This window comes from Papaver somniferum, chromosome 3 (genome assembly GCF_003573695.1).
Source record: "Papaver somniferum cultivar HN1 chromosome 3, ASM357369v1, whole genome shotgun sequence".
Classification (NCBI taxonomy): domain Eukaryota; kingdom Viridiplantae; phylum Streptophyta; class Magnoliopsida; order Ranunculales; family Papaveraceae; genus Papaver; species Papaver somniferum.
In genome coordinates, this window is record NC_039360.1 from 3,739,258 (window position 1) to 3,811,346 (window position 72,089).

At 37.8% G+C, this 72,089-nt stretch overlaps 2 protein-coding genes across 2 annotated transcripts; both read right to left on the bottom strand.

Moving 5' to 3' along the window:
* Nucleotides 1-6,669: 6,669 nt before the first annotated feature.
* LOC113358932 lies at nt 6,670-7,575 on the bottom strand. Its single transcript, XM_026602642.1, has 2 exons — nt 7,143-7,575; nt 6,670-7,037 (listed from the first exon to the last, which is right to left on the bottom strand). The coding sequence occupies exons 1-2, from the start codon at nt 7,573-7,575 to the stop codon at nt 6,670-6,672; spliced, it is 801 nt and encodes a 266-aa protein (XP_026458427.1).
* Nucleotides 7,576-13,415: 5,840 nt separating this feature from the next.
* On the bottom strand, nt 13,416-16,279 carry LOC113355173 (exocyst complex component SEC15B-like). Its single transcript, XM_026597963.1, has one exon. The coding sequence runs from the start codon at nt 16,188-16,190 to the stop codon at nt 13,701-13,703; it is 2,490 nt and encodes an 829-aa protein (XP_026453748.1). The 5' UTR covers nt 16,191-16,279; the 3' UTR covers nt 13,416-13,700.
* Nucleotides 16,280-72,089: the final 55,810 nt, after the last annotated feature.

The window sequence follows — 72,089 nt, forward strand, 5'->3', positions numbered from 1 at the left end:
CACCAGCTTCGTGTTTTGAATCATCGTTGTCGGACTTGTGTCATCGGTTTGGAAAATATATCTTCAGTTTGGATGATAAAAGCTATCATTAATGTCAACGGATTTTGCACCAAAGGGCAGTCATCACGTAACAAGTCATATAGGAGGGAACTGATGCTTCGTAACTAAATTTTGATAACGAAAAACGCTTCGTAACTATGTCATCGTCATGATGTCAGCGTCGACATCAGACCTGTCATCTTCATGCCAGCGTCGACATCGGATCTGGCATCTTTATGCCATCGTCGACATCAGGCCTGGTATCTTCATAATTATGTCATCGTAATTATGCCAGCGTCGACATCAGACTTGGCATCTTCGTTAGTCTTTGGTTCATCGTTGCCAGACTTGGCAGTTGGAACTATCATCGTTATGAGATTTGATATCACCATCGTTGGGCACTTGAATCATCTACAGATCTTCCAGTTGCTTGTGCATCAGGTGGTACGTCGGGTTTTATGTTGGAGAAACTTCACGTCATGCAGCTTTATCCTTGGGTTGCATGCACCATCAGAATGGGGGACGTTAACTTTGCTGTGGTTACTTAGCGCCTTAATAACAACCTTGTACTGGACCGAAACTATCAACACTGCAGCATCGTTGGGCTTGGCATCGGCTGTACTTCAAGTGCCTTCGGCATCGTTGTTGGAATCTCATCCTTGTGATTGGTCTTTGCCCCATCGTCATCGTCACCAGAATTTGGCTTCGATCCATCGTCGTCCACTTTGGCTCATCGTGTCAGGACTTTGCCTTATAGACTTTGCCTCATAGAAGAAATGGTTCTATGAGGTTTGAATCTTGTCGCATAGAAGATTGTGAATCATAGCAGTTACCACCGTTGTCGTCTGATTTTATATCTTCGTCTTTGGAAGACTGCAGTTATTAATCAACTTACCCTACAACAGCCTTGCACCATTGGCCTGGGGCTTCGGTCTTAAAATGTCAGATCTGTTGGAATCTTGCAACAATTGAAGAAAACGTCAGATGTATCAAACAATAAATATAAAGAACAGTGTCAAACAACTCTACCACAAACAAATTGATGAGGGCAGAATCACAGGTTCAACAAGCTGTCCTTAACACATTAGTTCGCGGGTATACTCTGAAGTAATGCTAAACCCCAACGTGCGAAGATATGTCCAGGATAAGACTGCCCGATATAACTTGAGTTAGCACAACGCAAGTTACCCACTCTTGAACTCAGCAACAAGGATGGAAGCAAAACGCCGCACAAAATATAAGAAGAAGAAGAAAAGTAGACCTACAGATAGTCGCTGCTTGTGTGTTTTTAAAACAGAATTTCGAGTCATATTTATAGGATGAGATACTTGCAAATCAAGTTAGGTTTTTTGTTTTCTTCAAAAACAAGTAAAACTCGTAAAAGGAATTTCCCACAAATAAAACTCTTAAAAAATAATTTTAGAATTAAATTCCTAAAGAAAAAATTCTCCCAAAAATAAATCCGTGTAGGAAAGGGATTTGGTGCATGGTATACGCGTATATCGCATGGGTCAAAATATGTATTTTTGCCCACCCGCTCCACCCATGTTTTACAATTCATACATAAGTGTATGATTATATAGTGGAGCTCCTCTTTAGTTTTCCACAATGTGGGACTAAAGGTTCCACTTCATTCACCCAAAAATGAATGAGTATCCTTAGACCCTTAGGTCATTAGATCAAACCATACCAAGACCATAAAATCTTTTTAATTAAAACTCATTTTCTCCAACAAGATCTTGGGTGTCTTTGTTATTGACACTGAACTTGCTATCGTCATCTTTCTTTGGGTCTTCGTTTACTTTGCCCCTTCACATGCATCTCTGAATTTGAACTGTTGTTGGTCATTCGACTGTCATCAATCGAGCAACCAAAGTAGTCTTTGAGGCTTATCTTCATAAGCACGAGGACATCAGACTTGGCATCTTCATGCCATCGTCGATATCAGACTAGGCATTGACTTGGCATCTCCATGCCATCGTCGACATCATACTTGGCATCGTCATGCACATTCGTAGAAAGACTCTGGATCATCATTTCTCAATGATCGTCATCGCTGGGCTTCTTTTCATTCTTTTCAGGGTTTGGATCCTCGTGGTTGGACTATAATATTATCGTTGTACTCTGCACCTCCTTCGTCACTGGGAAGGACATCTTCGCCAAGTGGACCGCGCTTCGGTGTCTTCGTTATCGACATCGGACTTGGCATCGTCATTTAACTTCAGTCTTTGGAATGCTCTTTCTGAAGCAACGTCTTTGCAGCATCATCGGACTGGACAGCAACAACATCTTCCATTGCTTCTTAGAAGCTAAACGATCTGGCCATAAGTCTCTCGAACTCCTGTTTCCCTTGGCTCTTCTATGTCGGGTTACTTGGATCATCATCATCAGGACTGGATTGTAGTCGTCTACTTTGAGCCTTCGTTGTAAGGCTTTGTATCTTTGAGTGACCGATGAGTGTGAGGGAGCGAAGATAGTAATACTACCCAGCTATTACTCCTCTATTCAGAGGTAATGGGTTTCTTAATCCTCCCTCTCTCCCCTTCATTGAAAGGCTTTGTATCTTCGAGTGACCGATGAGTGTGAGGAAACGAAGGTAGTAATACTACCCAGCTATTACTCCTCTCTTCAGAGGTAGTGGGTTTCTTACTCCTCCATCTCTCCCCTTCGTTGAAAGGCTTTGGCACATCGTCCTCGAACGTCTTCGTCTTCGGACTTTGGACCTTCGTAAAAAGACTTTGCATCGAGTGGAAGATTGGGACTGCATCTTCGAACCAAAACTGAGCTTGCGTTGTCAGAACTAGTCCATCGTTACAAGGCTTATCTTCATAAGCAAGAGGACTATCTTCTTAAGCAAGAGCTTTGGATCGAAGCATTATTCTCTTAGCTCCTTTGTTGGGATGCTGGTACAACCTAGAGCCAAGATTCATTGAGGGCCTACTTTTAAATTTATTAGTCCACAAAGACTAGGACATTAATAGGATAAGGTAGTACTTTTTGACACGATAATGACATAAAGTAGACAAGATAAAGATATAAAGTAAGAAAGATGAAGACAAAAAGTAGACAAGATAAGGTAGTCTAACTAATAATCTGACATCTGACAAGTTTTGAAAGAGAAAATAATAAAAAGTTTTGAAATCAAAACTTTTTGTAATATGTGATCTGAAAAGCATTTTCTCTTTTGAATTATTTGGGGTTAAACATTACTAAGTTGAAATGAATCTTTACTAAAATGTGAATTTTACCATTAAGTTTTAGATCTGAAAGAAGAATAACAGAGGAAAATTACTAGGAGAAATAAAAAAGAATGATTCATGGCAATATTTATAAAGAGGTTATAAGCGTTCAGCACATCAGATGCTTAAAAGATAATGATTTTCAAGGAAGAGCATTGGGTTACAAACCAACCGATCAGTCTTGAAGTTTACCAATCAAGTTCAAAAATCACGGCTACACTGAATCATTTTTGAAATGCTGTGATAATTACCCATTTTATAATGCACCGGCAAAAGTAAAACGAGGAGAAATATTAAGTTATAATACCCTTAAGAAGAATCTTTAAGGAAATGAAAAGAGTTTAAAATGAAAACGCTATAAGTGGGATTTTAAAACTTAATACAGAAACTCCATGAAAATCTTAAAGTTTGACTAGATTTAGAATTGGTTTACTGGACCATTTTTGCAATTAAAGTTGTAAACATTTGCAAAAGTTTGTGTCAGGCTATAATAAATGTTTTTGTATTAAATAAATAGATGAAGTGATGGCTGAATAATAAGTATTTGTTGAATAAACTCTAAATGCTTTAATTAAGCTATAACAAACATTAAGTGTCTGCATGGTTGCTCTTTCCCTTGCACTGGGCATACTTATGAATTCATTATCGCTAAGAACGGGGAGTGTTTGAGACCATAGTGTCACGAACGAATTACCTTGTGCTATGTTTGGGACCTGTCACCCCGTTGGCCAATCCCGGGTCAGGGGATTACCGAAAGATGGGGGTCTAAGAAAGTCCGGAGACGTGGTGTAAAACTGAATGTTTTGCAAACACTCGTTCCGCTGAGCTTTCAAAAGCATGTCACGTTAGGTATCTTTTTTTTTTGTGGAAGCCTTCCCCCAAGTCGTACATTCGTAGACACTTACGGGGGAGTCCAGAGAGGTAGCACGTAAGTGCTTTCCCCATTATGATGTTTGAGACCGGTGGTGCTTGCCCCAGTGTTCCACTATATATCAATCTCCAAAAAGAGTGGTGGTGCTTGCCCGGATCTTTAGAATATACGAAATTACGAGGTGTATGCATATTTATTATTTATGAAAATGTTTTCATATGTATTTATAAAATAAATGCCCTTTTCTGTAGTTAGAAATATTTTAGAAATGTAAGAGATGTGAATATTTGCAAACTCTTTAGTCGTATGTATGCCCCCTTGGTTTCGGAAGCTGATTGTCCAAGCTTGTGAAAGTAAAAGTGATTGCCCCTTTGCTGTCATTGGTTGACAAAGCTTGTGTTGTGTGTATGTCCTTCGTGTTCAGAACTAGAATAATAGTTGTTTTCATGCTGTTGTAGTGTGTGACCTGTGGGAAGCGGGACAACTAGCTTCGAGTTTGTATCACCGGATCTAACATCGTCGTTATCGATCATTGGTTCATCATCAGCGGGACAACTAGCTTTGCATAGGTATTGCCAAGTCTCCTGGTGCTTTTGTCATCACTGTTATCTCTGCTCCATTTCACAGGATCTAACATCGTCGTCTTTATCTTCTGAGCTTTGCCATCATCGTTTGGCTTTATACCATCGTAATGGCATCGTCGTTTGACGTTGTGCCTGCAGTCAGCTTCGGGTTTTGGCAGGCACCACCAGCATCGGGCTCTAGCTCTTCGTCTTCGGTCTTGGATCATCGGAACACTGGATGATCTGTGCTTTGGTTTATTTTTGTCGGCGTGGCGCTTTCTTGGTCATCAGTTCATCATCATGAACTGACTTTTGTAGTGTTAGCTGCATGTACACAATATTACTCCTTTGTAGCGTTAACCGCATCATGACACCAACAGCGGTGGTGCGTAGCTGCTTTTCATAGTGTGCTCTATTGCTTTCGGTAGACAATTAATCCAATAATTGTCGATAGAACGAAGGTAGTAAGAAGATCCAGCACTTATTCCGCTCTTCAGAGGTAGTGGATTTCTTACTCCTCCTTTAACAGCATCGTTGTATTATGCTCCCCTATCATCGTCGCGCTTGAGCCGGGCAATGCTGCGGTTGCTTAGTGGCTGTACTTCGTGACAACACTTGCATCGTCATCGGCTGTGCATCTGCGTAGCGAGACTTTGGCTCTTAGTGTCATCAGTTCTTCGTCGTCATTGGCATCTGACTTTCGTCATAGTAGCAGGATTTTGCATCGTCAGAGTGTGAGACGGGGCTATCATCGTGGTAAACACCACAAGTGGGTGCTGCATATATCCTCGGAGTGGAGGGAGTTGCACCCTCGTTGGAATTCAAATGCTGGCCAAAATTGATACTTGGGAGTCTTCGTGGACCATCGTTACTTCAACTTTAGTTTGAGTTCTGAGACCCAAGATATATCCTCGAGTTGTGTGACCGATGATTGAAACCAATTGGAAGTATGTATATAATCATAACTAATTAGATTATATAGGTGGAGCCTGCATTGTCGTTATTGGATACCATCGTTGCAAGACTATCTTGTCTTCGATGAGTGTGAGGAAACGAAGGTAGTAATCTATTACTCCTCTCTTTAGAGGTAGTGGGTTTCTTACTCCTTTCTCTCTCTGCTACTCCGAATGAGTGTAACTAACGGCGTCATGGCAGCAACGGCGGTGGTATGTAGCAGCTTTACGTGGTGTACTTTAGTTTTTCCCGTAGATCATCAATCCAATCATAAACCCACTCCCTTTGCAGCATCGTTCACTGGGAATGAATTGCATCTTCGGTGTGTAGTCCTTACACATCAAAAAATGCTTGGGAAACACAATGGTTGTAAAGTAAAAGACAAGAGTATGGATTACAAGTCAAAAATCAAGGAGAAACTTTGCTCGCCAAACCTGAAAGCAATAAAGATCTCGGGAAAACAAACGGGATTGGTTTGTAACCCAACGAAGATGGCTGAGACAAATCTCAAAGTCGGTCAGAAAACAAAAAACAGAGTTTCACTGAACATTTCAAAAAAGATACAAGCTATAAGCACTTGCAGAAGTTTGTGTAAAAATGAAAACTTGTCTCTACATAGGAATTTTAATCGTTTTGGCGAACAGTTACCAAGCATTTCTAGATCTGTCTTTTCACATAGTAGAAAGAAAGTTTGGGTAGTACCCAATCAAACCTTCCATGTGATAACAACAGATCGAAAGAAATAGAGAAATTTAAGAACGAATTTCAGGAGACTAAAAAGCTTAGAATAAAATAGATCTGCAATAGGTAGAATAAATTCTTTACTCCTATCCAGTTTCTAGCGCCAAATTGTGAACACAATATTTTAGGTTCACAACCAAATAATTAAGATGATATAGCAATATGCAAAGTAAGATGTAAATAGAAAATCATGATCAAAAATGTAAGATGCAGAGAAATAAAGAGACAATAACACAAGCAAGTTAACGTGGTTCGGCTAAGCCTACATCCACGGGAAGGTAAAGGAAAGTTTATTAAGTCTTTGATCCGTTATATATGATAAAATGGAAGCATCGTTCAAGATGTAGACGGCATTGTAGACTACCACAGCGCAGTTAACTTGTCTCCTTGCAAATCTAGATGTAGACGGCATTGTAGACTCCGACGTCAAACTTTCTTCTACTCTTGGTCTACGATAGAGTTGGTGATGCTGAACTCCGGCTACCATCCAATCATTTACGTCTTCCAGACTCTCACCTAATTGACTGTAATCTAAGCCTATCGAGTCGTAAACACAAAATCCACTTCTCATAGATCTTAATACATTGTGTTCTTCCATGAACATGGATTGATACTCCGGTGACACCCCTGCTGCACATTTCAAATCAATACACAAAATGTCACAAATCACAATATTTAAGTTTGAACCAATACAAGATACACAATTCCGAAGCGAAAGGTAAGAATTATAATTACCTGAAGTATGAGTGAAAGGAATGAGACCAGATCTACCAAGAACACTATACATAAGATTGATAATAGAGCTTTTTCCAGCACCAGAGAATCCAACTAAGAGAATTATAATAACTGGAGATATATCCATCTCTTCTTTCTTAATGCCACCAATTGGTAACCAAAAATCACCAGACCTGTAACTCAGTAGTTTATGTCTAAGATCATCAAGACCTTCAGGAGAAATTAAAGCAAGTCTTTCCATTTCTCTAATAACTTTCAATCTTGGTGTAAGATCTGTAATAGGAATGTTGTTGTAATCAAGTTTTAGACAACCATTTTCATCGAATTCTTTTGCTGATCTCCACCAGTTATGAAAAGATGAATGACTTGGTGATAAAATGTCACTGTGGTTATCATATTCTTCATCACTTGAAGGTGGAACTTGGTTTCTCATCTTCGTTTTCTATTTTCCAGTTTTCTTCACTTATGTGTTTTTTATCATTCATGAGATCTTGTATACAATGCTGAGTTGAATAAAATAAAATAAGGAAAGATCGCTACACATTCGTTATGGGCAACATGTGAAGACGTGAAGTGAAGGCGCACCATAAATGGAAAGTGTCAGGTACCAATTAATCGTATAGGATTTGGTAGTATTCTATGCAATCACCCGTGCATGTCGTGTTGCGCTAAAATCCTGCGGAAGCGATTTGCACAGCTACACAATGGTACTCCAAATATTGCAAAGAACACAAACTAAAGAAGATAAAAGAGACAAGAATTTAACGAGGTTGAATCCTCGGGAAAAACAAGAGATTTATATATTATCGTTTGGGAGAAAACATATAAACCCTAAGAGAGAAAGAAGAATTTTTTTGGTGTAATTTTCTAGGTTCACTACTAGGCTATTTATATAGGTACATTACTTAGCCTACAAGACTAGGGTTTCATAACTTGTCCACAAAGTTCCTAGAATTTAGGATCAAGTAAACCAATTAAGAGTTATCATAAAACTCTTAATCCTAAACCTAACTCATAACCGACTAAAATTGGGTTTATCCCAATCTTTGGTCCACCGACTAAGTTTGGTGAGAGTTATCTAAAAACCTCTATCACCGACCTGACCCATATCCAACAATTCTCCACCTCGTATCATGCATACATACATGAGACGATCAATAACAAAATCACCTTCGTCTTCCAACGTCGATTGCGCCATAGGATGCATACGTATCCTCTGCAAGGAATCAAACCGACCGTAGTTCACTCAATGGCCTTGCTAGAAGGCCTCCACCAGGTTCCTAAGAACCTCTACCCCAAAGGGTATCACCAAAACCGGAAGAATGTGGATCAATTTCGAGCAATGACGAAACTTGACCCCAGATACTACTTTCGTTAACATATCAGCTGGATTGTCTTTGGTATCGATCTTCACAAGTAGAATGTCTTCTTCTTCCAGAATTTCTCTAACAAATTGAAATCGAACATCTATATGTTTGGTTCTGGCATGATGCACTTGATTCTTAGACAGGTAAATTGCACTAAGACTATCACAATGCACAGGCAGTTGTTCCTGCACAACACCCAAGTCATCTAGCAAACCCTGTAACCATATAACCTCCTTAAATGCTTAAGTCACTGCCATATACTCCGCTTCAGTAGTTGAGAGAGCCACAGTAGACTGCAAAATCGATCTCCAACTAACCGGTGCTCCAGCCAAGGTAAATACATACCCTGTAGTTGAACACCTCTTGTCCAAATCACCAGCATAGTCAGAATCCACATAACCAACACACAGCTGATTGTTCCCATCTTCCTTCACAAACTCCAAGCCAACATCAACAGTACCATAAAGATACCTCAAAATCCATTTCACAGCTTGCCAATGTCCTTTACCAGGATTATGCATATAACGACTGATCATACTTACTCCATATGAAATATCCGGCCTTGTACATACCATCGCATACATCAAGCTACCAACAACACTAGCATATGGGACTTGGGCCATATACTCACGCTCTTCTTTAGTAGTGGGAGACATATCAGAACTCAACTTAAAATGAGGACCAAGGGGAGTACTTACAGATTTAGTTCCTTCGTAGATACCAAATTTCTGTAACACTTTCTTCAAGTATGCCTTTTGAGACAAACAAACTTTACCCTTCTTTCTATCACGTTGAATCTCCATGCCAAGAATCTTCTTATCTTCTCCCAGATCTTTCATCTCGAACTCAGTTGACAATTTTTGCTTCAAATTATCAATCTCTTTCTTGTTATTCGATGTTATCAGCATATCATCGACATACAAGAGAAAATATATGAAAGACCCATCACGTAGCTTCTTGAAGTATACACAATGGTCATAGTGACTTCTTGTGTATGTCTGGACAATCATAAACTGATCAAATCGCTTATACCACTGTCTTGGAGACTGTTTCTGCCCATACAACGATTTCTTCAGCTTGCATACACAATCTTCTCTTCCAGCAACTTTGAACCCACTCGGCTGAGTCATATAAATCTTCTCTTCTAGATCACCATGTAAGAACGCCGTCTTCACATCTAGCTGAATTAGGTCTAAATCATACTGTGCTACCAAGGCCAACAAAATTCGGATTGATGAGTGTTTCACAACTGGAGAGAACACCTCATTGTAGTCAATCCCTTCCTTTTGGGCATAACCTTTTGCAACTAACCTTGCCTTGTAGCGTACTTGATTCATCTGAGATCCTCCTTTCTTAGCATATACCCATTTGCACCCAATGGCCTTCTTACCGTTCGGAAGCTTCGTAAGAATCCATGTGCCATTCTTGTAAAGAGACTCCATATCATCCTGCATAGCAGCTTCCTATTCTTGATACTCTACACTGTGTATAGCTTCAAAATAGGTATTAAGAATACCTTCTTCAACAACTGGTAATGCATAAGCTATAAAATCATTCATCCAACCAGGTTTCCTGATTGATCTTCTCGGTTTGCTGGTTGTTATGGTCTCAGTGACCGTAGCTTCTGTATCTTCCACTGCTTCATGTTCCTCTTCATAAACATCGCCACTATCATTTGGAACTTCAGTAGTTACCTCCCTTGTAGACGTCACGCCTTCCGAAGTAGTCGTAACAGATACATACTTAGCTGGAATTAGTGGAGTTGCATCAATCTCCACATGCTGCAAAGGCTCACTAGTATTGGTGCTTCTGTTCTCCACCTGCTGATAACCCCCAAGACTTTACCATAGACGCTTCATCAAATGTAACATCTCTACTCGTGAATATCTTCTTCTCTACTGGATTCCAAATTTTGAACCCTTCCACGCCTTTCTTCACACCCATAAAGATGCATTTAACAGCACGGCTATCAAACTTGTTTTCACTAACATGATACCAAGCAGGGCAACCAAAGATGTGAATTGAGTCATAGTCATAAGCTGGTTTACCATACCACTTCTCCATCGTAGTTTTACCTTCTAATGCAGCTGATGGAAACCTATTAATGAGGAAGCACGCATATGTAACTGCCTCAGCCCAAAACGCTTTACCTAATCCATCATTAGATAACATACATCGTACCTTCTCCAGCAAAGTACGATTCATGCGTTCAGCTACCCCATTTTGTTGCAGTGTCTTCTTAACTGTGAAATGCCTCTGTATTCCCTCATCCTGACATACTTGCAAGAATGGATCACTTTTGTACTCTCCACCATTGTCCGAACGTAGTACCTTGATCTTTCTGCCAGTTTGAGTCTCAGTTGCCTTTTTCCACCTCACAAAGACTTCTAGGACTTCATCCTTATGCCTCATGGTGTACACCCATACTCGCCTAGAATAGTCATCAATGAAAGACACTAACCAATGTTTCCCTCCCAATGATGCATTCTTGGAGGGACCCCAAACATCTGAGTGAACATAATCAAGAACTCCACTAGTGTTGTGGATTTCTGTGCCAAAGCTTGTTCTTGTTTTCTTGCCTTTCACACAATGTTCACAAAACTCTAATTTGCAGGCAATAAAACCTTTCAATAAATATTGACGAATTAAAAAGTGTAACGACTTATCACCTGGATGTGCAAGTCGCATATGCCATAACTTCGTGGTCTCCATCGCTGCAGTCTCGATGTGTTCAGAAATTGACACATCTCCTGTTACTGTACTCCCAATTAAGTAGAACAAGTTATGATTCCTTGTGCCCTTCATGATTACCAACGATCCAGAGATTATCTTTAGAATGCCATTTTCAGCGACTAACTTGTAGCCCTTAGCTTCCAAAGTTCCGAGTGAAATCAAATTCTTCTTCACAGCAGGTACGAACCTTACTTCCTTCAGTGCCCGAACCATACCATCATGCATCTTGATTCGAACACTACCAATCCCGATCACCCTGCAGGTATGATTATTCCCCATACGTACTTCTCCATCAAACTTCTCGAAGCTTGAGAACCAGTCCCGATGAGGACATATGTGATAAGTAGCACCATAATCTAGTACCCATGTACCGTCAGTTACAATACAAGCTGATGGTGTCACAGTCAGTGAGAAATCCGAAGCTACATCTAAATCATCACTTGCCTTAACAATGTTCACCTCGGTCTTGTTGTTATCTCCTTCTCTATCTTTACGCTTAGTACAATCCTTAGCCCAATGTCCAAAGTCATGACACCATGCACATTCATCCTTCTGCAGACGCGCTCTTGACTTTGAACGCCCTTTCACTTTGCCACGATCACCATTCTTCTTTCTCTTGTCTGTTGAACGACCTCTTGCAAGAAGCAAGTCACTGTTAGCTTCACTTGACAGGTCTTCACGGTCCATCTTCCTGAACTCCTCACTACGCAATGCTGTAGTGACCTCAGCGTATGTCATCTTATCCTTGACATGCATTAAAGCCTTAATCACGGGTTCATACCTTTCAGGAAGAGAGTTTATCAGACACAAAGCTTGTTCCTCGTCGTTGATCTTCTCATCATAGTTAACTAACTCAGCAAGAAGTTTATTATATGAATCCAGGTGCTCTGTTAGAGTTGCACCTTTTTTCATGTTATAGCGATACAAATTTCTCTTAAGATGTATTCTATTAGACACGTTCTTCACAAGGTACTCCTTCTCTAGCTTTTCCCAGAGATCCTTATCTGAAGTCTCGTGCTGATAATTAACTCTTACTGATGTTGCTAAACACCCACGAATAGGACCCAGACATAATTTATTCATCTTGTTCCACTGCTTGTCAGACATCTCCGCTGGCCGACCTTCTAGAGCTTCTTCTAGGTCAAGATGAACAAGAGCATCCATTACGTCTTCTCTCCATAAACCAAAGTTATTGGTTCCGGTGAACTTTTCAACCTTCAGTTGTGATCTATGAGAATGCAGTATTTCTTCTTTTGTTTCTTTATCTTTACTTGTGGACTCCGAATGTTCTCCTAAAGGATCTTTCGGATCAACTGGATCTTTCCCGTCAACCATTGTTCACAAAAAACCAAATATAGATAAAAAAAACTAAACTTTGAGATCAGAATTACCTCAAACAACTTCAGAAAAAAATACTCCCGCTGCAATATTATGAATACCGAAAATTCCAAGAACCTAACCCGAGCTCTTGATGCCAATTGTTGCGCTAAAACCCTGCGAAAGCGATTTGCACAGCTACACAATGGTACTCCAAATATTGCAAATAACACAAACTAAAGAAGATAAAAGAGACAAGAATTTAACGAGGTTGAATCCTCGGGAAAAACAAGAAATTTATATATTATCGTTTGGGAGAAAACATAAAACTCTTAATCCTAATCCTAACTCATAACCGACTAAAATTGGGTTCATCCCAATCTTTGATCCACCGACCAAGTTTGGTGAGAGTTATCTAAAAACCTCCATCACAGACCTGACCCATATCCAACATGTCGTGCATAGTATATGAGTGATCCTTCACGAATCTTTCAGAAAAATCAAACTTCGGACCTATATGGGTGAGAATGAAGAATGGAGTGCAACAGAAAATTAACCAGACGAAGATTCTGGTTTGTGATCACAATTTTGCTGCCGTTGATGGTCACAATGAATTTAATCATCCCCAGCGCTGTCTTCAATCTGAAGTTGAAGGATTGTACATGTGCATATGTTGCTAATGCAATAATACCTATGCAGCCACTTGTACTGCGCACCAACGAAGACCCAGTGTTATACTACTTTGAAGATCTTGTATTATTGCCAAGTGACAACTGATAGTGACATGTATCATTCCTGACACGGGCAAACAAGCCTCAAAATCAAGCATGAAGAGAACCTCAAGGCAACAATAACGTTAAACAAAATGCAAAAGTGAAGTAAATAAAATTAAGTGCTACAATTATTACAGTCCTTCAGTAAAACTTTTAAAAGTTGTATTGAAGTAATGTAGCTTGTAAGTTTCAGCAGAAACCAAAAATGTAAACAAAACAGTTACATACGATACACAGCTATTAGAATGCTTGTGTTACAACCTGATACAAACAACAGACTCTGAAGAAAACTGGTAAGCAAAGTTAGCAAACCTGAAAACAAAGAAACTAGAAGGTAAGCCAAAACTCCTTATGGGTACAGTTATGTGTCAGTGTGCTTCTTTAAGTCTCTTTATCAAAGCATCCAACGATTTCTTCTTTGTATTCACCTTTGCTCCCCTTCCTGCAAAGCTTCCAAAATATCGATCTGAAGGATCTTTTAATTTCTCAGCTATTGTTACCACTTTCCTGTAATCTAAAGCTTTGTAACTCCTCTCCCTGATCACTGGATTCAGAAAATTCTCTGCTTGATTGCTTAAAAGCAAATTAATCATTTGCCTAGACTCAACCAATGCAGACTTCAATTGATTCGATTCCACATCTGTAAAGAGATTAGATTGGTTTTCTGCAAATGACTCCAGTAATTGTATATCCACATCAATCCCCATAACAGCATTTATACTAAACCTCTTCACCAAATCCCCAGCCAAGATCCCTAAAATCTTCTCTGATATGTGAGACAGAACTTCTTGTAGAACACGATGAAGTACTTGAACCGGTAATATCTGTTGAGCAGTAGAAACCAGTGTTTCGAGATATACAATCACTTCATTAACATATTCATTTCCGTTAGGTGGAGCTTCATCAGCCATCCAATTAATATTCTTTGTTAATGCCATGAACCCATTAACCTTAGTTTTAAGAAGACCTGAAAGCATTGATTCAGCTGCATCACGGGAGCTAGTCAACGGAAATTTACTTTTCTTAATCTCAGTGATTCTCAAAGGTATTCCAGAAAGTTGTGCAGCATGACGGAAGAAGAAATCACAAGCTCGTTCCAGAACCACCATGTTAGCAGCAACTTGCATAGCTTGGGATACCCCATGAACATTCGATTTTACAATATTTAGTAACGCCTCATCCAAAACCTCACCTAGAAGCCGATCCAAATACTTCTTAACCACATCATGGAAATCTAATTGTCCACCATAGGACATGAAACTTACAGAATCTTCAATAAAGGATCGAACAAGACGGCAACAGTCTGGCACCATGGAAGAAAACGGTGCAATGTAGGGAAACGCAGGGGTTATATCAGAGGTTTGTATCTGAAATGATAACACATTCATCGAGTACTCGTATTCTTTCTTCATTAGCATCTGCTCAAACCCATCAGCAGAAACTGCTTCTGCAATCAACTTTCGACAATCAGACAGTAAGAGTTCATGGTATTTGTCTCTGTGTTTACTCAATACATCGAGCAGTGGATCAACTAAGTATCCATATCGGCGCAGTGTCACTCCAAGTAAACTAACATAGTCTTTAATTAGCAATAGATGATTTGCCGTTTGCATTCTAGAGAATTGATCTTCTAAAACAGAACACATTTTGATTACCGCAGTTTCCCATAAGTTCTCCACTTCATATTTCGAAATCAACCCGCCACCTGTTCTCAAAACCCGATCTTCTACAATAAAGAAACCAGCAATCTGAGCGAAAAAAGTCTGATGTGACTCGAGAAAAGGCGTCATTGACGATACCTGAAAATCTGATGTTAACTGAAGCTTCCGATTCTCAAAATAATAATGCTTAAATCTCTCCTCCAAACCAAGTGTCTGATGAATATGATACGCTCTATACAACGGAGTCAAATCAAAACCTAACATCCCGCCACCACCACCATTACTCACCAACTTGTCACTCCCACTATCATCACCTCCTACATTACCAACATCTTCGTCATCATCTTCTTCTTCTAAAGCATAAACACAATCTCTCAAACTTAATCTACTCTGCTCTTCCGCTTGCCGCTGTTTAATCCTTAACTCCTCCTCTCTCTGCCTAGCCGAAGACGCTTGTCCAATCGCCAACTGCCCTAAATTCCTACTAACAATTCTAATCTCAACAAGCCAGTCTCCAAACTCTTTATTAACTCTTTTCTCAATATACCCTCTAATCAACGGTATCTGTCTCTCTAACATACACTTTATAGTCGACGAATCAATCTTACCCAAATAATCTCTTTCAATATTATCAACACATTTCAAAACCATATAATAATTATTACTCAACAAATGTGAATTAGTCCTGCCACAATTTTCTAATAATTTAATACAGATCTGAACAGACTCAATCGCTAAGCTCACATTCTTACTAACATTCTTAGATTCAATAAACGAATCCAATGAATCCAGTAATGGTGATGCAACAGAATGTAATTGATTATTTGAAGCTGATAACGATGATTTCAATTTATCAACATCTGATAATAATGACTTTAATTCATCAACTGCTGTAATAAAATCTTGGTAATGGATTTTACATACTTCTTCGATTTCCGATTCTTTTGATTTAGTGAATGATCGGAGACGTGATAAGAGTGTTTCTGGTTTACCTGAGATAAATGCTTTACGAACGAACGATGCTAAATCTTCACCGTTACAGATTGCTGAAAAGAGTAAAAGCTCGTCGAGTTTTTCTGAATCTGCTGCTGCTGCTGCTCCGGCACCGTTGCTGTTGATGATCGCTTTGTTGTTGTTGATGGCGGTGGTGGTGTTTGTGATCGGTGTGATTTTTCTTCTGGATTTAGTTGACTGCATTTTGAATGATGAGTTTGAAAGAAGAAGAAATCTGCAGAAAAATTAGGTTATAGTGACATTTTTTCTAGATCCGCGGAGATGAAGGTGGAAGGACCAATAAAGAAATTCGGATTTTTAGATGATGGATATAAATATCTTGGGCTATGTTTTGGTCTAAAATGCCCCCTGTAAAGCGGATAGTTCCGACACAGTAGTTACATACCACGACGGCACGACAATTACAAGCTACAAGTCCCAAAATCTCGCCCGCCTCTCGGTCAACTTTGGCCCGTTGACGGCGTCTCTTAGTTTGAATATTAGTTCTACCCTTCACGGGAACATTTGACAAATGCAGGCTGCAGCTCAATTTTTTTTTCTTTTTCTTTTTTCGTGAAGGAAAATGCAAGACAATCAGTATTGCCAAATATTATAGATTTCTTTTCTTTTTTATGGAAAAAAGAAACAAATGCAAGAAATGTTGATAAACCTGCTTTTCGTTGTACAGTTTAGTGTTTCCAGAAGTCTGGTTGAATGCAGATAATTATGTAAGTAAACGGTCCACGTCGTATTACATTACCACCAGCGATTAGATATGTTTATTTACTTTTTATTTTGATATTACATGGCCTTTCCAAGAATGCTTCAAAATGTTTATCAATTTGTTTTTGTCTGAGAGAATTATGTTATTTATTTTTAAATGTTTTTAAACGGGAATGCTATTCTAAGCTCCATTCACAGCACTACTTACCGCTCAAATCCATGTGTCCCAAAATACTGGTCATGATTGTTCAATTGTGACCCACCTGCTCACCAAAATGGGTTTTCACTCTTCAAATCTAGGGTCTAGATGTGGACGCGGTAAGTAGTGTTGTGATTATAGAATGGAATAGCAGCTCCCGTTTTTAAATTTATTATTACAACCATTTTTTCATTTATAAAAATGTTGATGTCAATCTCAATATTGCAACGTAGCAGTACGGAGCAAGAAAGTCCTTTCCTTGCTTACTAGTACTTGTAAAAAGAATGACAATGTCTTCTACAAGGGTGTTTTAGTAAGTTTAGATAGTGGAGCCAGTAATTCTTTGACTTTGTTTGAGCTCATTAACGTTAGAGAAGTGTTTGTTTATGTGACCGTGACTGATGCGATTCGGAAAGATGTGTCTGAAAAAGGACAGCTGACTTTCAATGTGCATTTACTAAGAATCTTTCGGCACTTAAATCGGTTAGTAAGGCATTAAACCGGCTTACACTTGTCCTTTTCGGTGCTTCGCTTGTACATACTCTAAAGATAATCACGGAACAGTTTTTTTTGGTTAAATAGGCCTTACATTCTGTTGGCAGTTTTCACCATCTAATTTGTTGTCTGGAACATTGTGGAGATCAAAGATTGCCTTCTGATGTTTCACATTATTTACATTATCAGACTCGCTCACTTCGCCAGGCCCATCAGCATTGTTGAAAATTTCCTCCACCTCAAAAAACTGCTCTGCTCCACCTTCAGTCTCATCCTCTATCTCCACTTCCACTTCTACGGCACTGGTAGACTCATGAATATCAGGGTCCAAAAAGCATACCTGGTCAAAAAATAAATGGACATTTAACTCCCATCATTTCAGAAAATGAGAACAGATAAAAGAAAAGAGCCTTGGCATCCCACAAAAGGTCGATATCCTCACGCGCCATATCTTCATCCAAATGGATGCACTCATGCCTTCACCATTGTACTTTCTACCTGCAGTTGATTTTTAATCAGCAGCCGTTTCCTTCTTATCCGCAAGCAAATTCATCTTGCCGGTTTTAAAATGTGTTTAAGTCAGCATTACCTGTCTGCTATGACGAACACGCTTCACAAAAAAGGAACAATCTTTACACAACAGTATATGATAATCTATCAAAATGGGGTTTATTTACCAAACAAAATAATCAGACAGGTGTTTTAATTAGATATACATCATCCATAAGACCATTAACTCTTTAATCGAATACCATCAGGATCATAAGAATTTCTGATGCACTCTTAATCTCTCTCTTTAATCTCTGCCTATTTCTCGATCTGAATCACCAGCAGCAGCCGCTGCTTTGTTGATTTTTCTTCTCGTTTCAGGTGAACGGGAGATGAGAGGAAATCTCATCGAGTTTTGACGATGAAACAAAGAGTCATAAGGTAATGTATTGATTTGGGTTAATTTTTCACCGGAGTATTGTCCACCTTGATGGTGTTACTTAATGTCTAGTTAAGTATTTGATGTAAACACAGTGTAACAAATTAATTAGGTATAAACTCCGATAAAAGTATTGTCTACCCACCTTTTCGCAAACGGTGTTACTAACGGCAGGTTAAATAAATGGTGTAAAAAGAGTGTAATCCAATTTTTAATGTCTCGACCAATAGAGTTCCGCCATTTGTCCTCTCCGGATTGCTCTGTGTGAAAACTTTTATCTAATTTAACTTGAGGGAGGTGTCATACTCACCATGTGACGTGGGAGCTCATATAACTTAGTGTTTTAAAGGAGGTGAGATATCTAATGGCATAGTTATTAATATGACCCTGAAGAGAAACTGTATTTATGCCCGTAATCCCCATTAATGGCTTCAGTTGCAGATCTGGGATTCGTAAACGTGACAAAGCAATGACATTTCCGTCATGTATTACGGGCATTAGTAATTTGCAGACAAGAGTATAAAGGGGAAAACCAACGTTATTTGAAACCCTAGATAAGAAATTTAAAAATACACACACAGAAAATTAAAGAAAGAAGAAGAATTAAACTCTGCAGATGTCTACTTATGTGGAGTCATACGAATACCCAGTGGAAATAAGGACAACATTAATAATTGAAAAGATGAAGACGGAAGAAGGGAGACAATCAGTGTTAATCTCGATTTCAATCAGTGGAATAGTTTAAAGATACCATACCAATTTTAAGAAATATCCGCCAAATGATGTGAACCCCTCCTGTAACACTCCGTGTTTTTTACCATGGCGCATGCTAAAGGATGCCCTATTTCTCGAGATGAAGCTTCATACAAAGTTTCCGTTGCATGTGAAATGCATCTGTCCCAGGACCAATATCCGCTGCCAAGTAAGGCACATCGCGTGTGCGTATTGGCTAAGGCGAATACGTCATTAGTTGGAGGCCACATTGGCCAAGAGCCAATCTTGCATCAAATGACGCATTAGACCAGTTGGGTAGATGGCCTTGAATATGTGCAGCCAACATGGCTGGACATCGGGTGGAAAATGTACAGCCAACATGGCTGGACATCGGGTGGAAAATGTACAGCCATGTTGGCTGGACATCGAGTGGGCAGTGGACGACCAACATGGCTGGACATAGGAGTGGCCTACGGGTCAAAGCTATAATACAACCATCCTGGCTGAACATCGAGTTGACATTTGAGTGGCCTATGGTCCAAAGTCGGAAATACAGCCATCACGGCCCTTCATCGGGTTTGGCTCAGGAAGTGTTCAGCCATCCTGGTCGGGCATAAGAACTGGCATGTGAGCCAGAACTGAATGTACAGCCATCTTGGCCGGTTATTCAGGAAAATACATGGCAACGTCCATGAATAGTAAAAGTGCGGAGTTGATGAATGATTTTTGCTCCCCCAATTTAAGTTGTAAAAATGTCAAATTAACATATATATAGGGAGGGGTAGTTGGTTGAAGGTGCATATGTGGACCATGTACCAAGTAAGCTTCACAGCTTAGCTGAAATGCTATGAATGATGCCTAAGGCTCATTCTAAGCTTCGTAGCCTTACGAATAGAGCATATGATGTTGAGGCATCACTATGCCATTCCACATATTCGATGATGCATCACTCGGATGCATTTGACGGAACGGCCTACACGGACTAGGCCATTACCTTTATTGCTTGGCCACGGCCTCGCAAACGAGTTGGGTTAAGTTTCTGTCCCTTCGAGGATGAACTACGGTATGTGCTTGATTCCTTTAGAGTGGGGAAGGATACGTAGGCAGACGCAATGAGTTGCATTGTCGGTCCAGCACGTTGGCCCCTCATATCATCTAGGCTCGGTAACTCGATGCAAGAGATGATTGCGGCTAGACTTTGATGAGGAATGTTGCATGCCAGCAAGTGGATACTCATACTTCCTATCAAGCTACGAAGAGTCGGTAAAGCAGAGCAAGAGAATGGTAATAGGCTTAGAGCGTCCTATGCCTAAGTCCACGGCTTATGCCTTAAGTCTGGATATGACTCGGACGCTGTCGATTTCTCATCTAGATAGGAAATTTAGTGATGAACTCCCTAGGTTGTGGCACAACCAGTGATGCGTGCAATACGCATTGGCCATAGCCTCTATGGCTTGAACTCTTGGCAACGGCAATATGGCCATATACCCTTCTGTGGACAAGGGTGACTTTAGAACTAGAGTGTAACACCCCGTGTTTTTTAGCATGGCGCATGCTAAAGGATGCGCCATTGCTCGAGATGAAGCTTCATACAAAGCTTCTGTTGCATGTGAGATGCATCTAGCCCAGTGCCAATATCTGGTGCCAAATAAGGCACATCGCGTGTGCGTATTGGCTAAGGCCAATACGGCATTAGTTGGAGGCTACATTGGCCAAGAGCTAATCTTGCATCAAATGATGCATTAGGCCAGTTGGGTAGATGACCTTGAATATGTACAACCAACATGGCTGGACATCGGGTGGAAAATGTCATCCAACATGGATGGACATCGAGTTGGCAGTGGACATCCAACATGGTTGTACATAGGAGTGGCCTACGGGCCAAAGCTATAATACATCCATCATGGCTGAACATCGAGTTGACATTTGAGCGGCCTATGGGCCAAAGTCGGAAATACAACCATCACGGCCCTTCATCGGGTTTTGCTCAGGAAGTGTTCAGCCATCCTGGCCGGGCATAGGAGCTTGCATGTGAGCCAGAACTGAATGTACAGCCATCTTGGCCGGTTATTTAGGAAAATACATGGCAACGTCCATGAATAGTAAAAGTGGGGAGTTGAAGAATGATTTTTGCTCCCCCAATTTAAGTTGTAAAAATGTCAAATTAACATATATAGGGAGGGGTAGTTGGTTGAAGGTGCATATGCGAACCATGTACCAAGTAAGCTTCACAGCTTAGCTGGAACGCTATGAATGATGCCTAAGGCTCATTCTAAGATGCGTAACCTTACGAATAGAGCATATGATGCTCATGCATCACTATGACATTCCACAGACTCGATGATGCATCACTTGGATGCATTTGACGGAACGGCCTACACGGACTAGGTCATTACTTTTATTGCTTGGCCATGGCCTCACAAACGAGTTGGGTTAATTTCTGTCCCTTCGATAATGAACTACAGTCGGTGCTTGATCCCTTTAGAGTAGGGATGGGTACGTAGGTAGCCGCAATGAGTTGCAGCATTGCCGGTACAGCACTCTGTCGCTCATATCATCTAATTGTGAGATGATTGCGACATTCTGGCCCCTCATATCATCTAAGCTCGGTAGATCGACGCAAGAGATGATTATGGTCATACTTGATGAGGCTTAGTTGCATGCCATCAAGTGGATGCTCATACTTCCTATCAAGCTACAAAGAGCAAGTTATAGCCTATCTGGAGGCTAAAAACCCGAGTGTCGTAATATAGCTCAAGAGGAGTTCATTTTGATGGGAAACAACCCAAAGATCAAGACATGTTGATCTATAGATCCACATGGTTACCAGAATTTAGCCAAATTCCATCGTTTAGAAAGGTGTGGAAGCAAATTTTGCCGGATCATGCTCCAAGAGCATGCTTGCAAGGGCGAATGGAAGTGCATTTGCCCAGCCTTAAAGCCCGGATCGTAGATTCATCATGGCGCATCGGGGGAGTTACGGCCTACGGGGAAACTCGCCAAAGGCGTAATTTTCCGGTCCGTCACACCTCCATTTTTCATTGGATCTCAATTAAGGGGTGGGTAAATCTAGGAGTTCTGGTAGCAAAAAGGATTGAACCTAAAACTACAATGAATTAACCTACCTGCAAGTATACAGGATCTAAAGCAGCAAGTGTGCAAATAAGGGGAAGTCCATAGGGACTTGGTGTGTGTAGTTGAATCTAGACTTTTACTTAACTGATTTCAGAGAATTTTGGGCAGTGATTGAAAGTAAAAAGCACAGCAGTGCAAAGCAGTGTGTAAAGGAGCAAAGATAAGACAGTGGAAGCAATGTGCAATGTTTAATAAACAAGAGCATGAATGAACTAAGGGTGTAAACAGTGAGAATGAGGGAACTAAGGTTATCAAATCCAACTCTAACCTAAACTTTGCATTGAACTGATTACACTACTCTTGTCCTTATAACAGATAAGGGTTGAGATTCTAGTCTGCCCTACATCTAAGGTGTTTCCCCACTAGAAAGATTAATCACAACTAAAACATTTCTCCAAAGTACTAACTGTCTAGGTAAAGCACAACTAGTCTACGGATCAATGATAAACTAGTTTAACATGAGTTGTAGATTTATCAACATAATATGAGCCTAACTACAATGCATACATGGCATACATTGTGAGAGTAAAATGCTGATGTACTAGGTTAATTCTTTCATGAGCATTTTTAACAATCAAGAGCAATACTATCAGAGTGCAATGCACAGTAGCAGATTAGAGTTTCATTGAAACCTTATCAAGCAAATTAAAACATGCTAAACATAGTTAACAATTGCAATGGAAATGTACAATGAACTTAAGATTGAACAAAAGTTATCAGTGGAGGGCACTGGCTACTCCAGGCCTCTAGGGTTGATCTCTAGCTAACCCAGGCATACCCCCACACACACAATACCATGTTCTATGTATACCCAAAATTAGGGTTCTTAACAGTTTCCCCCAAAATTCCCAATTTAGGGTTTACATTGAAAATTAAAATTAAAGCTCACCCGTCTCTGCTTTTGTTGTCTCCCCCTCGACCCATGTCTTGTCTTCCTTCTCTGCTACTCCTCCTGCTCCAATTGTCTCTTACATCGCCTCTGCTACAAACCCTAGTTCTCTCTTTCTTGGTTGTAGCGTCTTTGCGAGAAGCTAAAACTAAGCTAGAGAGAGTCTAGGGTTTAGGGTTAGTCTGCTGTGGTGTCGGGTGAAGGTAGTGATGGTGAAGCTCGAGAAGAAGGGGAAGAATGGTGTTGTAGGTCTGTTGGTCGGGGAAGAAGGAGAAATTTGGGAAGAAGAGGAGAAGTCGATGGTTTTGGGAGAAGATACTTGGTGCTAGGGTGTTGAGCGGGTGTATCAAAATTTGATGATCGGTGATGAAAAGCTAGGATGAAAAGATGATGGAGTGATCCAACGGCGCGATGGAATGGATGTGTTGCGATCGTTGGATGATGAGATACATCAATATTGACGGCGAAGATCAGGATTAGGTGTTATGATGTTAGACAGGGACTTTAGAGTTCGATGTACTCTGATGAAGCGACCGTTGGATGATGGAATGGATCCAATCTGACAGCTAAAGAGAGAAACGGGTTTGGGCTTGGATTTTAGGATATGGAAATGGGTTTGAGTTTGGGAAATGGATTTGGGCTTGGACAATTCTGAGCCCACTTCTTCTTTAAGAACAAATTCTTCCTTGTTAAGCCCATTTTTATCCTTGAGTCTTCCATACCACAATCTCCACTTCTTTTCCGCTAGAGTTTCCGTCGGCTTCCTCCCGTGTCTTTGCTCTTTTCGCTCCGCAATTCATCCAAGTCTTTATTTGGTACCTAAAAATGCAAAATTAATTAATAAAATATATTTATCCTTGAGGAGAGTAAAATACAAAATTGATTGAAAAAGGGGAATTTATGGTATGCAAAAAGGGGTAAGTTCCAATAAAATGGTAGCAAAATAATGCAATATTTGGAACCTATCAAATACCCCTAAACCTGAATTTTACTTGTCCTCAAGTAAAACAGAAACTAAGGAAATCCTACCTATACCACTGTCGATGGTTTCTCGATTGCATTTAGCGAATGCAATAAGCCTTTTGAACCACTAAGTGTCCCTAGTGGACGAGTGAAGTCTCGTGAGGGTTTGCTTAGAACATACCCACAAAGTTCTAGGCCAAAATATAAGCTCAGATTCCATCAAATATGACATGTGCAAGACAGTTTAAGCTCACAGCAAAATGGAGATGTCAATTTAGCTATCAAAGGCACAATCCTAGCACTGATAACAAATAAAGACATGTGATAAGAGTGTAAAGTGTATCTACACATGTGTAAAGAAATATCGGACGTTATGACTACTAATCACCAAGAGATAGTTTCTCAGGCTAAGAACCGAGGTCGAAATCTAGCTAGCTGTCCGGACTTTACGAGAATTGTGAATGAGTTGGAGGTATTTCACAATTACTCGCGTTGTACATCAATGGCATACACCCTTCCTTGCTTATTACACTAAAACAATAAAAGATGACTCTTTACATGACTCTTATTTTCATTGACTACTCTCTTTTGTTTTTGGACAAGAGAGAATGAAATTGATAAATACTTTATTTTTTTGATTTTTTCTGATATTTTTCTGAATATATACATCTTTTTTTTTTTTTTTTTGAATTTGAATTTGAATTTGAATTTGATTTTTTCAACATGGTAACACTTTTGATACATAGACAAAAAGAAACAAAAAAAATACCTGACTCTTAGCAAGAGGTAGCCTTTTTGATGCACCTAGTTAAATTCGATGGTTGTTTTTCTTAATGTAACCTCCACCTTCTATCCCAACCAACCAAAGAACAAGCTAGTCAAGTCTCGTTCAGTATTCTAAAGCGATTGGCAATCGTGACTTCCGATAGAACATCTCAAGGTTGAGGCTATGCATGTATTGGTAGATCGTGCGCGTGCAAGTTTCTTATCACTATGTGAATTGTGCTAGAATCAGGGTGCCTAAATATCTAGACTAAGAATCTTTATGTTTACATACATGCACAAGAGTCAACATTTCAAGGTAAATGAGCTCCATTTTTAATTTTTTTTCAATTTTATATTTTTTTTATTTTTATTTTGATTTTTTTCAAAAAGAGGGAGGAGTTTAGTTTTCAATTATAGCATGTTACTGGGTTATCTACTTTTCACCCCTAAACCTAAACTAAACATTGTCCTCAATGTTTCTAATGATAAACAGATTTATAATTTTAACATAACAGGAGAACATGTTAAGTTTTGAGAGAAAGGAAAGAGATTACCCGATTTGACGAAAGAAAAAACCGAACTCCATTATTCATGGTTAGAATCCAACATATTTCATCCGCGATCACCATGGAGTAGAAAAATATATACAGAAATGGAAAAAGAAATCAAGTCAAAGTGACTCAACCTGAAGATTTTGAATCTTCAGGATTATATACAAAAATTCACTATATACATAAAGTCTAAAGAGTTGAGGATCAACCCAAAAGAAAAAGTGTTGAAACATAGACAGTTTCAAAACACTAAAATTGGACTGAAATGGGAGCGAGAGTGAACAACCGAATGAATCACCCCTAAACCTGAATTTTTCAACAGATTTATTTTTAAGCACAAAATCTAGCAATTTTGGGGGTTCGGGATTCACCAAGTCTAACTCAAAATGGACTTTTTGCGGGATGGGCAAAGAAATGTATTCTAATTGTGGCTCCTTAAAAGTATTGTATTTTGATGCAAAATAGTCCAAAAGGACTTGGGAGGCACAGAGTTCCAATCCTAGGTTGGGAATTTTCAGAAAAGTTGGTTTAAAAGTTCTGTTACAAACCAAATCTAGGTTGGGTGGAATAATCTCAATATGCGATTTAGGTAAGAAAGTTGGTACTTCTAAGTTATTTTCATGGATAAGATCAATAGTGCCAACACATACTTCCCCTAAATCATAAATTGGTAAATCATGCTCACATTCATCGAACAAAACATCAAGACCTAAATCGGTATCATGATTGTCCATAGTACTCAAATCAACATCGGAAGAAATAACATTTTGTGACTTAAGCAAGGAATCAGACACATCAAATTTGTTTTCATGCATATTAACATTAGTGTCTACAGAAGATTCAACTATTCCTATGTCATGCTCATCTTCGAAGAACAATTGTACAAGTACCATATCAATATCAAAATCATATGATTTGCTATGAGTATTAGAAGAAACAACATTCATGAAGGTCGAGGGAGAGAATCCATATGTTATTGAACCAAAAGGTTCCACAATATTTTCATGTTCTTCTAACATAACATCATTATCATCATAATCTTCATAATCATCATCATGGTAACATGCATATTGGTCCTCATTAACAGTGGTGGTGTCATTAGTCGATTCATGTTCCTCTAAATTAGGTTCATATTAAACATCATTTACATGAATGGGACTAGACACTTCATTAGGTACAAATACATTTCCTCATGAATTTCCTCCTTTTGTAGGTGAAGCAAAATCTGATCTAAATATGCCTGAATTCGTGATGTAGATCTAGCAAAGTTTTGCTCACTGAGTCTGAAAGCTTCTGTGATGGAGTCTAAATTCATGGGAGTACAAAATTCTTCATGTTCAAATTGTGGTGAATGGTACATGTGTGCATGGTCATTAGGGTTTATAAAAGATTGATCGCAACCCTCAAAGGATTGATTATGGTCCCAATGACTACCAGCCTCACAATTTGTGGGCATTTCATAATTTGGATTTTCATGGGATTCTCTAAATTGCCTATAATCATGCAAAATATAACAATATTTATCAGTGTGGTCTAAACCACCACATAAGGTACATGCATAGATTTCAGGTCGTCTATGTGAACTAGATGCTACAGATTTCTCATGTGTTTGCATTTCTAAAGCAGTGATCCGAGCCTCTAACTGATTCACAAGTGACGAATGTGTGAGTTGGATATTGTCTAGATGTTCATTTTCACTCAATGGTGGATGATACACGTGTGAATAGTCCTTAGGGTTTGCATATTGAGGTTCATGACCTACAGAAGGTCCATAATAATAATCCCTATAACTATTGACATCATAGTCTGTGGTAGGCTCATAAGGTGAATCTTTCTCGTAAGCTTCTCTAATAGATTTATTCCCAGTGGCAGACCAAAATCCAGACATGTTATGTTTATCAAACAATCACACAATTCAAAAAGAGAAATAAGGCCCACACTTTTCAGTTATGGGTTTCAAAAATTTATTTTTTAGGCTTTAAAGGTAAATCCTATTTGGGATTTTTGGTTAAAAAGAGGGAGAAAAGTTTGGTTTTTAATATTGGGAGAAAAACTTTGGTTTTAAAATTGGGAGCAAGCCCACATTGGTGGAGCAAGAATTTGGTTTTGAGTTGGGAGAAAATTTTGGTTTTGTTGTTAGGAGCAAGCCCACATTGGTGGGAGAATTGTGCATCCCAAAAGGAAGTTTTGAACAGGCCCAACTGTTGGGTTGGAAGTTGGTTTGAAATTTTTTTAACTTTTGAAGTTTGAGCCAAGCCCAGAGACACTTAATTAGAAGCCCACAATTTCAAAAATACAAGCCCAACAGACAGTAAAGAAGACCCAGTTGGGCTTTAGTAATGGGTTAGGCTTACTTGTTTGGAGGGAAACCCAGTTGGGCTTTTTACCCCTTTTTGTTTGTTGCACAGCCCAGTTGGGCTTTGTTCAGTCTTCCACTCCACAAACAGCAGCCCAGTTGGGCTTTGTTCTCTTGTTTCACATTGCACAGCCTAACAGAGAAGTAGAAACCCAACAGCAGAGGGGCAGCACCAACAGTCCTAGATTCACCAGCAACAGCAGCTTGGTGACAAGCCCAGCCCAGCAGCTTCAAAGTCTTCAATCAGCTCACAACAGAGCATCAGTGGTACCTGTAAGTGAAAAATAAGGATTGTCAGAGACCAGCTTCTCCTTGTAGGAAGACTCAAGGATTTTTATCAACAAGTGATGCAAAACTACAAGACTATGCAGCTAAGAATATGAGATGCAGGTGCAGCTACAGATGAGAAACTAAAATGCAGTTACAGGAAAAACAGCAAATATGCTTACACTAAATGCACAGTAACTTAGATAAGATGTAAGTAAAGAAAAACTAAGATGAACAACAAGGAAAACAGAAAACATCAAAGAAAGATACACAAAGCTTCAACCACACAGCAGCCAAGTCCCCGGCAGCGGCGCCAAAAACTTGGTAGCAAAAAGGATTGAACCTAAAACTACAATGAATTAACCTACCTGCAAGTATACAAGATCTAAAGCAGCAAGTGTACAAATAAGGGGAAGTCCACAGGGACTTGGTGTGTGTAGTTGAATCTAGGCTTTTGCTTAACTGATTTCAGAGAATTTTGGGCAGTGATTGAAAACAAAAAGCACAACAGTGCAAAGTAGTGTGTAAAGGAGCATAGATAAGACAGTGGAAGCAATGCGCAATGTTTAATAAACAAGAGCATGAATGAACTAAGGGTGTAAACAGTGAGAATGAGGGAACTAAGGTTATCAAATCCACTTCTAACCTACACTTTGCATTGAACTGATTACACTACTCTTGTCCTTATAACAGATAAGGGTTGAGATTCTAGTCTGCCCTACATCTAAGGTGTTTCCCCACTAGAAAGATTAATCACAACTAAAGCATTTCTCCAAAGTACTAACTATCTAGGTAAAGAACAACTAGTCTATGGATCAATGATAATCTAGTTTAACATGAGTTGTAGCTTTATCAACATAGTATGAGCCTAACTACAATGCATACATGGCATACATTGTGAGAGTAAAATGCTGGTGTACTAGGTTAATTCTTTCATGAGCATTTTTAACAATCAAGAGAAATACTATCAGAGTGCAATGCACAGTAGCAGATTAGAGTTTCATTGAAACCTTAGAAAGCAAATTAAAACATGCTAAACATAGTTAACAATTGCAATGGAAATGTACAATGAACTTAAGATTGAACAAAATTTATCAGTGGAGGGCACTGGCTACTCCAGGCCTCTATGGTTGAGCTCTAGCTAACCCAGGCATACCCGCACACACACAATACCATGTTCTATTTATACCCAAAATTAGGGTTCTTAACAGTTTCCCCCAAAATTACCAATTTATGGTTTACATTGAAAATTAAAATTAAAGCTCACCCGTCTCTGCTTTTGTTGTCTCCCCCTCGACCCATGTCTTGTCTTCCTTCCCTGCTACTCCTCCTGCTCCAATTGTCTCTTACATCGCCTCTGCTACAAACCCTAGTTCTCTCTTTCTTGGTTGTAGCGTCTTTGCGAGAAGCTAAAACTAAGCTAGAGAGAGTCTAGGGTTTAGGGTTAGTATTCTGTGATGTCGGGTGAAGGTAGTGATGGTGAAGCTCGAGAATAAGGGGAAGAATGGTGTTGCAGGTCTGTTGGTCGGGGAAGAAGGAGAAATTTGGGAAGAAGAGGAGAAGTCGATGGTTGTGGGTGAAGATATTTGGTGCTAGGGTGTTGAGCGGGTGTATCAAAATTTGATGATCGGTGATGAAAAGCGTAGGATGATAAGGTGATGGAGTGATCCAACGGCGCGATGGAATGGATGTGGAGCGACCGTTGGATGATGAGATACATCAAAATTGACGACGAAGATCGGGGTTAGGTGCTATGATGTTAGACAGGGACTTCAGAGTTCGATGTACTCTGATGAAGCGACCGTTGGATGATGGAATGGATCCAATCTGACGGCTAAAGAGAGAAACGGGTTTGGGCTTGGATTTTAGGATATGGAAATGGGTTTGAGTTTGGGAAATGGATTTGGGCTTGGACAATTCTGAGCCCACTTCTTCTTTAAGAACAAATTCTTCCTTGTTAAGCCCATTTTTATCCTTGAGTCTTTCATACCACAATCTCCACTTCTTTTCCGCTAGAGTTTCCGTCGGCTTTTCCCCGTGTCTTTGCTCTTTTCGCTCCGCAACTCATCCAAGTCTTTATTTGGTACCTAAAAATGCAAAATTAATTAATAAAAGATATTTATCCTTGAGGAGAGTAAAATACAAAATTCATTGCAAAAAGGAAATTTATGATATGAAAAAAGGGATAAGTTCCAATAAAATAGTAGCAAAATAATGTAATATTTGACACCTATCAAGTTCCCAATTGACGTCCCTTGGAGAAGGTATGTTCCAATTAAAAAACTTAGATTTATACAAAATTGGCTTTTCGTTCTGATTAAATTTAGCTGATGTATGTTTGATTAGAATATGAGTGTCGTAAATTGGTTTAATTTGGTATTAGGACTACCACGGAGATGATTTACAAATATTTTTGTGAGATTAGTGGTCGATTGTACTTCCAAACGTATTGTCTCCATTTGTGATTGCCTTATACATTGGTTGGTTCCAATTAAGAATCGGTTCATGGTGTTGGATGAGCTGTAATCACAAAATTGAAATTGATCGAATATTAATTACCAGGATAAATAGTGATTTATCCACGGAGTATACAAGATGCACCTGAGTGCATGATGTATTTTTTATATTTTGGTCTGGTTGGACCCGAGTGTATAATGTATATTTTATGATTTTTATTGTTCTTCTTATTTTTCTTCCTTAATATTTGTGTTTGGTTGATGTTTAAATGATGAATGTGATGGTAATGGTGGTAGACTTATTGCTCGAGATCATTAACTAGTGATTTTGGTTGTGCATAAAATATTGTTGGTGATTAGTAGGATAAACCTAGATTTATCCCCAAAATGTACAAGATGCACCCGAGTGTATGATGCATTTTTTTTGTCCAGGTGCACCTGCGTGCATAATGTATATTTTTTTGATTCTTATATTAAAAAAAAATATTGGTTAGGTGGCACCTAGGTGCACAATGCATATTCTTATTGAAAATAAATTTGGTCAGATTGCACCTGGGTGCATAATGTATATTTTAATATACAATAATTTTGGCTAAGTTGCACCTGGGTGCATAATAAATATTTTCATAAGAAATACATTTTGGCCATGTTGCACCTGGGTGCATAATGTATCTTCGGCTGGTTTATTTTTTTATTTTTTCCGAATTTCGTATCAACAACAGATCTTGTTTTGTAGAGATTTTCGAGATCTTTCCAAAAGTATAAATTTTATTAAAATCCGATTTATATTTGGGAAGTTAAGCTCTTTCTCGCGGTTAATTTTAAATTGGAGAGAGAAAATAAATATGAGAGAGAAAAGGATATGATAAAGAATAAAGTTTAAAGTTAAGGGTACATGTGACTAATTTTTCTAGCCAGACCTATATTTTACAAGTACATTGCTCCCACACTTTATGGGTTGTGGTCATATGACCCAATTTCCGCATCACCAAATTTATTCCGCTCAATTGATCCGTGTTAATGCATAAGCAGCGACGACAGAACAAGATTTCGTTTCTTTTGTAAAAATATTTATAATTTAAATCAGAGATGCTCCACTCCTCCATACATTATTCCGCCTTCAGATATAAGTCAGTAGATTTTACGTTTTAGAGCAAGGGCTATGGAATGAGTGTGTTTTGCACTCATTCACTACCAAATCCAGTGAGAGACTGGGTGAAAGAGTGTTTGTTACACTATGGAAGGAGTAGAAAAGAGACTAAGAGTCTAATCATGAGCCGCTTTTAAAAAAAAAATCACTTGGACAGCCTTTCTTTGGCCGTTTTGACATATTTAGGGTTTTTAATTAATAAAACTAATGTGGGACTCGTATTTAGAGTTTTAAATAAATAAAAAAGCTAAAAAAATGCTTGAGAGGCAGATCTTTAGCCGCTTAAGGTGTTTTTTCCCAAGAGGCTGATTTTCAGCCGTTTAGTGTTCATTTTCGCCCACTTATTCATTCCAATGAGTGTATGAATGATTTTTGATGGATGAGTGGGTGTTCTCACTCCATAGTACCACCTAATTAGATCAAATCCAGTGAGAATCATTCATATTGAATGAGAACTCTCACTCCATAACCCTTGCTGTTAGCAATGGTGTTTTTTCTAATAAATTGCTGATGCAGACGTTTATCACAAGTAATTTAATCAGTAAAGATAAAAAAATTAGTCGGTAAAGATATTTTTTTTATATATAAAGAAATGTTATACAAAAAAGTGGTTGTGTGCAACCCATGCATACTTTCATGAGAAATGAAAGGAAAGCCCATCAACCATTTGATAACCCAAATCGACATAAACATGTAAAATGGAACAACCCACACACAAATCAAATATGGATGAAAACTCAATCATACTCATACATGTACCGAAAAACCCCACCGAGTCCATATAACAAATCCGTTCCTATTTTAAATCCTAAATTCAACAAACCCCTGATCGACTGATTTTTGAACTGCCGGTGCAACAGATTGAATCCCATATTATGAACCACTTATGCCATCATCTACACTATCCACTCCAAAAAAAAAATCATCTACACTACCAAATTCAAAAATCACAACAATCACCACCCATTGAAACCTTGTCTTTGATCCAAAAAGAAAGGGTTTTCGTCAAGGCTTGGACAGCAAATGATGTTGAACAAAGGCACAAACTAATGTGGAAGATTTGAAAAGCACCACCATTAATTTTTTGACGAGAAACACGATCACAAGGTCAAAATGGGTGAAGGAATGATACCCACAAGAGCTAAAGATTTGGAAGTCCAGATAATGAGATTGATTGATAAAAACAACAATTAGTGAAAAAGCGTGGGTATAACAACCACACCCAATAATTCGTTCAGCAATCTGTATGGACTAAACTTCAATATTATTCCAAGAGCACCAACTTAAAAGCGAGCTCAATCAAGAGATATATCAAATAGATATATCTTTATTTCTCAATGCAATCAACAAATCGAACAGATAGAAATCCGTGAGCCTGATTGATATGAGAAATAACTTGGACGGTACCAAAGACCAATGCCCAAGTTTCAATCAAGTTATATCCAGCAATCAAGGTCGGATTTATCAACTGACTGCACTACGCACATTTTAATTATATAAACAAATATAATACGAAAAATAAAAACATAGACACCGGAAATTTTGTTAACGAGGAAACCGAGAATGCAGAAAACCCCGAGACCTAGTCCATCTTTGAACACCACACTGTATTAAGACGCTACAGACACTAGCCTACTACAAGTTAACTTCGTACTGGAATGTAGTTAAGCCCTAACCAAGTCTCACACTGATTAAGGTACAGTCGCGTTCCTTACGCCTCTACAACCACGCCGGATTCTGCGCACTTGATTCCCTTAGCTGATCACAACCACAACTAAGAGTTGCTACGACCCAAAGTCGAAGATTTATAAACAAATATGTCTCCCACAAATATGTTTATTCTTTATTCGGTTTTTGTTCCGTCTTTTGATAAATCATGGTGAACATAAACCAATTGATAATCCGGTCTTACACTCCCAAAGAGCATCCTAGAAATATCAATCACCTCACAATAACCAAACTGATTACCAGAAAAAAATTATTGCAGAATCACAAGAGTCTGAGACGAAGAACTTTTGTGATTACTTTTTATATCTTACCTATCAGAGACAAATCTCGAGTAAATCTTAGAGAAGACAAAACTCAATACAATAGAACAAGTAAGATCAGAATACGCAACTACAAAAAGAAAATAGTTGGATCTGGATTCACGAATCCCAAATGAAGTCTTCAAGTCGTTAACTTATAATGGTTTTGGGAAAACCTAGGTTAAAGGAGAATCGACTCTAGTTTACAACTAGGACACAGGAAAGTGTCGGCATTAGGTTTTCCAGTTGCTAGAGTTCTCCCTTATATAATCTTTCAAATCAGGGTTGCTTACAATCAAAGCTAAGATAGCTTAGTAACAAAGCATTCAATGTTCACCGTTAGATGAAGTATTGATTTAAGATTCAAGCTAAGACTACTTAATATAAAGAAATCAATCTCCACCGCTAGATGGTCTTAACTTGTTACACACAAATGAAATATACCTTCATTTGGATATATTGTATGGGTAACCGTACCTAAACGTGTATATTCAGTTGGCTCAATAACAGTTAACCGAAGTTAGCCATATGAACACTTTTGTCTTAATCATGTTCATCTAACACTTCTAGATCAAATATGATGATTAATCAATCATGAAAAATAATCAAATGAATCGAATTGTGTTTCACATAGAGTTGTTCAATTGTTCATTATCTCAAAGAAATATTGTATATATGAACAAATTGAAACAAATTCGGATTGATTCGTAATCGTACAAAGTACTTATACAAGAATCAATTCATGAACATTAAGCCACGGTTTGCAAAGATTGCATTCCTTAATTCATAAATGTTTTAGTTCATGAGTATGAGAATCATACATTACCGATTTTAGAACTTAACCAATGTGTTCGCAAACCAAGTACGCGAACAATAGCTTCGGACCTTGGCATGTCAAGCCGTTCGCAAACAGTCATCCGGACCCAACTCAGGTAAAACCGTTCGCATACTAGGTACGCAAACAAGGTTCCCAGACCTGAATCATTACAAAACAGTTCGCATACTAGGTATGCATACCGTGTTGTATCCAGACATGGGTAATTTCTCTAAACTCTGATTTCAATCGTTGAAATATCCTTAGAAGAGGAGAATGGTAATCTCACACATAACATTAGCTTCAAGTAATTTTCAAGTGATCGAATGATCAATACGAAACTTCCCAAGTTAACATCAAATGACTGTCTCACACAAATCATGTAAGATGTTCAAGGTAATTTTCACATGATCATCATTTGACTTAATATTTAGTACCAACAAATAAATTGTCTCCAACTAAACTCATCAAGAATATGATGAACATAGTTAGAGCAAAAAAGCTTCCAACACATATTTCGAGAAATAGATAAGCGAGATAAACTCATCTCGAAATATCAAATGTGTATAATATAAAAGTATATATAGATATACGACTTAGTCTCATTAGAAGATAGAATAGAATAAACTTCTTAGTGATATAGATAAGTTTTAATCTCCACATACCTTTTGTTGATGAATTTCCTCCAAGCTCCTCAGTAGATCTTCGTCTTCAATTAGTGAACGTCGTGAAGTCTAAAGCTCAACTACACATTCTATCCTAATCTGAGACATATCTATAAGTATACTAGAAATCAAGTATATAGTTTTGATCAACTAAACTTGACAAACAAGCTTAAGATAGCAACACTTGCGAGTTCGACCGAGCAGTGCTCTAACAATTAGAAATCCTTAATAAGCAACAACCTCAATTTCGGCACCACTTTCAGTAGGAACCCCAACTGCCAAAATCCCTTTCCAAGCACATCTACTTTTACAACCAAGCCACCGTACGAAATTCGTCACACTATTTTTGTCAACATAAACAAGTACCTTTGTTTGAAGAAAAACTGATATCGAACTGATGATGATTGGAAAAAGAAAAAAGATTAAAAAAATGGATTGGCAGAAACACGAGCAAAACATCATCACTTCAATATCAAATAAAAATGCCCAAACCCAAACTCATTGATAAACACTTTCTATAAAGAACAGAAATCCAAAAATTCTTAAGATGCAGATGTGAATCTGACCTAGAAAATGGATGAAAGCAAGTCGAAAATCTAGGCTAAAACTAGAGAATCCAAAGAAATTAATTGTAAAAACAACAAAGATGATAAATTAACCAAAATAACCTACTCAGATCCGGTCTAAAAGACTAGATATGAGAAGGGAAGGCTTTGAGTGAGAGGTTTTTGTTAGAACAATGCTCGGTTGAACCCACAAGTTTTGTTATATCAAGATTGTTGTCTATGTTAGATGATCCTAGACTCGGTTGGAAATCGTTTGTTTTTTTTATAATGAAAATTAACATCTTATAAAACCATACAGATGATTAAAAGCTCATTAGAGTTTGCTCTAGACAGGGATATGTCTCCAATAAGCTCCAACACACCAATTAACTTCAGAGAAAAAACATAAATAGTGATCCACTTTTTTTAGGTATAAGACCACTTTTTAGGAATACTATATTCCTAGGTTCAAAACACCATGAATTACTCTCCAAGTAATTCTAGAAGTAGAGTTCTATTCTTAGAAGGAACAAATAGAGTTCTAATCCTCAAAGGTTAGAAAAAATAAAAGAGTTTTCATAATCTGTGTATATCTAGTTTTAGCATAGTCCTAAACCCATAAATAGGCACCTTGAGTGCTTGTAAAGGACACATGTAGAAGAGTAGAAGAATACTAGCAGAAAACAAATCTAGAGGAAGAAACAACACCGAAGGTAAAAAAAACTTAAAAGGTAAACGTTGTAATATTCTTTCAAACTAGCTATAAAGATTAAAGTTTTCTATTGCATACCCCTTGTGATGTTTCCATGTTCTCACTCTATTTGATAGTGGATCGCAATGAAACTTAATATCCAAACAACCAGTGAAGGAGATGAAGTTAAAGACAACACCACACCCTAAGCCGTACCCGTTAGGATGGTTGAAGAATGAAACAGAAATGCAAGTGACTGCATGCTTAATGCACCTTCGGATTCACGACCAACAAGAAATACATAGATCAGGTAACATGTGATGTTGTCCCATTGGATGTTTGTCATATTGTATTTGGTAGTCCTTACCTATGATACAAAGATGCAACTTTCTCACGACGAGAAAGATTTTGGAGGATGGTAAAAAGTGGAAAAACGTTTCACATTCTGGCCTTTAAAGAGAATAAGAACTACAAGTTATGTCTCTACAGCAAACCAAACACTTGGTAAATGCTAGTCAGAAATTTAGGCTACTGATGGTTCGACAAGTTGTCAAAGAACCTAGTCAATTGGTTTATGCAAACTCTTGCGAGTGCACTAAAACAGAAAAGAATGATCTGCAACACTTGTTAGAAGGGATTGAAGACACCCTGCAACAGCCCCAAAGGTTACCACCAAAACAGCGCGTGAAACAAGAAATCAGGCTACTTGACGCCCAATATGAGTCGTCATCCTTACAAGTTGCGCAAGACTTAGCTCTTTGTGAAGTAACAAAAGAAATTCTGAATCTTAGCAAGAACACACAACTAACTAAAGTTGGAGAACAACAATTATTTCGAGAACACGCGTCTTAAACGGGAAAAGTTTAAAACGTGCAAAGTGGTACCCAAGAGTGCGGCTGCAAGCTAAACTTACGCGCATTTTAACTCAATACTTTTGAGGGACCAAAATCCTCCTAATGGGGGAGGTTTGATCTGTTTCTAGGTATAGGCCCATTAGAATACTATATTCCTAGGTTCAAAATACCCTAAACTACTCTCCAAGTAATTCTAGAAGTTGAGTTCTATTCTTAAAAGTAATAATAGAGTTCTATTCCTCGAAAGTTGCAAAAACTAAGAGAGTTTTCCTAATCTGTGTATGTCTAGTTTTAGCGTAGTCCTAAACCTATAAATAGGCACCTTGAGTGCTTGTAGAGGACACATGGAAAAACTAAAAGAATACTAGCAGAAAACAAATCTAGAAGAAAAAACAACACATAGGGCAGAAAAACCTAAAAGATAAACATTGTAATAAACAAGATTGAAGTTTTTTATTGGGTACCTCGTGTTGTTTCTGTAGTTGCAGGAAATCCTACACTACACCCCTCACAAGATTTCATTAACATTTCAACTCATTTTAGATTAACAATCTTAATTTTATTGATGAATCTTTGAAAAATCTTACAAGAAAAGATAAAGGAATCAAAAATAACCACTGCTCTATATTTTCTCTCTCCTATTTACTTGCTTCTCACTCAAAAAATATCTCTCTATTTCCTTTACAATTGAACGACTATTTATAGGGAATTACATAGTGGATGATAGCTAATTTGTCCTTTATTTTCGCATATGGCTTGCGACATTCTCGCAACCTTACAAATGTTAATCTCGCAAACTCCCTAATTTTCGCAGGACCATCACATTTTTCTCATGATTTAGCTGACGTCGTTTATTATTTCGTTTCTGAAGTTGTTCTGCGACACTGCTGTGTTGTGTTGTTCATAATTTCGATGAGACATTATTGCTGCAAGATTTTGATCCTACATCTTGCCTGTTCTCATATCTTCTCTGCGAATTAGAGAGTGATGTGAGAAATGTCGCAGCTGTCCATCTTTTCATATTATGCATTTATCACACGTATCCTTTCTTCCATCTATTTCTTGACAGGTCTTCTGTAACCGCTGCTTTTCAACCGCTCACGTCTTTTCACATTAATGGTGTTTATTTCTTCGAGTAAAAAAAAATCTTTTTTATATATTGTTCTTATTCTTCTTTCCATTTTATTTTTACTTTCCCTTCTCTTTTTACTCTCTCATCTCTGCAACTTTATTGTTCTTCCATAAGTTCTGCTACTGTAATTCTTCCTCTTCAATCTTCTTACTTTTCATCCATTCCTATACTCTATATTCATATATACCTCCAAGCGGTCAAAAGCATGAGAAAACTTTTAAGGAAACTCAAAAAGATCTTGCCGAGAAAGGTTTCACACTTTCTACCATTCCTGGTGATAGTGTCAAATCAATTCTTTCTACCAAACTTTTCTTTGATCAACATTGTCATGATCAATCAATCATAATTTTGCTGGGTCAAATTCTCGCAGGTCTCCCCATTCTTCTTTATGACCCAGATATTCCTCTATTCTATGAAATTCTCGCTCACTCGGGATCGTGAGCTATCTTCCAATTGAGTGGGGATTGCATCCGTCTGATGTTGGAGTTCGCTAACCGTGGTGCTGGTAAAGGATCTCTTTAATCTAAAGAACTTAGGGATCCTAAATTCGTAGACTTGGAGATAATTGCTGAAAAATACACAGTAGCGAGTTTCTTTGAAAATTATGAATTGATCTCCATGAAGAAAGAGAATACTCGCTGGGGTATTCGCTTGAAAAGGAAAGATAATATTGATGAAGCTAAAATACTCATGCAAGACATTGATTGGAACTCTGGTAAGAACACAATTCCTCTCCAATCCAAAGATAATAAATGGTGTGTTTTTCCCTTGATGCTGAAAAGACCTTACATTGCTGGGTCAAATGTTCTTCATGAGAATCTCGCTTCTTATCAACCTTGGGTATTCTCTTGGCCCGAGAAGGAGAAAGAGGTATGTTTCTTCCAGTTTCACCCATTTTACATTTCTTTATTTGTCTTTATTCTTTTAATCGCTGACTCTTGCGACATTCTACAGATCCAGAAGTTGAAAGATAGCTACCATAGGACTGGGAAAGCTAGTACCTTGTTAGCTCTTCGCTCATACACAGATGAGGTAAGAAATATTCTCTTATGATTTTAAACAATATATTGTTGCCTCTATTTCTTATTTTTATCTGTGTGTGAAGATTATTGCTGAAATAGAAGAGCCTTCCAATGTTGCGAAGACTGGTGATAAAGGTAAAGGTACTCTTCGCAGGGAAAAACCAACTGCTCCTCCTTCAAAGAAGAGAAAAATCCGTTCTTCCTCTCCTTCAAATATTCCTTATGATGAAAACTCCGAGAGTGATGAGGATGATGAGGATAATGATGACCTTGCTGCAAATGAAGATTCTCCATCTGGATCTTCTATGGCTAAGCTCTCTGGCATCTTTTCTGATTCTTTGCAAAGAATGGGAGATAGTCAATTCGCTAATACCTGCAAAGCTCTCGCTACGATTTGCGATGTTCCTTTATTGGATGGTGATAATTCTCTTCGTGGAGTTTCTAGATCAGTGACTCCCAACTTCCTGCATTCTCTTAATAGTCTGGTATGCTTTCGTCCTTTTACTTCTTCATTATTGTAACTCAAAATCTATTTCTATTTTAATACTTTTACATTTTCTCGTAGGCTGGAAAAGCTTCTTTCGTTGTTTCCTTAGATCTGGAGAGGAGACGCAAAATTCTTGAAAAGAATAATCTTCAATTTCGTACAAAAATTGAGGAACTGGAAGCTGAAGTCAAATGTCTTCGCGAGAAGAACAAACAAATAGAAATTGATTCTTCTTCGTACAAGAATAAAATCTCTAGTCTTCAACAATCTAATAATCAACTCTATGGTATGTTATTTTTCTACTTTCCCTTCATTCACTCATCCTGTTGTTTTATCTTATTTGATTGATCATTTTTGCAGACATTTATGGTCTTTCTGATGAACCTACCATTCTTCGTTCATTTCCTAATGCCTTGGATAATGATACCCTTCTTGAGCATCTTAATAAATCCTTGAATAGTTTCTTAAATGATAAAATTTCATCTCTTTCTCTGAATGAACTGAGATCCAAATTTCGCCTCTTAGAGATTGACCATAGATCTAGTTTAGGTTTAGCCAACCGATTTAAGCGTTTCTTTCTTAATTCTAAAGATAAAATCAATGATCTAAGAACCAAAATTAGCGGTCTCATAGATGATAAGGATCGCATCTCTGATCAAGGTGCTAAGGCTTTGGCGAAATTCCAAGAGACCCTTCTTGAAGTTCAACTTGAACGAGATCAAGCTAACCGCAAGAATACCGAGCTCTGCGAAAGAGAAAACCAAATTCGTTCTCGTCTCCTTATAAATAATGAGGATGAATTCGCTTGGGCTGTGAAAGACGATGCCAGAAAAGATTTAGGTGTAAATGTTAGTCTCCAAGTTGAGCATACAACCTTGATTAGAGATATGATTTCTGACAGAGAAGGTTATTAACTGTTCTTCTTCACTAATCTTTTGTTTCTTATGAATTTTCATCAAGTTATTAATTGATTGCCTTTTTCTCACAGATTCTGAAAATAGATAATGCGAAAGAATTGAGGGACTTGAAGCTGAAAAAGAGGAACTCGCAAAGAATCTTTCTTCTCGCAACGATAAGTATTCTACATTAAAGAATCAAATTAAGATCACTGTTGCGAACTTTAAGAATGATGTTCTGCATTTTCGCAATCAAACTACTCAAATGGTTTGTGATGACCATAGTATTCCTCACTCTGATTATCCTTGTCTCTTGGAGTTGATCCCAAAGAACATTCCTAGTCTGACCATCTATGATAGTGAAGCTGATGATGAAGAATCTGATGGTGATGAACGTTCTGATGGAGATAAAAAGTTCTGATGCAGACGAAGAAGGGAACAAGTCTGATGAATGATCAACTAAGAAGTAGTCTTTGTTTCTTTCTTTGATCTTCTGCAATACTTGTACATTTATTCCTTCTTTATGTATATTTGCGAATTCTTTTGGTTCTCCATATTCCTTAATATATGAGTTTCTTTCATTTTGACCTGCATTCATTAAAACAATTCTTCCTTGCAATATGGTTAATCAACATAATCATTAATTTTTTAATTTTTGCGTAAATCTATCATGTGGAGACAAATAACATTTTCTAATTTCATTCATTCCCATACTTGCCTCTGTTATTTGTATCCAATGAGAGATTTTTCAGATTTTTCTTATTTTGTGTCTCAACTTCGCAGTTGTTTATGTATAATTTCACAATCATATGAGAAGTGAATTTTGATTCTTTTCAAAATCTCATCCCTGTGTGGTCTTATTTTGCCCTCCTAGTTAAAGTCTTGTTATGCCACCTCTTTTCATTACGACAAAATCGCAGGACGTCCTTGCACTTTCATGCAAAAACCCATTGATCTTGCCTTAACTTTTTCTTTTGTATTATGGCCTCTTCAGGAATGTTGCGACAATATGACAGGCCTAAATATTCTTGCGAAAATAAAGCCCCATTATATTGTCGTCTTGCGACGAAATCGCAGGACGTCTTCGCGCTTTCATGCGGAAACCCATTGATCTCGTCTTATCTTTTTCTTTTATATTATTGCCTCTTCAGGATTGTTGCAAAAATATGATAAGCCTTAATACCCTTGCGAGTAAAAAGCCTCATGACATTTGCGTCTTAAGATACTTATCAGCTCCCTAATGGAGGGTGCCGCCCTTATATTCCCCCTGGTTTCCCCTTCAAGGAGGCGTACTTCTAACATACAAGGTTAGCTCACCCCATCCAGTATTAACAACAACCAGTTGTTTTCGCAGCCTCTTATCCCTTTTACCTATAAGGTTTATGGTTACGAGACTGCAACCTAAGTGGTGTTTTCTTCAGACCGAGTGCAGTATAAGCCAAGACTTGTCAAGAATGTCAAGGTACGCTCCAGACGCCCCTGGCACTCTTGACTCAACCGTGTACCTCGGCGCCTTGATCAGATTCTGCACTCCTTGGGAGAGTCCTTATTTCCTTAGTCGCCCAACCTAAGTCATATGCTTAAGCTGAGAATCCAAGGTGCCTCTCCCGGATGGGCTTTATTGACCCCAAATATCCATGACTCAGGTTCCGGTGGCGGTGTAGCCTTTCCCTGAGACATGCAATAGGTACCCCCTTATATGACGTACTTTAGGTCTTACATTTGCCTCTTGCGAAATTGTATTCACGAAATAGGGTGTACGCCATAAAGGTTCGCCCCTTTCTCTTTTGTCATTGTTCTCTGATTGTCTTTGTAGAATTCATTATCTCCGCGAGATTCTCACACATCATCATATCGTATTTACATTCCGCAATCTCAATTTTGTCATTCAATAAAATGTATTTTTGAGAATTTTATTTATTGCGAGAGTGTCGCAAAAAATCAATCATTCATACATTTCTTATTTTTATTACCTTTGCCATCCTCTGCTTCTTTGTTATTTTCTGCTACTGCTTCCTTGGTAGTGGTATGTTCATCATTTTTTATTCTGAGTTAGTATTAGTTTCGCAACATCTTTTCTTCTTTTCTTTCGATTGCATCCACCATCAACCTCTCACTTCCTTGTGTCTCTTTGATTTTGTGTCGCCAACTTTCCTTCTTTTTGCTCTTCCTTCGCAGGATTCTACCTCAGTTTCGTAACACCTCTTTCCTTCAACCCAATCTCCCTTTATAATTCCTACACTGCTGGGGTGAGGGAATTTGATGCACTGGTGGAAAGTTGAAGCTACACCTAGAATCCCATGTAGCCAAGGTCGACCAATTAATGCATTGTAGGGTGATTCTACGTCAACGACACAAAATAGGATTTCAGAAGATATTCCCTTCAATGGAATTCGCATAGTAACCTCCCCTTTAGGCTTGTTGGCAGTACCATTAAAACCATATATCTTATATGTTGATGGTATAAGATCATCATCTCTTCCTCCCATAGTTTTATAAGTATGATAAAATAAGATGTTCACAGAGCTTCCAGTATCGATTAGAATCCTATTAATTTCCCATGAATCTTCAGCTTCATCATCCTCATCTTCTTTCGCTTTTGTATTTATTTCTAATTTTACTACCAATGGATTATCACGTACCTCTTCACCTTCGAGGATTTCTTCTGCGGTAAAAGAAATAATCTGTTTCAGCCATTCCTTTAGTGGCGAAATTTTCGCAATATTCATAATTTCTCTTCCATCATTATTTCTTGCGAACACTCTACTCAAAACATTGTCATGAAAATCTTCAATTGTCTTGTAAGAATGTACGATAGAGTGACAGAATATATGCTTTGCTTTTGCACCAACTTCTATGAAGAATGTTTCCTTCTTTTTCATCGTGTTTACTTTGTGATGCTCTGGTGGTGGTGGCAATGGTTGAGATTGTGGGTGCCCTACCAAAAAGTGGTTTAGTTTTCCTTGATCTATCATTCTCAGAATAATTGTTTTTACATTTCTGCAATCATTTGTAGTATGTCCATGAAAATGATGATAAGAACAGAACTCATGACTTCTGTGGTTTGGAGGTGGTTTCGTTCCCATGTTCCATGGTGTTGGTATATTCTCTATTAAAATTATAGATTCCCATATTTTCTCCACACTTGCATTTAGAGGTGACATCTTGATTTCTTCCCATACTACCTTGTGACCTCCTTGTCCTCTATTATAGTTTTGTCTTTGACCTCCATAAGTTTCTTGCGGCTGATCGAGTCTTTGAATCTTGTTATTTCCACCACGATTGTAGAAATTTATTTCTCTTTCATACTCCTCTTGATCTCGGCTTCCCATAGCCACCAGTTTCTGTTGATTGTTGCCCGTCACCTTCTCTTGTTGTACTTGATGTAGTTGCAGGAAATCCTACACTACACCCCTCATAAGATTTCATTAACATTCAACTCATTTTAGATTAATAATATTAAATTTTATTGATGAATGTTTGAACAATCTTACAAGAAAAGATAAAGGAATCAAGAATAACCACTACTCTAGATTTTCTCTCTCCTATTTACTTGCTTCTCAATCATAAAAAATCTCTCTCTTTCCTTTACAACTGAGCGGCTATGTATAAGGAATTACCTAGAGGATGATAGCTAATATATCCTTTTATTTTCGGATATGGCTTGCGACATTCTCGCGACCTTACAAATGTTAATCTCGCAAATTCTCTAATTTTCGCAGGACCGTCACATTTTTATCATGATTTAGTTGACGTCGTTTATTATGTCATTTCTGAAATTGTTCTGCGACGCTGTTGTGTTGTGTTGCTGATAATTTCGCTAAGGCATTATTGCTGCGAGATTCTGATCCTACATCTTGCCTCTTCTCATATCTTCTCTACGAAGTAGAGAACGATGTGAGAAATTCCGCAGCTTTCCATCTCTTCATATTCTGCATTTATCACACGTATCTTTTCTTCCATCTATTTCTTGACACGTCTTCTGTATCCGCTGCTTTTCAACCGCTCATGTCTTTTTGTATTAATGGTGTTTATTTCTTCTCTATATATTCTTGTTACTCTTCTTTCCATTTTCTTTTTACTTTCTCTTCTCTTTTTATTCTCTCATCTCTGCAACTCTATTGTTCTTCCATAAATTCTGCCATTGCAACCTTTTCTTCTTTCTTCTTCTTTTAATCTTTTTAATTTCTTCTTCATCTCCATACTGTTCCCTCTGTAGATCTTCACTATTCGTAACTTTCTTCCTTTTTAATTTTTACGAATTAATCTTCCTGCTGGTGTTTTCCAAGGATTTATCGAGGTTAGTTTTCTTTTTTCTTTGTTATGGGTTTTGCTGAAATTGATCTTGCTTACTTCTTTATTTGATGATGATGCTTATGTGATTCCCATACTGTTTTTATTTCAGCAAAAACGCCTCTAACACCAAATTTACGGTTCAGAACCCTAATATTCCCAAATCGCAGCATAAGATTGTTGTAAACAAAACAAAAGTCTGCGAATCAGAAGGTAGTAAGAAAAATTATTCTTTTCTAATAAAAATATTGGTTCCTCTCTTTCTTATCTGGATTATGACTCGCAGGGTGATAAGGATGCCAACAAACCTCTCCAGAAATCTCGCCACCTTAAAACCGTTGAAACCTTTGTTCCATTCCACTTACTTATCTCTTCTAAATCTCCCGCGACATCTTCGCAAGTTAAACCATTATCTCCAATTCGTGAAAGGCTGCCTCAGATTTCATTTCTTCAACTGACCTTTCAATGCTTGAAACCCCCCTTATTAATCCTTCTATGAATGAAACTTCTTCTCTTCCTATTGATAATGTTTCTCAACCTTCTATCATTGCCAGTTCTCTACCTGAGCCTCTTCCTTTTTCGAAAGAAACCGTGGAAGGAATAGATATTGCTTTCAAAGTTTTGTCTGAGGTCCTGGATGATGGCAAGAAGTCTCCCATTGATCCTGTCAAGTCTGGTATTTGCGAAATTCTGAGTAAGTATTTTGGCTCTGACAGAGATGCTTCGCAAACAACTTTGGAAAAAGAGTGTAATGCTCTTCGTCTCGAAAATTAAAAGCTCCAGAATGTTTTGCTGGATCGCGACAATCATCGCAAGAAGAATGATGATCCTTTGGAAAAAGAGTGTAATGCTCTTCAATTTTCCTTTCTAATGATTTTATCCTTTCCATATTTAATTATCCTTGAAATCCCTCTTTCGCATGTTAATCCTTAAACCAGAAATGAATAATAGAGAGATATCAATTTGAATCTGCTGTTGAAGAATCCCGTGTTGATAAAGAGATTTTGATGGATCAATATAACCAATTAGATAACCTCTATCCATACTCTGTTGATCATATAAATAACCTTACCAATGAAAATACCCAATTGGTTCGGAGGCAATATTTATTAAATAACAAAATATCTCGCCTCTCTTATTCTTTAACTAAAGCTAATCTAGGGATGGAATCTTTATCAGATGAGAATAAAACTCTATCTCAAGAGAAGCGAATTTGTTTAAAAAGATGGCGATATCTTCGCAACAACTTAGCATCCTTCAGAAATTATGTGATGACCAAGAACAATCTCTTCGCTATTTGAGAAATGAACTTAAAGAAGTAACAGAGTCATTTATCGCTGAAAGAGATACACTCATTCAAGGTAGAATAACTTTAAGTGTAAAGGCGAATCAACTTAAAGAACAATATTCCAAATTAGAAGAATCTTATTCTTCTCTTGCGAAGAAAAATGCCTTTCTTATTTCTAAAGAGAAAAATCTTCGGTCTCGACTTAAAGGTTTAGTTGGAGATAAATTTGATGATGCAATCGACCATTGGGAGAATAGTTGTCTGACCTTGATTCAACACCTTATTTCGCAAAAGGAAGGTAGTCATAATAGTTTGACTGCCTTAACTATCTTTTCTTTGTCATATCTTTTTGAGTTCTTCATCTTACTAAAATTTTGTATTCTACTTTTCGCTGAGTCTGAGAAAAATCTTCATTCCTCCATTTCTGTTTTGGAGGCTAAATATGCCAAAATTCGCAAAGAAAATGCACTACTCGTCTCTATCCTTACTGGTTCTCGCGACCGATCAGAAAGAAGACTTGATTATCTTGCTTACTTTAAGGATATTCAAGATAAGAATCATCAGAGAGCACTTCTTCGTCAAGTTCATCTCCAGGCTGAGTCCTTGTAAATGATATTTTATTGTCCAAATCTCTTCGTCCAACATCAATCGAACCTTTGGAAATAGATGATGATGAAATTCCTCGTCTTGCTGACAGTGATTATGATTATGAAAGTGGTGGAGAGAATAGTCTTCTGGAAGATGGAGAAGAGATCCCTTCTAAGGAAGAAACTGTTGGTGCTAATCAAGATGAAAACGAAAAAGAGATCTCTTCTAAAGAAGTAATTGCTGGCGATAATCAAGGTGGCAGCGAAAAAGAAGTCCCTTTCACAGGAAATATTGTTGGTGAAGATCAGAATCGAAATGAAGAAGAGATTGGCGATAATGAGAACATTGGCGAAGAGCGTCCATTATCTCCTTATACTGGAATTAATACTGAAGCATGAGCTTCTTATCTAGTTCTATCTTCTTGAATTGTTTCACCTTTATTATTTCTTGCGAATAATATTCTTCAACCAACTTTGGAATTAATTTTCTCTTTTAGTATTTTGCTGGCGAGAAAGATAATGCCTCTTGTTTACTGATTCCCATACTTGCCTCTCATTATCTTTCTTGCGAGAAATGATTTGTTATGAATACTTATAAATATTTTGTTTTGTCATGTGGTCTTATTTTTCCTTCCTAATTAAAGGTCTTATTATGCCACCTCTTGTCATTGCGTCGCAGGACGTCCTTGCACTTTCATGCAAAAACCCATTGATCTTACCTTAACTTTTTCTTTTGTATTATTGCCTCTTCAGGAATGTTGCGACAATATGATAGGCCTAAATTTTCTTGCGAAAATAAAGCCCCATTACATTGTCGTCTTGCGACGAAATCGCAGGACGTCTTCGTACTTTCATGCGAAAACCAATTGATCTCGTCTTATCTTTTTCTCTAGTATTATTGCCTCTTCAGGATTGTTGCACAAATATGACAAGCCTTAATACCCTTTCGAGTAAAAGCCTCATGACATTTGCGTCTTAAGACACTTATCAGCTCCCTAATGGAGGGTGCCGCCCTTATCTCCCCCCTGGTTTCCCCTTTAAGGAGGCGTACTTATACCATACAAGGTTATCTCCTCCCATCCAGTCTTAACAACAACCAGTTGTTTTCGCAGCCTCTTATCCCTTTTACCTATAGGGTTTATGGTTATGAGACTGCACCCTAAGTGGGGTTTTCTTCGGGCCGAGTGCAGTATAAGCCAAGACTTGTCAAGAATTGCAAGGTACGCTCCAGACGCCCCTGGAACTCTTGACTCAACCGTTTACCTCGGCGCCTTGATTAGATTCTGCACTCCTTGGGAGAGTCCTTGTTACCTTAGTCGCCCAACCTAAGTCATATGCTTAAGCTGAGAATCCAAGGTGCCTCTCCCGGATGGGCTTTATTGACCCCAAATCTCCATGACTCAGGTTCCGGTGGCGGTGTAGCCTTTCCCTGAGCCACGCAACAGGTACCCCCTTATATGACGTACTTTAGGTCTTACATTTTCCTCTTGCGAAATTTTATCCGCGAACTAGGGTGTACGCCATAAAGGTTCGCCCCTTTCTTTTATGTGATTGTTCTATGATTATCTCTGCGAAAGCTTTGCACATCATGATCTTGTTTTGATATGAATAATCTCGCAACTATTCTTTCAGAATCCATAACTTCTCAAAGCTTCTTACGGATAATATCTTTTTAAGTACAATCTGTTCCATGGTCTGTCAAGTCTATGACCAACATTTCTACCTTCTGGATCTATTAATTTATAAGCTCTTGTTCCAACTATCTCCTTAATGATGTAAGGTCCATCCCATTTTTTCGCTAACTTTCCACCATTTTCTCGCTGATATATTGGTGTCTCTCGCAGAACTAAATCTCCTGGCTGGAATTCGCGTACTTTGACACGTTTATTATATTCTCGGGCTAATCTTCGCTGATAATTCTCCATATGTTGTAAAGATCTTTCTCTTTTTTCTTCTAATTCATCAAGTTTGCTTAAGATCAAACCCGCACTAAGATTTTTCTCCCAAGCTTCTCTCTTTTTTGTCGGAATAACAACTTCTGTTGGTAACACCGCTTCAACTCCGTATGTTAAACAAAAAGGTGACATTCCAGTAGCTTCTCTTCTAGTTGTATTATAAGCCCATACTTCATTATGTACTTGTTCGCACCATGCTCTATGATGTCCTTCTAATTTATTCTTTAATATATCTGCAATTGTTTTGTTTGTTGCTTCTACCTGCCCATTAGCTTGTGGATACAAAGGAGTAGACTTTCCACATTTTATCTTAATTGCATTAAGTAACATTTCTATGGTATGTCCTTCAAATTGTTTCCCATTATCAGATACCAACTGCGCAGGAATTCCGAATCTGCAAACGATATTTTCAAATATGAATGTAAAGATATCTTTGTCGCGAATATGTTGTACAGCCTTCACTTCTGTCCATTTTGTGAAATAATCTGTTGCGACTATTAAGTATCTTCTTTGTCCAGATCCTGGTAAAAATGGCCCCACAATATCTAAGCCCCACTTTCTAAAAGGCCACACACTGGTTGAAGATGACAAGGGTGCTCCAGGTGCATGTATTTTCTTTCCATGCCGCTGAAAATCTTCGCAATGTCTTGATATTTGTTTTGCATTTTCGTGCATGTATGACCAGTAATAGCCTTGCATTTTTGCTCTATGTGCCAAAGATCTCCCCCCACTATGATTGCCAGCGTCCCCACTATGTAACATTTTTAACACCTTTTCTCCTTTTCTCGTGTCAAACATCTGAGTGATGGTCCATTAAAGGATTTTCGGTATAGCAGCCCATCTCTTAATTCATAATTTGTTGCGCGACTTTTTAACTTGTGTGCTTCCAATCTATTACTTGGTGTTTCTCCTTTCGTCAAATATGCATGAAGTTCTGTTCTCCAATCTGTGATATTGTTCGTTTGTTCTTCTTCTCCAGCGTTTATTATCATCACGTCCATTTCTTATTCTTCTTATTCTTTATTGATTGATAGTGACAGAAGTGTCTGTATTTTTATGCATCTCGCAGTTGGATCTGTCATCATGCTTGACATGAAAGCAAAAGCGTCTGCGAGCCTGTTATCCTTTGTAGTTGCAGGAAATCCTACACTGCACCCCTCATATAATTTCATTATTATTCAACTCATTTTTAGATTTACACTCTTAATTTTATTGATTAATCTTTGAATATTCTTACAAGAAAAGATAAAGGAATCAAAAATGACCCCTGCTCTAGATTTTCTCTCTCCTATTTACTTGTTTCTTACTCAAAAAAAAAATCTCTCCCTTTCCTTTACAACTGAACGACTATTTATAGGGAAATACATAGTGGATGACAGCTAACCTGTCCTTCATTTTCGAATATGACTTGCGACATTCTCGCAACCTTACAAATCTTAATCTCGCAAACTCTCTAATTTTCGCAGGACCATCACATCTTTCTCATGATTTTAGCTGATGTCGTTTATTATATCATTTCTGAAATTATTCTGCGACGCTGTTGTGTTGTGTTGTTGATAATTTCGCTAAGATATTATTGTTGCGAGATTCTGATCCTACATCTTGCCTCTTTTCATATCTTTTCTGCGAAGTAGAGAATGATGTGAGAAACACCGCAGTTGTTCCTCTCTTTATATTCTGCATTTATCACACGTATTCTTTCTTCCATCCGTTTCTTGACACGTCTTTTATAACCGCTGCTTTTTGACCGCTTATATCTTCCCGTATTAATCGTGTTTATCTTCCCGAGGAAAAATTCCCTCTATAACTTTCTTTTTATTTTCTCTGCAACTTCATCGTTCTTCTGCAAATTCCGTTATTGCAACTTTTCTTCTGTCTTCTTCAATCTTTTTAATTTCTTCTTCATCTTCATATTATTTTTTCTGCAGATCTTCATCATTCGTAATTTTCTTCGAAATAATCTTCCTGCTAGTGTTTTCCATGGATTCATCAAGGTTAGTTTTCTTTTTTCTTCTTTATGGGTTTTACCGAAATTGATCTTGTTTACTTCCTTATTTGATGTTGTTTATGTGATTCCCATACTGTTGTTATTTCAGCAAAGCACCTCCAACACTAAGTTTACGGTTCAGAACCCTAACATTCCCAAACCGCAGCATAAAGTTGTTGCGCATAAAATAAAGTCTGCGAATGAGAAGGTAGTAAGAAACATTATCCTTTTATAATAACAATATTGTTGCCTCTGTTTCTTATCTGGATTGTAATTCGCATGATGATAAGGATGTCAATAAACCTCTCAAGAAATCTCGCCACCTTAAAACTGTTCAAACTTCTGTTCCATTCCACTTACTTATCTCTTCTAAATCTCCTGCGACATCTTCGCAAGATAAACCCTTATCTCCAATTCGCGAAAAAGCTGCCCCAAACTTCATTTCTTCAACTGATCTTTCAATGATTGAAACCCCCTTTGTTGATCCTTCTGTGAATGAAACTTCTTCTCTTCCTGTTGAGAATGTTTCTCAACCTTCTATCATTGTCAGTTCTCTACCTGAGTCTCTTCCCCTTTCGAAAGAAACCGTGGAAGGAATAGATATTGCTTTCAAAGTTTTGTCTGAAGTCCTGGATGATGGCAAGAAGTCCATCATTGATCCTATCAAGTCTAATGTTTGCGAAATTCTGAGCAAGCATTTAGGTTCTGTTAGAGCTGCTTCGCAGATAGCTCTGGAAAAAGAGTGTAATGCTCTTCGTCTCGAAAATCAAAAGCTTCAGAATGTTTTGTTGGATCGTGACAATCTTCGCAAGAAGAATGATGAATTGAGAGGTATGATTTTCTTATCTGTGTCTTCAATTTTCCTTTTTAATGGTTTTATCCTTCTCATATTTAATTATCCTTGAAATCCCTCTTTCGCATGTTAAGCCTTAAACCAGAAACGAATAATGGAGAGATATCAATTTGAATCTGTTGTTGAAGAAGCCCGTGTTGATAAAGAAATTTTCATGGATCAATATAACCAATTAGATAACCTCTATTCATATTCTCTTGATCATATAAATAATCTTACCAATGAAAATACCCAATTAGTTCATAGACAAGATTTATTAAGTAATGAAGTATCTCGCCTTTCTTATTCTTTAACTAAAGCTAATTTAGGGATGAAAACTTTATCAGATAAGAATAAAACCTTATCTCAAGAGAAGCGAACTTGTTTAAACAAGATGTCGATATCTTCGCAACAACTTAGCATTCTTCAGAAAGTATGTGATGACCAAGAGCAATCTCTTCGCTCTTTGAGAAATGAACTTAAAGAAGTAACAGAGTCATCTATCGTTGAAAGAGATACACTCATTCAAGGTAGAATAGCTTTAAGTCTAAAGGAGAATCAACCTAAAGAACAATATTCCAAATTAGAAGAATCTTACTCTTCTCTTGCGAAGAAAAATGCCTTTCTTATTTCTAAAGAGAAAAATCTTCAGTCTCGACTTAAAGGTTTAGTTGGAGATAAATTTGATGACGCAATGGACCGTTGGGAGAATAGTTGTTTGTCCTTGATTCAACACCTTATTTCGCAAAAGGAAGGTAGTCATAATAGTTTGACTTCCTTAACTATCTTTTCTTTGTCATATTTTTCTGTGTTCTTCATCTTATTGAAATCTTGTATTCTACCTTTCGCAGAGTATGAGAAGAATCTTCATTTCTCCATTTCTGTTTTGGAGGCTAAATATGCCAAAATTCGCAAAGAAAATGCATTGCTCGTCTCTGCCCTTACTGGTTCTCGCGACCGAGCAGAAAGAAGACTTGATTATCTTGCTTATTTTAAGGATATTCAAGATAGGAATCATCAGAGAGCACTTCTTCGTCAAGTTCATCTCCGGGCTGAAGTCCTTGTAAATGATATTTTATTGTCCAAATCTCTTCCTCCTACATCAATTGAACCTTTGGAAGTAGATGATGATGAAGTTCCTCGTCCTGCTGATAGTGATTATGATTACGAAAGTGGTGCAGAGGATGAAGAAGAAATTCCTTCTAAGGAAGCATCTGCCGGTGTTAATAAATGTGAGATAGAATTCTCTCTTGAAGAAGTAATTGCTGGCGATAATCAAGGTGCTAGTCAAGGCGAAGATCAGAACCGAAATGAAGGAGAGGCTTGCGATAATGAGAACATTGGCAAAGAACGTCTGTTATCTTCTGCTACCGGAATTAATACTGAAGCTTGAGCTTCTTATCTAGTTTTATCTTCTTGAATTGTCTTACTTTTATCACTTTTGCGAATAATATTATTTAACCAACTTTGAAATAAATATTTCCTTTTAGCATTTTGCTGATGAGAAAGATAATGCCTCTTGTTTATTGATTCTCATACTTGCCTCTCATTATCTTTCTTGCAAAAAAATAATCTGTTACGAATACTTATAAATATTTTGTTTTATCATGTGGTCTTATTTTGCCTTCCTAATTAAAGGTCTTATTATGCCACCTCTTGTCATTTCAAAAAAATCGCAGGACGTCCTTGCACTTTCATGCAAAAACCCATTGACCTTGCCTTAACTTTTTCTTTTGTATTATGGCCTCTTCAGGAATGTTGAGACAATATGACAGGCCTAAATATTCTTGCGAAAATAAATCCCCATGACATTGCCGTCTTGCGACGAAATCGCAGGACGTCTTCGCACTTTCATCCGAAAACCCATTGATCTCGTCTTATCTTTTTCTTTTGTATCATTGCCTCTTCAGGATTGTTGCACAAATATGACAATCCTTAATACCCTTGCGAATAAAAAGCCTCATGACATTTGCGTCTTAAGACACTTATCAGCTCCCTAATGGAGGGTGCCACCCTTATCTCTCCCTGGTTGCCCCTTCAAGGAGGCGTACTTCTACCATACAGGGTTAGCTCCTCCCATCCAGTCTTAACAACAACCAGTTGTTTTCGCAGCCTCTTATCCCTTTTACCTGTAGGGCTTCTGGTTACGAGACTGCACCCTAAGTGGGGTTTTCTTCAGGCCGAGTGCAGTATAAGCCAAGACTTGTCAAGAATGGCAAAGTACGCTTCAAACTTACCTGGCACTCTTGACTCAACTGTGTACCTCGGCGCCTTGATCAGATCTGCACTCCTTGGGAGAGTCCTTATTACCTTCGTCTCCCAACCTGAGTCATATGCTTAAGCTGAGAATCCAAGGTGCCTCTTGATAGACACATTTATGTGTTTAATATATCTCATTTATATATATTATTAGTGCTCGATTTTGTACTTATTATGGTCTTTTATGCTTTTGTAGGTGTTTTTGGATAAATAAGGCTTTGCGGCAAAAATTGGCTAAGAATGTGGCCCTTGGATTGTCGTTGATAGTGTACCGGAAATGCCCCAGAAGTGTACCGGAAATACCCCGGAGGAACCCTGAAAAAGTGCGGAAAACATCCTAGAAGAATTTCTAAAGGCACCCCTAATTTGGATAGGGGAACCCCATTTCAGGGCATGTACTAAAGGGACACCGGAACTGGATAGGGGGAGGTCATCTTCAAAATTCAAAACAGAAATTGGCGGGAAGAATTGGCTGCAGCGACAACAGTTTTGGAGTTGAATTCTTAGCGAGTTCTGAGGAGATTAAACGGGTGTATTTGGTACCTACGGACTCTAGAAGACATAACAGGCCTAATGCAATCGTCTAGACCCATCCAATTGGGCTGGATAAGTTGGAATAATTGATCAAAGTCCCAACAGGATACAGCTTCTCTGTTTAGGGTTTGAGATTAGTTTGAGATATTTAAGGGATTGTCTTGCGTGGGATATACTTCAAATAAGTTGAGTCCAAGTCCTAGAAGATATTTGAGACGATAGAATAGCTAACAAAACAGTGGAACGCAACAAAAAGGGAATTATTCTCCCAACTGCCCGAAAAGAGTAATGGGCATTTTCAACGATTTCGATCGAGTTTCTAGGGGATTTAAAACCTATAAATAGTTGTATTTATATCATAGAAGGGTGGGAAACCATTAGGGGAGAGTTTAGAGGTCTGCAGAGAAGGGAGAATCGAGTTACAGAGAGTTACAGTGTTGCTGCTGCTGCTGCTCGAGGAGGAAGAAGAAGACGAAGAAAAGACTAGATAAGGCAGTCGTTCTTTAACAGTCTTAAAAGTGGAACGCAGTGTCGTTGTTTTACAACACTTGAGTTGTATCGTTGATTTTCAGCCCTTTCCCTTTTGTAACAGTGGCGCTGTAACACCATTACAGCGCTGCAAATTTCTGTTTCATCATATATTCATCAATAAAAACACCTATTTTAGCCATGAATTTATCTTGTGAGTGTGTTTTTGGGATGAGGAGCTAAACCCATTAGCCGAGACGACGGAGGAAGCCATTGGTCCATATTGATTGGTATAATTCTAATTTTATTATTTATTTGCAATATTATTATTTGATTATTTGCATGGAATTGAATTTGAAATATTAGTTTTTATTGAATAGTTGTGAATTATTTTGATGAAGCATGCTGGGTTTTAAAAACTTTTGATGTTTTATACTTTGTGATTACAATTATTACTTCAAAAATATATTTGAGGCAAATATTAGAATTATTTTTAAAGATAGAATTGCATGAATATTATTTAGAGTTTACTATTTAATTGGTCAATGGTGGAATCCTAGTCTTGGTATTTTCTCTAAAGGTTTGAACTATTTTATTTATTTTCCTGTTTAATTTAAATCTAGAAAAATTGTATTCTTCACAAGTCTGAAAAGACCCCTTTTTACCGCTATCTCTACAACCATTTGAAAATACATCAAATTTTTGGCGCCGCTGCCGGGGATTTGTGTTTAGGTAGCATTTTTTTTAGATTTATTATTTATTATTTTTTTTTGTTTATTTTTATTTGTTCATTTTTACGTTTCTTTTTGTCTTTGATTTACAGGTTTGAAGTGAACACTAAGGACTTGGAAAAAAAAAACTTAAAGCGTAAAGCGTAAAGAGAAGACAAAAAGAAGAATTTTTTTTAGGATTTAGTTTTATTATTATTATTATATTTTAGAATTGTCTTAGGAAATATTTTGTGATTTACTTTTTGTTTTTGCACTTTATTTTTGTGGACTGTGGACTTTAAACTTTGGACATTTTTATTTTTATTTTATACCCTACGGAAGGGTAGTTTAAATACAAACTGTTTGCAGGGAAGGACGACGATTACGATATCGTCTCGGCCCCTCGGGTTCGCACATTACATAGTAGTCGTGGCCCGAGTCGACTTCAACGGTTCATCGCCCGTCTGGTACGGGAGGTAAGTCCAATCGAAACACTCACGAATCCCCTGCAAGAGGGTTACTTTATTCCTTAAGGTGATAATTGTTTGAGGACGAACCGGACTGTTTTTATATTCCTAGTAAAGGGCAAGGCCTGGCCTAAACAAGATAAGGGTTCGGATTTCATCACCGCTCCCTTCTTGCCCGCCTTAGGAAAACGAAACCTAAAGCGAACCTAAGCCTAAAATTTGGACTAGAAAGAGACCTATATGGTATCGAGCTTAACAGGACAATCATTCGAAAAATATTGGTTACTATTTTAAGCACACCTCGAAGTTCTTGACGGTTTCTGCGAGTTGAATGCGTGACTGCGCCGCATTGGATCGGTGAGGTTTTGGGTATCAAAGCTCCACTGAGCTTCCCTCGCCTCGATTCAACTTGCTTTAAATAGGATTGATTCCATTGGGGTTTGCTTAAATTTTAACGAATTCCCTTTCGAAGGATTAGAAGATGGTCTAGAAACAATCTAAGTGGAGCCATCATGCTTGTTGTTTGCTAGAAATCTTTAAGTTTGTTGTGGTAAAGTCGAGTCAACCTGCTGTGTGATTGCTAGAACCTTCCTGTTAGGATTTTTATTTCTTTTTGAATTCTTTTTAGTGTATGCCTGATTTTGGTAATAGGGCTTGGAAAAGAGATACTCTAGGTCGATTAATTAGCGAAAAACCTAGTAGTTCTTCTGATTTAAGCAGGGAGCTCGAAGACTCTTCTTTGGAGAGCCCTGTTTTTGGAAACTTCAGTTTTGAGAATTTATCTCTGAGTGATAAAAGTACCCCTAGTACTCCAGTTGTGCCAACGATGGCAACTTTGAAAGATTACATGTTCCCAGCTAGGACCAACCGAGCTTCATGCATTAAATTGCCAGCCACTACGGCTAATTTTTAGATAAAACCTAGTATTCTTCAGATGATCCCTATATTCTTAGGAAAAGATGATGAGAACCCTTATTTCCATATTAGGGACTTTGAGGAAATCTGTGGGACAATTAGAATAAAAGACCTTACTGATGAAGTCTTGAAACTTAAGATGTTTCCCTTTTCCTTGAGAGATAAAGCCAAGAACTGGCTGAACAACCTACCATCTGAATCCATTGAAACATGGCAGGAACTTATTGCTGCTTTCTATATGAAATTCTACCCTAAGCATAAAACTGCAGCTGTTAGGCAGAACATTAGTACTAGTGTGCAACAAGAGGGAGAGTCTCTTTATAGATTTTTAGAGAGATTCAATGATCTCCTATCTCAGTGTCCTCACCATGGATTTGATAATATGAAACTCGTACAGATTATTTATGATGGTTTATACTATTCGACCAAAGCCATGGTTGAGTCTATGTGCGCTGGTGAGTTCACTAGTAAAAATGCTGATGATGCTTTTACCTTCTTAGGAGCTATCGCTGAAAAATACCAACAGTGGGAATCTTGTGTTGAACCCCCTAAAAGACTCTTGGTCAATAGAAGTAGCACCAATATGGTAGATACGAGTTTTGCGTCAGATGCTAAGTTTGCTGCTTTGTCCAGAAGGTTAGAAGCTTTGAAAATGGGCCAGTCTAAAAATAGGTCCCTTGTTGAACCTAATAGAGCCTCTCAAGTCTCTAGTTGTGGAATAGAGCCCGATAACTCATTTTGGGAAGGTCAGGTTAGTGAAGAACAAGCCCATGATGTCTATAACAATGCTAGGTTTGAAAACCGTCAGAAGTTTGACCCCTACTCAGAGACCTACAACCCTGGTTGGAGAAACCATCCTAATTTCTCTTGGTCTAAGGGCCAGAATCAAGGCCAGTCTAGTAATTCTCAGCCTCCCCCAGGTTTTGGTTATACTAAGAACTCTTCAGGTCAGACCCAGAACCCATCTGAGAATAGAATAACTATCTTAGAGGAAACCCTAGTATATTAAGGAAGAGCCAGGAGATGCTATCACAAAGCCAGGAAATGTTAGTAAAAAGCCAGGGTAATTTTCAAGAGGAAACCAAACAGAATTTTAAGAATAGTGCCCAGTCTTTTGCTAAATTAGAGCTTCAAGTCGGCCAAATAGCTAAGTTTATCAATGAGAGATAAGAAGGAAGGTTCCCTAGTCATACTGATCCTAACCCTAGAGGAGAGAAATCATACAATCATGTGAACTCTGTTACAACCCTTAGGAGTGGAAAGAAAGTTGATAATAAGGTCGACATACCTGAAAGTTAACATGTTGTAGTTCACCCTTATGAGCCAGAAAATGAGGAGACTAATAGAGTCTCTAAAGAGACCAATGAGGGTCCTGTTAAGCCCGACTTTGTTCCCAGAGCCCCGTTTCCCCATATGTTAGTTCCGACTAAGAGGGAGTCCAACTTTAATGATATATTGGAGGTTTTTAAGCAGGTTAATATCAACCTTCCATTATTAGATGCAATTAGGCAGATTCCCTCTTATGCCAAGTTCCTTAAGGACTTGTGTACGCGAAAGCGTAAGCTCAGTGTCCAGAGGAAAGCCTTCATAGCTAGTCATGTGAGTTCTATTATTCAGAATACCGCTACTCCTAAGTATAAAGACCCAGGGTCCCCGACCATTTCTTGCACAATAGGTAAATACCGTGTTGAGAAAGCGTTGCTTGACTTAGGAGCCAGTGTGAACTTAATGCCATACCATGTGTACCTTAAGCTAGGACTTGGTGAGATGAAACCTACCCAGATAACACTTCAGTTAGCTGATAGGTCTGTTAAAGTTCCTCGTGGTGTGATCGAGGATGTTCTCATAGAGGTTGACAAGTTTATTTATCCAGTGGATTTTATTATCCTAGATACCCAACCTGTCCCTGACCCAGAGAACCAAATACCAGTGATTTTAGGTCGCCCGTTTTTATCCACTTCTAATGCGATCATAAACTGTCGAAATGGTATTATGAATCTATCTTTTGGTAATATGACTATTGAGTTGAATATTTTTAATGTCAATAAGCTACATTCTGAGCTAGATGACACGTGCATTGAAGAGGTCAACATGATAGGAACCTTAGTTCCGAAGTTTGTACCAAACACTGAATCGGAAGATCCATTAGAGAGTTGTCTAGCCCGTTTTAGCATGGATTTTGACGATGATAGCAACATTGAACAAGTAAATGCTCTGTTGGATTTTATTCCTATGTTAGATACTGATAGATGAAAATCTAGGTTTGAACCATTACTAGATACCGAATCTACCTTAAGCCCTTATTTCGAAGAGCCTAAAGATCCTCCTAAGTTGGACCCCAATTATGCATTTGTAGGCCCATCTGAGATTTTGCCTATAACTTCCGATTTGGATAGTGATCATGAGATTAGGCCAGTAACTGTGCTTCAACACAATAACGAAACTCTAGGGATGACCATAGAGGATATGAAACATATAAGTCATATAGCTAGTATACCTCAAAATAATTTAGAGGATGAACCACCTGATTATAACTCAGAGAAAGCAATTGACCTTTTTCAGGAACCGGATGGTCTAGAAATTAGGAATATTGTGACTAGTTTATCTAGAGACACCCAAAACTCTAAGTTTGGGGGTAGTGAACTAGAAGAATCTCTAGAGTATTTTAAATACTCTCCGGATCCGGAAATTCAATCCATAGTTAAAGGTCTTACGGAGAATAGTGATTACCCTAAATTTGGGGGTAGAGATTGTCAATTATCCCCAGTAGAAGTCCCTAACTTGGGACTCAAGCCTAGTGCATCTGAGGTATCGCTTGAGTCTATTCAGACTCCACAACCTGATCCTCCTGATACTGTCCAGGAAAAAAACCATATGTTAGAGACCCGTTTTTCGGATGAATCTGTTTGCCGAGACACTCATATGAAGCCCAAGTGGGCACCTCAGATAAATCCAGTTGTCTTGCGAGAAACTTTAGATCAGGTTGTGCTTTATCTGCTCATTTTTCTGATCTTGAGCATTTGTCTCCTATTCGTGGCAGTTCTATTTGGTCTTATGGATCCAAAATTGTTTCGACTATTGGTATACGACTTTGGAAGGTGACAATTCTTTTAGAGGTATTTGATGTCTAGCTAATGACTATAAATTTAGCATTTACTGGGAGGCTCCCACGTTCATCTGATACGGTAATATCCTTCCTTATTTCTTTTCCCTCCAGTGGTAATAGTTTCTCCTTGTTCATGCTTTTAATTTCATCTTTAGAACATTGAGGACAATGTTAGGTTTAAGTTTGGGGGTGGGGAAGAAACACTTTTTGTCACCTTTTTGCAATAAATAAACTCCAGAGCCTAGAAATTTATGCGTATTTCGGATGGCACTAACCAATCTAAGTGGATGGAAGCATTTTGGTTTTAGGAGTTGAGGAACCAATCTGATTAGATGGAAACATCTAGAAGAGTCTATTCATAAAAGCACAGAGCTCAGGTGTTAGAAAAACATTATAGTTTCACCATATCTCGTTGAGTCCTTTTCACTTCTATTTTTATTTTATTTTATTTTGTTTTTAAACCATGTTTCTCTAAGTGATAGGTGGGGCCCACGATTCAAGTTGTTACCAATGCTAGGATGAATTAGAGTGATTGAGTCCAAAAAAAATTATGAAAAAAAAAAGTTGAAAAAAAGAGAAAAAAAAAAGAAAAGAAAGAAAGAAATTGAGACCAGACCATTTGACCAAAAGAAATAAATTCAATAAAGTCGACCACTGGTACCCTTGTATATGCCAGTTGTGTTGACCTAGAGTTAGGTTATCGACCACTGGTACCCTTGTATATGCCAGTGTGTTGATATTAGTCAGACTAGTATCTCAATCCATTAGGATAGGTTCATTTTGGCGGAGGCCTTCAGACAAATATAGGAAACGCCGTTCACTTAGTAAACATCAAAACCATATATGTTTTTCTATTTCCATCTTCTTGATCTATCCATGTGATTAGTTTTGACTCCGAATATGATGTCCATAGTGCAACTATTTGAGTAGAGCTCTGTCACTTTATATGAATTTTAGTATGATTAAGTGCAAACTCGTGTACATCAATTGGAATTTCGCATCAGGGTACTTCTTCCTGTAGTCAATAAGTATGCCAACCAAGGAGATTCTTTAGTGCCTTCCAAGGTTCTGCGTAGATAGCTAAGGTCTGGAGTACAGGTTTTGTGGGTATATCTCTTGTAAGCCCTCCCGAGACTATAACTCGGACACTAGGGACACCTAGGGGTTTCAAGGCTTATTGCATACGCTAAATGCAATCGACGATGCCTGCGACAGTGACTTAGGATTTTATTTTGTAGTTTTGATTTGCTCGGGACTAGCAAATAATAAGTTTGGGGATATTTGATAGACACATTTATGTGTCTAATATATCTCATTTGTATATATTATTAGTGATCGATTTTGTACTTATTATGGTCTTTTATGCTTTTGTAGGTGTTTTTGGATAAATAAGGCTTTGCGGCAAAAATTGGCTGAAAATGTGGCCCTTGGATTGTCGTTGATAGTGTACCGGAATTGCCCCAGAAGTGTACCGGAAATACCCCGGAGGAACCCTGAAAAAGTGCGGAAAACATCCCAGAAGAATTTCTAAAGGCACCCCTAATTTGGATAGGGGCACCCCATTTCATGGCATGTACTAAAGGGACACTGGAAATGGATAGGGGGAGGTCATCTTCAAAATTCAAAACCGAAATTGGCGGGAAGAATTGGCTGCAGCGACAACAGTTTTGGAGTTGAATTCTTAGCGAGTTCTGAGGAGATTAAACGGGTGTATTTGGTACCTACGGACTCTAGAAGACATAACAGGCCTAATGCAATCGTCTAGACCCATCCAATTGGGCTGGATAAGTCGGAATAATTGATGAAAGTCCCAACAGGATATGACTTCTCTGTTTAGGGTTTGAGATTAGTTTGAGAGATTTAAGGGATTGTCTTGCGTGGGATATACTTCAAATAAGTTGAGTCCAAGTCCTAGAAGATATTTGAGACGATAGAATAGCTAACAAAACAGTGGAAAGCAACAAAAAGGGAATTATTCTCCCAACTGCCCGAAAAGAGTAATGGGCATTTTCAACGATTTCGATCGAGTTTCTAGGGGATTTAAAACCTATAAATAGTTGTATTTACATCATAGAAGGGTGGGAAACCATTAGGGTAAAGTTTAGAGGTCTGCAGAGAAGGGAGAATCGAGTTACAGAGAGTTACAGTGTTGCTGCTGCTGCTGCTCGAGGAGGAAGAAGAAGACGAAGAACAGACTAGCTAAGGCAGTCGTTCTTTAACAGTCTTAAAAGTGGAACGCAGTGTCGTTGTTTTACAACACTTGAGTTGTATCGTTTATTTTCAGCCTTTTCCCTTTTGTAACAGTGGCGCTGTAACACCATTACAGCGCTGCAAATTTCTGTTTCATCATATATTCATCAATAAAAACACCTATTTTAGCCATGAATTTATCTTGTGAGTGTGTTTTTGGGATGAGGAGCTAAACCCATTAGCCGAGACGACGGAGGAAGCCATTGGTCCATATTGATTGGTATAATTCTAATTTTATTATTTATTTGCAATATTATTATTTGATTATTTGCATGGAATTGAATTTGAAATATTAGTTTTTATTGAATAGTTGTGAATTATTTTGATGAAGCATGCTGGGTTTTAAAAACTTTTGATGTTTTATACTTTGTGATTACAATTATTACTTCAAAAATATATTTGAGGCAAATATTAGAATTATTTTTAAAGACAGAATTGCATGAATATTATTTAGAGTTTACTATTTAATTGGTCAATGGTGGAATCCTAGTCTTGGTATTTTCTCTAAAGGTTTGAACTATTTTATTTATTTTCCTATTTAATTTAAATCTAGAAAAATTGTTTTCTTCACAAGTCTGAAAAGACCCCTTTTTACCACTATCTCTACAACCATTTGAAAATACATCACCTCTCCCGGATGGGCTTTATTGACCCCAAATCTCCATGACTCAGGTTCCGGTGGCGGTGTAGCCTTTCCCTGATCCATGCAACAGGTACCCCCTAATATGACGTACTTTAGGTCTTACATTTGCCTCTTGCGAAATTTTATTCGCGAACTAGGGTGTACGCCATAAAGGTTCGCCCCTTTATTTTATGTCATTGTTTTGTGATTATCTCTGCGAAAATTTCGCACATCATGATCTTTTTTTGATATGAATAATCTTGCAACTATTATTTCAGAATCCATAACTTCTCAAAGCTTCTTACGGATAATATCTTTTTAAGTACAACCTGTTCCATGGTCTGTCAAGTCTATGACCAACATCTCTACCTTCTGGATCCATTAATCTATAAGCTCGTGTTCCAACTATCTCCTTAATGATGTAAGGTCCATCCCATTTTTTCGCTAATTTTCCAACATTTTATCGCTGATATATTGGTGTCTCTCGCAGAACTAAATCTCCTGGATGGAATTCGCGTACTTTGACACGTTTATTATATTCTCGGGCTAATCTTCGCTGATAATTCTCCATATGTTGTAAACCTTTTTCTATTCTTTCTTCTAATTCATCAAGTTTATTTAAAATTAAACCCGCACTAAGATTTTTCTCCCAAGCTTCTCTTTTTGTTGTCGGAATAACAACTTCTGTTGGTAACACCGCTTCAACTCCGTATGTTAAACAAAAAGATGACATTCCAGTAGCTTCTCTTCTAGTTGTATTATAAGACCATACTGCATTATGTACTTGTTCGCACCATGCTCTGTGATGTCCTTCCAATTTCTTCTTTAATATATCTGCAATTGTTTTGTTTGTTGCTTCTACCTGCCCATTAGCTTGTGGATACAAAGGAGTAGACTTTCCACATTTTATCTTGAATGCATTAAGTAGCATTTTTATATTCTGTCCTTCAAATTGTTTCCCATTATCAGATACCAACTGCGCAGGAATTCCAAATCTGCAAATGATATTTTCGAATATGAATGTAAAGATATCTTTGTCGCGAATATGCTGTACCGCTTTCACTTCTGTCCATTTTGTGAAATAATCTGTTGCGACTATTAAATATCTTCTTTGTCCAGAACCTGGTAAAAATGGCCCCACAATATCTAAGCCCCACTTTCTAAAAGGACACACACTGGTTGAAGATGATAATGGTGCTCCAGGTGCATGTATTTTCTTTCCATGCCGCTGACAATCTTTGCAGCGCCTTGATATTTGTTTTGCATCTTCGTGCATCTATGGCCAGTAATAGCCTTGCATTTTTCCTCTATGTGCCAAAGATCTTCCCCCGCTATGATTTCCAGCATCCCCACTATGTAACATTTTTAGCACTTTTTCTCCTTCCTCTCGTGTCAAACATCTGAGTGAAGGTCCGTTAATGGATTTTCGGTATAGCATCCCATCTCTTAATTCATAATTCGTTGCGCGGCTTTTTAGCTTGTGTGTTTCTAATCTATTTCTTGGTGTTTCTCCTTTCGCCAAATATGCATGAAGTTCCATTCTCCATTCTGCGATATTGTTCGTTTGTTCTTCTTCTTAATTGTCTATTATCATCACCTCAACTTCTTCTTCTTCTTTATTGATTGATGGTGATAGAAGTGTTTGTATTTTTATGCATCTCGCAGTTGGATCTGTCATCATGCTTGAGATGAAAGCAAAAGCATCTGCGAGTCTGTTATCCTTTCTTGAAATGTGCCTCCATTTTATTTTTGGGATTTTCGCTGACAATTCTTCAACGAGCTTCTTGTATTTCTTCAAGGATAGTTCATTTGTAGTATACTTATTTGGCGAATAACTAGCTGAGAATCACTAGTGATCCTAGCATTTTCTAGTTTCATTTCTATTGCGAATTTTATGGCATGTATCACAACTTCATATTCCATTTCATTATTAGTGGATGTGAATTCCAATCTGAATGAAAAAGCCATCTTTTTTCCTTCTGGAGAAATTAAAACAATTCCTTCTCCATTTGATGATTCATCTACCAATATCTCCCATCTATTTGGTTCTGTTAATAAATCTTTTGGATCTCCGTGTTCTTCTTCTATATCCATCATTTCTTCTACTGCTTCATCTTCTTCTAAAGGAAATTCTGCCAAGAAATCTGCAACAACTTGTGACTTTGGTGAAGACAAAATTTCATATTTAATATCAAAGTGGCCTACTTGTGCATTCCATCTCTCCACTCTTCCTGATCTTTTAAAATTCTTCATCACTGATTCAATTGGTACTTTTGTTAATACCTTTATCTTATGCGCCTGAAAATATATGCGAAGCTTAAATGATGCATAAACTAATGCTAAGATTAACTTCTTAATCTTTGAGTAAAAAAATTCTTCTCGGAAGTATTAAAAGTTTTGCTGATGTAATAAATGGGTTTCTCCACTCCTGCGACTACTCGCAATAACACAGCACTTAATGCATGCGACGTCGTCACAAGATAGATCAATAATTCTTCTCCTGATTCTGCTTTTTGTAAAATAGTTGTATTCATAAGATGTTCTTTGATCCCTTGAAAAGCTTTTTCACATTCATAAGTCCATTTAAATTTCGCACCCTTCTTGAGTATATCGAAAAAATATTTGAATTTGTCTGATGATCGCGAAATGAATCTCCCCAGCGAAGCTAGAAGCCCATTCAACTTATGTACATCTTTTATTGTTGCTGGTGTTGGCATGTCACGAACTGCTTGCACTTTTTCTGGATCAACCTGTATTCCTTCCTTTGATACAATGTAGCCTAAAAAATTTCTTGATGCAACTCCAATAGTACACTTCCCAGGATTCAATTTAATGTTATACTGCCGCATTTGTTCAAAAATATCCCTCAGGTCTTTTACATGGTCTTTAGCTTCTTTACTCTTTACTAACATGTCATCCACGTATACTTCTAATGTTTTGTATATCCATTTTGCGAACACTTTCTCTACCATTCATTGGTATGTCGCTCCCGCATTTCGCAAACCAAATGGCATCTTCGTGTAACAATATAAACCTCTAGGGGCGAAGAAAGCAGTTTTTACTTGATCTTCTTCAGCGAGAGGGATTTGGTTATACCCTTTGTACCCATCTAAAGACGATATTATATCATTTCCCGCTGCGGATTCCACCATTTGAGGAATATCTGGTAACGGAAAACTATCTTTGGGGAAAGCTTTGTTTAAATCAGTGAAATCTATGCAAATCCTGATTCCTTTGTTTTTCTTTGGGACAATGACCATATTCGCTATCTATTCTGGGTATTTAGCTTCTCTTATGATTCCCGCATTAAGCATTTTCTGTAGTTCTTCTTCTATTTGGGAATGGTAAGTTGTTGCAATTTTTCTTATTCTCTGTTTAAATGGTCTCACATTTTTGTTAATCTCCAACTTGTGGCATGCAATTGATGGATCTATTCCCGGTATCTCATTCATGCTTCCTTCCAAAACATCTTTATATTATCGCAAAAGGTTAACAGTTCTTTCTTCTTCTTCCACATCCATTTTTGTTCCAATTCTCAATATTAGAGGTTCTTCTATAGTCCCAACGTTTATTTCTTTTGTTGGTTCTGCGGCAGTGTAACTGGGTTTAGGTTCTCCCATTGGTGTTGGTTCTTTTATTGTTTTCACAGGTCCTTCTCCTTCTTCCGAAATTTCGCTGGGTATTCCTTTGCCTTCTTTTTCCCTTATCATATATACTCTAAATTCTTCTTCTTTCTTTGCTTTCTTTGCCAACATTCTGCGAAATTGTTTTTTTTTTCTTGTCCTTCATAATGTTTTACTTCAATTTGATGACATAATTTCGCATTGTCAACATCTCCTCTGATTTCACCTATTCCATTTGGTGTGGGGAATTTTATACATTGATGCAATGTTGATACTACATCTTTTATTGCATGTATCCATGGTCTTCCTAATAACATATTATATGGAGATTCCATATCCACCACGCATAGTGTTACGTGTGTTTCGATCTCTCCAAGTGGAATTTGTACCACTATTTCTCCTTTAGGTTTTGTTGTGGATTTTCCAAAGCCGTGAATAAAATATGTTGAACTGGACATTTCTTCATCTTTAAATCCCATTCCCCGGAATGCATGATAAAATATTATATCCACTGAACTTCCTGTATCGATTAAAGTTCTGTTCAATATCCATTCTCCCGTGGATTTTGTTGTTGTCTCCTTCTCTTTTCGGATAATAGGCATTGTAATAACCAATGGAGATGTGTGGTTCAAATTTTGTTTTGGTATTTCTGCCGCCATGAATGTAATTTTTTGCTTTTCCCAATCTTTCAAGGGTGATGTCTTTTCTACCGCCATAACCTTCCTTCCTTCAAAATTTCGTTTATGTATTCTTCCTTTGATGTTTTCATGGAATTCATTAACCATCGTTTTTGTTATCATATTACACTCCAATCTTTTGTCATCTTCATTAATTCTAATCATCTTTCTTTTAACTGGTTCACTGATTTATTTAATCACTTTCTTGATTTGAACATTCTCAACAACAATTTTCAACTTTCGACCTTCAATTCTCTGTTTCTAGCGCCATTATGTAGTTGCAGGAAATCCTACACTACACACCTCATATGATTTCATTATTACTCAACTCATTTTTAGATTTACTCTCTTAATTTTATTGATCAATATTTGAATATTCTTACAAGAAAAGATAAAGGAATCAAGAATGACCTCTGCTCTAGACTTTCTCTCTCCTATTTTCTTGTTTCTTACTCAAAAAAAAATGTCCCTTTTCTTTACAACTGAACGACTATTTATAGGGAAATACATAGTGGATGACAGCTAATCTGTCCTTTATTTTCGAATATGACTTGCGACATTCTCGCAACCTTACAAATCTTAATCTTGCAAACTCTCTAATTTTCGCAGGACCATTACATCTTTCTCATGATTTTAGCTGACGTCGTTTATTATATCATTTCTGAAATTATTCTGCGACGCTGTTGTGTTGTGTTGTTGATAATTTCGCTAAGATATTATTGTTGCGAGATTCTGATCCTACATCCTTCCTTGAAATGTGCCTCCATTTTATTTTTGGGATTTTCGCTGACAATTCTTCAACGAGCTTCTTGTATTTGTTCAAGGATGGTTCAGTTGTAGTGTACTCTCCATTTATTTGGCGAATAACTAACTGCGAATCACTAGTGATCCTGGCATTTTCTAGTTTCATTTCTATTGCGAACTTTAAGGCATGTATCACAGCTTCATATTCCGTTTCGTTATTAGTGGATGCGAATTCCAATCTGAATGAAAAAGCCATCTTCGCTCCTTCTGGCGAAATTAAAGTAATTCAAACTCCATTGCCTTCTCCATTTGATGATCCATCTACCAATATCTCCCATCTATTTGGTTCTGTTAATAAGTCTTTTGGATCTCCGTGTTCTTCTTCTATATCCATCATTTCTTCTACCGCTTCATCTTCTTCTAAAGGAAATTCTGCCAAGAAATCTGCAACAACTTGTGATTTTGGTGAAGACAAAATTTCATATTTAATATCAAAGTGACCTACTTGTGCATTCCATCTCTCCACTCTTCCTGATCTTTTTGAATTCTTCATTACTGATTCAATTAGTACTTTTGTTAATACCTTTATTTTGTGCGCTTGAAAATATATGCGGAGCTTAAATGATGCATAAACTAATGCTAAGATTAGCTTCTCAATCTTTGAGTAATTCTTCTCGGCAGTATTAAAAGTTTTTCTAATGTAATAGATGGGTTTCTCCACTCCTGCGTCTATTCGTAATAACACAGCACTTAATGCATGCGACGTCGTCGCAAGATAGATTAATAACTCTTCTCCTGATTCTGCTTTTTGTAAAATAGATGCATTCATAACATGTTCTTTGATTCCTTGAAAAGCTTTTTCGCATTCATCAGTCCATTTGAACTTCGCACCCTTCTTGAGTATATCGAAAAAATACTTGCATTTGTCTGATGATCGCGAAATGAATCTCCCTAGCGAAGCTAAAAGTCCGTTCAACTTCTGTACATCTTTTATTGTTGCTGGTGTTGGCATGTCAAGAATTGCTTGCACTTTTTCTAGATCAACCTGTATTCCTTCCTTTAATACAATGTAGCCTAAAAAATTTCTCGATGCAACTCCAATGGTACACTTCTCAGGATTCAGTTTAATGTCATACTGCCGCATTTGTTCAAAAATCTCCCTCAGGTCATGTATATGGTCTTTGGATTCTTTACTCTTTACTAACATGTCGTCCACATATACTTCTAATGTTTTGTGTATCCATTTCGCGAACACTTTCTCTACCATTCTTTGGTATGTTGCTCCCGCATTTCGCAAACCAAATGGCATTTTCGTGTAACAATATAAACCTCTAGGGGCGAAAAAAACAGTATGCTCTTGATCTTCTTCAGCGAGAAGGATTTGGTTATATCCTTTGTACCCATCTAAAGACGATACCCTATCATTTACCGCTGCTGATTCCACCATTTGAGGAATATCTGGTAACGGAAATCTATCTTTAGGGAAGGCTTTGTTTAAATCAGTGAAATCTATGCAAATCCTTATTCCTTTGTTTTTCTTTGGAACAATGACCATGTTCGCGATCCACTCTGGGTATTTATCTTCTCTTATAATTCCTGCATCAAGCATTTTCTGTAGTTCTTCTTCTATTTGGGAATGGTAGGCTGTTGCGGTTTTTCTTATTCTTTGTTTAAATGGTCTCACATTCTTGTTAATCTCCAGCTTGTGACATGCTATTAATGGATCTATTACCGGTATCTCATACATGCTCCCTACGAAAATGTCTTTATATTCTCGCAAAAGGTTAACAGTTATTTCTTCTTCTTCTATATCCATCTTGGTTCCAATTCTCAATATTAGAGGTTCTTCTATAGTCCCAACGTTTACTTCTTTTGTTGGTTCTGCGGCAGTATAACTGGACTTGGGTTCTCCCATTGGTGTTGGTTCTTTTATTGTTTTCACGGGTCCTTCTCCTTCTTCCGAAATTTCGCTGGGTATTCCCCTGCATTCTTTTGCCCTTATCGTGTACACTCTAAATTCTTCTTCTTTCTTTGCCTCCTTTGCCAACTTTCTGCGAAATTGTTTCTTTTTTGCTCGTCCTTCATAATGCTTTACTTCAATTTGATGACATAATTTCGCATTGTCAACATCTCCTCTGATTTCACCTATTCCATTTGGTGTGGGGAATTTAATATATTGATGCAACGTTGATACTACAGCTTTTATCGCATGTATCCATGGTCTTCCTAGAAACATATTATATGGCGATTCCATATCCACCACGCATAGTTTCACGTGTGTTTCGATCTCTCCTAGTGGAATTCGTACCACTATTTCTCCTTTAGGTTTTGTTGTGGATTTTCCAAAGCCATGAACAAGATATGTTGAACTGGACATTTCTTCATCTTTAAATCCCATTCCCCTGAACGCATGATAAAATATTATATCCACTGAACTTCCTGTATCGACTAAAGTTCTGTTCAATGTCTATTCTTCTGTGGATTTTGTTGTTGTCCCCTTCTCTTTTCGCGTAATAGGCACTGTAATAACCAATGGAGATGTGTGGTTCAAATTTTCTTTTGGTATTCTGCCGCTATGAATGTGATTTTTTGCCTTTCCCAATCTTTCAAGGGTGCCATAACCTTCCTTCCTTCCTTCCTTCAAAATCTCGTTTATGTATCTTTCCTTTGATGTTTTCATGGAATCCATTAACCATTGTTTTTTTTATCATATTACACTCCAATCTTTTGTCATATTCATTGACTCTAATCATTTTTCTTTTAATCACTTTCTTGATAGAACAATCTCAACAACAATCTTCAATTTTCAACCTCAGCCTCCCTATTTCTAGCGCCATTATGTAGTTGCAGGAAATCCTACACTACACCCCTCACAAGATTTCATTAACATTCAACTCATTTTAGATTAACAATCTTAAATTTTATTGATGAATCTTTGAACAATCTTACAAGAAAAGATAAAGGAATCAAGAATAACCAATACTCTAGATTTTCTCTCTCCTATTTACTTGCTTCTCAATCAGAAAAGATCTCTCTCTTTCCTTTACAACTGAGCGGCTATTTATAAGGAATTACCTAGTAGATGGCAGCTAATAAGTCCTTTATTTTCAGATATGGCTTGCGACATTCTCGCGACCCTACAAATGTTAATCTCGCAAATTCTCTAATTTTCGCAGGACAGTCACATTTTTCTCATGATTTAGTTGACGTCGTTTATTATGTCATTACTGAAATTGTTCTGCGACGCTCTTGTGTTGTGTTGCTGATAATTTCGCTAAGGCATTATTCCTGTGAGATTCTGATCCTACACTTGCGAAGTGCTCGCCACTGTGTTTATTAGTTTGGGTAATAATCTTTCATTCGCTGTTTGTGAACTGGTGTTCGCAACTGGGTATGATTCCATTTCATTTTGCCTTTTCTCTAGAGCAATATATTCTTCCTGAAGTTCTCGCAATTCAGTCATCGTGATCGTATTCTTGACTCTGAAAATTTGGATATACAATAGGTTGGTTGCAAACATAGCATTAATAAATGATAAGATAAGATATCTCTCATCCACACGGTCAGCCATTTCGCTACACATAGTCCTCCATCTTTTAGTTAGGTGCTTCAAACTTTCGCCAATCCTTTGTTTTAATCCAAACACGTCTTCAATACCAGGTCGCGAAGAATTATTACTTATATATGCCCCTAGGAATGTAGTCTGAAAATGATTGAAGGGTGTTATTGTATTCTTTGGTAGACCTTCGAACCATATTAACGCCTCCCCTGTTAAGCTGGATGCAAAATACTTGCATAATACGGCATCATGATTTTCCAATTGCAACATGCACCTCACGTAGGTTTTAATGTGTGAAATTTCACAAGTTGTTCCATCAAAAATGCTGGTTAATGCGGACAAATTTCATTTCAGAGGTATTCCTCCTAGTTGTACTTCCCTTGTAAATGGAGTTTTCGCAGCTTCTTCTATAGCTTCATCTAATTGTCTTCTGCCTACTTCTCCTCTATTATTTAACATTCCTCTCATTTCTTCTAATTCTTTTAAGATTTGTTTATTTACAT

Coding starts and splice junctions, on each gene's coding strand:
- LOC113355173 (XM_026597963.1), bottom strand. CDS start 16,190: ATGCAGTCAACTAAATCCAGAAGAAAAATCACACCGATCACAAACACC.
- LOC113358932 (XM_026602642.1), bottom strand. CDS start 7,575: ATGAGAAACCAAGTTCCACCTTCAAGTGATGAAGAATATGATAACCAC. Junction 7,038..7,142: donor TCCTTTCACTCATACTTCAG/GTAATTATAATT, acceptor TGAAATGTGCAG/CAGGGGTGTCACCGGAGTAT.